The sequence below is a fragment of the Bidens hawaiensis genome, unplaced genomic scaffold, assembly GCF_021521415.1.
Source record: "Bidens hawaiensis isolate Kalapana, Puna unplaced genomic scaffold, B.hawaiensis_p1.1 tig00012511_1, whole genome shotgun sequence".
NCBI classification, from domain to species: domain Eukaryota; kingdom Viridiplantae; phylum Streptophyta; class Magnoliopsida; order Asterales; family Asteraceae; genus Bidens; species Bidens hawaiensis.
In genome coordinates this window covers 379,714-451,802 of record NW_027492025.1, presented here as the reverse complement: position 1 = coordinate 451,802, position 72,089 = coordinate 379,714, and positions in this window count along the sequence as shown.

The following is a 72,089-nucleotide window of genomic DNA, read 5'->3' as shown; positions in this document are numbered from 1 at the left end:
TACTATTAAGAGTGTACTTCCAAGTTCTTATTCCACATTCTTAATGGTTCTCAAGGAGAATAACTATTTCTTGAATGAAGATTTTACTACTATTGAATTCTTACAAAAGATTGTAGCTAGGGAATATGATCTTAAGTGCCAAAAATCTTCTAAGGAAAGTCAAGATCCTTCTTTCTATGGTGGTAGTATGTCTCTAAGTTCAACTATTTCTCCACTAACTGCTTTCTTTACTCAAGCTGCAAGTGAGAATGCTACTACAATGTATAGTGATCCACGAGCCTGTTTCTACACAGCTGGAAATCCTGGATCTTCTGGTATCTCTGGTTCATCTGGAGGATCGGGAACTTCATCATCTACAAGTCAATTCTCATCTCAAACTAATGTAAACATAAAGGAAGCTGAACAAAACTTTGCATTTTTGTCTGCCTTTATGTCTTCTTACGAGAATTTGGTAAGTAGCAAGATTGCAACAAGTGATTTAACCAATGATGACTATGATCAAATTGATCCCGATGATATTGAACTCATGGATTTAAAGTGGAACATGGCAATGATTGTTCGTAAGGTAAAAAGATTTATGCAAAGGACCGGAAAAGATCTTCCTGCTCTGAATAAGAAGTTGGGTTTTGACAAGTTGAAGGTAAAGTGTTATAATTGTCAAGAATTCAGACACTTTGCGAAAGAATGTGACAAGCCAAAGAAGGAGTATACTGGTCCTCGTGGTCAAAATCAAAACTCTTCTACACCACGGGTCAATGATACTAAAAAGAAACCGTCTACTTCTGGGTCACATGCAGTGTTAGCTGATGGAGGTGATTGGTCACAACGACTATTGTGCAATGATAATCAAACTAATCTAGCTATGTTTGGGTTTCCTGAATACACACAAGATATAATTGGAAGTGAAGCTTCTTCTGACGCTGAAACTGAGTCTGAATCTGATAATCAAAGTGAAAAGCTTCCAACTAGCTTTGCTTGTATGGCTAAGATTAGTGATTCTGCTACATCTGCTTGCATGGCCAAACAAACCGAGGTTAGTAATTCAAATTCTAAATTATCATGTGTTGATTGTGAGTATAATAAGTCAAAGATAGACTCATTAAAACTTCAAAATGATAATCTGTTAAAAGAGATTGTGTCTTTAAAAGATACTTATAGGCAATTCTTGACCTCTCAAATCAACTCGAGAGAGAAAATTGAGGCATTGACTATAAGCAATCATGATCTTAAAGCAGAGTTATCTGTGAAAATGACAATCAATGACCAAAAGTTTCAAGAAATCTTGAAACATCGTTCAAAAATAACCGAACTTGAAAATGAGGTTCTTGAGTTGAAGAACAAATTGGGTAAATTTCGAAACTCCTCGTTTTTGTTGAATGAAATTATTGAAGTTTCTGGAAAACAAAAGGATTCAAAGAAAGGTATAGGTTTTGTTGAAATTCCACCACCATTTCACAATGATTATAGAATTAATCCTTTTGCTCCAACTGAAGAAGATGTTATTCTTAAAAAGCCTGTGTTTTCAGAAAATTCTAAACAAAGTAAACCTCATGTTAATTCTGAAACTGTTAAAGCCCAGTCTATTTCTCAGAAACCTCATGTTCAAAGCAATAAAGTTTTTGTTGAAAATTTTGACAAAGTTATCATCGAGGATGTGTTTGAACCTGAGATTATACACAAGAACAAGAACATTCCAAGTTCTAATCACATACTGTGTGAACCTCATGAATTTGAGGAGGCTGTGTATGGTTCGCACACACCTAAGATGAAGCAAGATGTGTTTGTCAAACTGGTGAAGGCTAAGAAACCAGAAAAAACCCAAAATTTCTGATGAGGATTTGTTGCATTTTATAAATCCTAATGCAATTAATCCGTGATCTGCTCGTGTTTTTAAGTTAAAGGGGTTGGATGCTATGTTCACTGAAAAAGACATTCCTCTTAGTATCATTAAACCTGAACTGATTAAGAGTGTGTTTTACAATGAAACTTCCAAAGTTCATGAACTTGAACGTCAATATGCTTAGTCGAAAACATCAGTTTCATCAGATCCAATGACAAGAGCAAAGCAAGTTTTAAAACAAGCTAAGCAAGTTAAATTTGTAAAGTCAACCGGAAATGACACTTTGAAAAGTTTTTCAAATTGTTCTAACTTAGATTTTTATTTGAAAAAGAAATCTGAGTTATCTGATGATTTTGCTAAAAGCATGACTAAAAATGTGAGTCATCAATCATCCTCCGTGTCACATGCTCAAACAAATTCTCAACATCATCATGTTGATATGCGAAGTTGTTTTCTTTGCGGTCAACAAGGTCATGTAGTGAGAAATTGTAATCAACAGAACAACCAGAATCTTCATCCTTTTATCAAGGATCACTTGAAACCGATTCCGTTGATAAAGGAGATTCTGAAACGACCTGTGTCGTATGCTGACGATACTCATATTATTTTTTCGAACATACATCCTCGAAAAGTTGTTCATATGAATGAAACTCAAGGTCCCGTTAAACCTAAGTTTATTCTTACTGAACCACTATGCAAAAATGTTAATTCAAATGTGGTTCAAGCTGCGTATCTAAGACGAAAGTCTAAGAAACCTGTAACTTATTCTCAAGTTTCTGAACAACAATTGAATGAAACTAAGATTAACTTTTCTCAATAAAACCAAAAGGTGCCCAAGACTGAGGCCTGGGCTGCCTTTTTGAACTAATCATTTTCTTTTGTGTGTAGGGTACATCCAAGACCATTTCTGGTGAAAACTGGATTATGGACAGTGGATGTTCTCGTCATATTACAAGAAATCTCAATCTCTTATCAAATGTGAGAAATATTCAAGGAGGTTATGTGGCTTTTGCTGGGAATTCTGGGGGTATGATTACACAGGATGGTGATGTTTCGAATGGGAAGATTACATTTGAGAAAGTTAACTATTGTGATAAAGTGGACCATAATTTATTGAGTGTGTTGCAAATCTGTGATAAGCAATACACTACAGTATTTACAGATAAAGAGTGTCTTATTTTGAAACCGGGTTACGTGATTCCCGAGGACATGGTTGTCATGCGATCACCACGATAAAATGATATTTATGTCTTGAATATGAATTCTAAAGTATCTACATCTATCAAAACGTGTTTTGTCTCGAAAGCAACTGAAAAAGACTCCGTACTTTGGCATCGAAGAATGGGTCACATAAATGTTCGAAAGATGAATTATTTAATGGCATACGATTTGGTAGAGGGGGTGTCGTTGAAAAATTTTAAGTTATCAGATCACTGTGTTGCTTGTAAAAAGGGCAAACAGAAGAAGAAATCGCACCCATTTAAGATATTGAATTCCATTGATACTCCGCTTGAACGACGATTTATTCGGTCCAGTGAATCGTGCGAGTATTTCTGGAGACTGGTATTGTCTAGTCGTGACAGATGATTATTCGAGATACTCATGGGTCTTGTTTATGAGTTCAAAAGATCAAATGCCTGTTTTGGTACAAAATCTTATCACTAAAATCGAATCAATTTACAAACAAAAGGTAAGGATAATTTGAAGTGATAATGGAACTGAATTCAAACACACTATATTGGATTTCTTTTGTGTTCAAAAGGGAATTCACCGTGAATATAGTGCACCTTATGTACCTCAACAAAATGGTGTTGCAGAACGAAAGAATAGAACCTTGATTGAAGCTGCAAGAACTATGTTCGCTGATTCTAAGCTTCCTGTCCAATTCTGGAATGAGGCAGTGAACACAGCTTCTTACACGCTTAATCGGGTTTTGACTGTTAAACGACTCAAGAAGACAACTTATGAGCTCTTGAACAATCGAAAGCCTAACTTAAAGTACCTGGAACCCTTTGGGTGTCCTTGTACAATATTGAAGAAGGATGCGGATAAATTTGAGGAAAAAGCGATCAAAGGTTATTTCTTGGGGTATGCATCTCCAAAGAAAAAGGTATATAATTTTACATCTGGTTGTGTTGAGGAATGGTTCCATGTGGAATGTTAACGGTACACTACTCCTCCTCAAGGGAAAGGTCCCGATTGGATGTTTGACTACGATAGCTTATTTAATACATTTACTCCATCAATCGATCATTCAGATGAAGATTTAGTCCGTGCTTATTTTGAAGAACATTTGGAAATTCCAAGATTTGCAAGTTCCAATGATGTTGAAGCTCCATTTGTTGCTCCAACTGAAGAACCTGATCATGATTCTCTTGTTCATTATGATACTGCTTCGTCTTCATCTGATGATAATGCAATTGTGAATGAGGATAATGTTTCATCTCCTGAATTGGGTGAACATTATACTAACTTATTTGAAAACGTTGCTATTTCTGAAAATCCTACTGTCAGAATTCATAATTATCATCCACAAGAAAACATTATTGGAGATCTTGATGTAGGGGTTCAGACACGACATCAAATTGCCTCTTCAAGTGACAATAATGCTCTATGTGCTCATGCTGACTTACACGCATCTGAAATTGCAACTGTTGCTAAATTTACTTGTTTTCTATCTCAAGTGGAGCCTACAACTCCTCGTGTGGCTCTGCAAGATCCTTCTTGGGTAGAAGCTATGCAAGAAGAATTACAACAATTTGCACGTTTAGGTGTTTGGAATCTTATTGACAAACCTGCTAGAGTCAAGAAGGCAATTCCGACTAAGTGGGTAAATAAGTGTAAGAAAGACGATCGTGGAGTAATTGTGAGAAACAAAGCACGTTTGGTGGTGCAAGGTTTTCATCAGCAAGAGGGTATTGATTACACTGAGGTTTATGCTCCAGTTGCAAGATTAGAGTCGATTCGAATCTTCCTGGCATATTCTACTTACAAGAATATCAAAGTGTATCAAATGGATGTTAAGAGTGCTTTTCTGAATGGTGAACTTCACGAGGAAGTGTTTGTTTTACAGCCTCCAGGCTTTGAAGATCCTAATTTTCCTGACTGCGTTTACCGATTAAACAAGGCATAATATGGTCTACATCAAGCCCCGAGAGCTTGGTATGGCACGCTCGCCGACTATCTGACGGATAACGGCTTCAAACGTGAAACTGTTGACTGCACTTTATTTTATAAAAATATTGGTGATGATCTTCTACTCGTTCAGATCTATGTTGATGACATAATCTTTGGGTCTACAAACGATACATTGTGTAAGGAGTTCGAGAAATCTATGCAAACCAAGTTCGAGATGAGTTCGATGGGAGAGATGAATTTCTTTTTAGGGTTGCAGGTTCATCAGTCTGCGAAGGGAATCTTCATTCATCAGACAAAATATGTGAACGACGTCTTGAGCCGATTCAAGATTACTGCCGGAAAAATCCCTTCTACTCCTCTTCCCGTGGGTCACAATTTATCACCGGATGAATTGGAGGATACCGTTTATCCACCCTCTATCGTGCCATGATTGGTTCTTTCATGTATTTAACTTCTTCTCGACCCGACATAATGTTTGTTGTTTTTTTATGTGCTAGGTACCAAGCTAGTCCCCGAGTGACTCACCTGGAAGCGGTCAAGCGTATTCTGCAATATCTACGGGGAAATCCTGACATCGGGTTATGGTACCCCAAAGATGATACTTTCGATCTTACCGCTTATTCAGACTCAGATTAGGAGGATGCAAGATCAATTTCAAGTCTACTACAGCGGGATGTCAATTCTTAGGAAGCCGGCTTGTTTCCTGGCTGTGTAAGAAGCAGACAACGGTCTCCACTTCAACCGCCAAAGCTGAGTATGTTGCAGCCTTGAGTTGCTGTTCCCAGGTTTTGTGGATACAACAACATCTTCGCGATTACACTTTGAAGTTTCTTACTACTCCCATATTGATTGATAATTCTGCTGCTATTAGTATCACCAAGAATCCCGTACAACATTCTAAAACGAAACATATCGAAATTCGATATCATTTTATACGGGAATGTTATGAAAAAAATTAATTGATCTTGAGAAAGTGCACACTGATTTTCAAAAAGCCGATCTATTTACCAAAGCGTTTGATATAACACGTTTCAACTTTTTGCTTGGTTTAAATGGATTGAAGACCCTTGCTGAGATCCTTAAATTAGGATAATTATCTTTATTTTCAGTTTTTATTCTTGTTTAAATTCCATTCTGTTTTTAGGTTGTAGGGGGTGAATTCTAGAAAATACAAAAATATTGTGTTTTGAGTTTGTATAGATAAAACCCAAAAACATTAGAAAACTTTAAAAAAAATCAAAAATATTGTTTTATTTCTTGTTTTATTTAAAAAAAAAATCTGAAAAACCAAAAACATTTTAAAATTAGAAAATTTCAAAAACATTGTGATTTCTGTTTGTACAGAATAATTTCTTAAAAAGTCAAAAAGAATGTGAATTTTGTTTTTGTTAAGAAAATTCTGAAAAGACGAAAAGATTGTGTTTTTTTTTAGTTTGTAAAGAGAAAAACCAAAAAGATTTTTGCTTATGATTGCTGAAAATTATGTCATTTGCTTCTATTTTGAAGGACATATACTTGTATATGTTTGGTCCTGATAATTTCTTGTAAATCTTCGGGTTAGCCATTTAACTGACGAATGGATAGTACTTGGGGAGTTCTTTAAGCATTCTACTTTACTTTTAGCTGAGAATTTAGTTAGTTATTTAATTTTGTGAAGTGTGCTTGCATGTTTTGGTCCCGTTCTCTACTTGTAGATTAATAGGATAGCCTTTAATTTATGAACTTAAATTAACTAGGGCAATTTAAATCATTTTATTTCATGCTCTTCAAAATTTTGAGTTTTTGAAGCAAAAAGAGAAAATTATAGTACATTGATTATTTGACCCCAAATCCAGAAAGAAATAAGCTTAAAAGACTGTGTGCTTAATCATTGGTGCATTGATAGGTCTTAAACAAGCTTCTAGAGTAAAGTAAGTGATATAAACTGAAAGAAAAGCCAAATTGAAAGAGGTGTTAGTCTCTAGCAAAAGTCTCGGTAAAGATGACAGAAATGTAATAACCGGTCATACTCAAGCCTTATAATTGTTGATCACTCAAAAATATAATAAAGCAAATAAGAAGCGTTAGGATTCTGGACACTGTGAGTCTTTATGCGGCTTAATCATCTGGGTATTCATAAGCATGAATATTTCACTCGCTTTCTAGAGCAAACCCAAAGTCATTAAACTTGATCACCGCTGTACTTTGTACAATCTAAATTACTGACTTGATCAAAATCCGCTGTTAGTCATACAGTTGTTCCTCCCTTGCGTGCGTCTCAATACCAATAAGAAACGGACCCCAGGGGATACAATGTATGTAAGCCAACAGATGGACTCGTGCATATTCACTCACAGTAAAGGAAACTTGATGCATTACTCAAATATTCAAAAATTTCAAATTTTGATCAACGTTATAATGGTTTAAGTCAAGTTGGGGAGATTTGGCAAAAATCAAATTAAGCTTGAACCGAGATTAGGGGCTGATAGTTTATGATATTTTGTGCGCTAAGATTTAAGTGGACAACAATATCAATGACCGACTTAACGCCAGTCATAATATCGCTGAAATATAAAACTGTGATGGAAGGGCATTTTGGTCAATATGATTCTCTACTCAAACTCATCAAAAATACAAAAATATGTTTTTTTTATAAATCATTGAAAAACACAAAAAGATTGTCTATTTTTAATGTTCGGATATTCTTTGATAAATACATTCTTTAATTTTTTTACAAAATACCAAAAATATTTTCTTCATTTTCATTTTATATATTATTTAATGGTTTTAAGTTATGTTTCGTAAAAATGAAACATTTTTAAAGTATTTTTGTTATCGGGATAAAATGGTTCTCGAAAATTAATTTAAGTTAAAAAAAAAATTATTGAAATCTATTTGATTTAATTTATTATTTAATTCATTTAATGTAATTTAATATTAAATAAAGATTTTAAATTCATTGAAAGTTACTTCGTTATTTATGGATAACGAACTAGGTGAATCTTTAGCGAACTAGTTTCTAGTTCGCTCACCTAATTCGCTTCCGCACTCTGTAACAAATCATCCTTCTTCGTTATACATATTTAACAAATCACAGACACGAATTATGTCTCATTCGCTACAATAATGTAACGAACTGTCATAGCGAATCATCTAATTCGCTATTTATAATTCAAACGAATTGGGTAATTCGTACACTGTGTACCTCGGGTAGCGTGTGAGCCTATATAAGACAAGAAACACGAACAGTCCTTCACTGTTCATCTTCTTCCTTCACACTAAAGTCATCCTATTCAATTTTTTTCTGAAATTTCGACTTTCACTTTCGACATTTCAAGGATATCTCTGTGTGTCTAAGGTATAGATGATCATGACGATATAATTTTCGTCAAAAATGACTAAGCTTTGATAGTATGATTTTTATGATTTGTGTTGATGAACTTGATTATTTATGTTTCAATAAAATCGGAATGCATTTCTGATACCCTTGGTGGACTTTAATCGACGTTTGATTATAGTTTTCCGGGTTGATTATGTTTTCATGGTTTCTGTGGTTCTGTTTGCTTCGGTTAACCTCATTATATCTGGGTTTTGAGCCTCAATTTCATCACCATCAGCTTATGAGTGTGTTTCCGAGTTCAATACGCTCATTATTCTGATGATTCAACGATAGTTATGGACTAATTGATTCTGGGTTCAGTGTTGACTATCGTTGTTCATCTTAATTTTGACTTTGACATTGCAGGTCAAAGATTAAGTCTAATTGACCATTCGTTATCCTTAGCGAATTGGAACTGCTTCGTGTCCAAATCGTTGAGGAATTACACGAACTAGCTCAGCGAATAATTTAATTCACGAATTAGATGTGGATTCATTAAAATCATAACGAACTAGATCCGTAGTTCGTCATTTTGAAAAGTAATTCGCTAAGACTACTTCGTTAGCTTATTTACCTGATAATGAATCGCTCGATTCGTTACTGAATAGTAACGAATCAGAGTGATACTTAATGAATGACAGTTTAATTATTTAATTAAATTTGAAATTCACTTTTAAATTATATAAAGTATTTCAATCGACTAAACGCATAAAATAAATTAAATATACATATCTTATGACAATGAATACACCAATTATAAATAATTAAACATATTTTGATGATTAATATAGATTATATCTTCACATTTCTCATAATCATGTATATTTATACAGTTCAAATGGCTGATCAAGGACAACATGAGCAACCACCACCAGAACAACCTCCACAAGATCAACCACCATAACAAGAACAATAAGACGATGTTATTTTGCTACCCATTGACAAGAAACATAATATCTGTGCTTACGTGAATCAAGATGTGGCAAATGTGGATGTGTTTGGGGATATGTTAGCCTTCTTACGACGCTCGGTGATACATTATGCTATAACTGCTAGACCTACAGTGTATCTGAGTATTATCAGGCAATTTTGGAACACAACTGAATATGTTGAGGACGATAAATACATTCGAGCTACAATCAATCAAACCCCGATTACGATTGATGTTGAGGTTATTCGCCGCGTACTTCAATTTGATGATAATGATAACAACCCGAGTGAATTCGACAGGACGCTGGTTAAAGGTTTATTCACACGCTTGTGGTATGGTGGCGACATTCATAAATCGATGTTGAACAAGAACGGGTTATGTCCACCATACAAGTATCTTCTACATGTTCTACTTCATTGTGTGAGTGGGCGTCATGGTGGGTTTGACGAGTGTAGACTTAGTTTGCAGTCAGCATTTGTTGCTTTGATTCTGAACAAGCCGTTTAATTACTCAGAGTTAGTCTTCGACCATTTGATGGAACAGGTTCAACAAACACTTCAGTCAAAGAAGTTCTTGATGTATCCTCGCTTTCTACAACTGATTATTCAAGATTTAATTCCGAATTTGGCTATTGATCAGACGTTGGTGAACGATGTACTTCATATGGAACACATGACAGCTGAAACTGTGCATCGAATGTTAAGTTATAGAAAGGAGAAGCCACAAAATAAATGGATGATTTGTCATATAATCAATCTGAATTATGTATGTCCTCCTAATGAACGCTGGATCCATGACGATTCGGATTCCGAGCGTGTAGGGGGAGAAGGTGGGAACGATGATGGTGGAAATGATGATGATAATGATGGTAATGGTGGAGCTGGTAATGCTGCTTTTCAAGAGCAACAAGAGGCAGTCAATGCTGCTTTAGCTGCCACCATTGCAGCTCAACAACAAAGGAAACGGAAAGGGAAAGCGGTGGCAACTGGTGAGACATCAAAGAAGAGACGTGTTTCATAGGGGGCTGGGATAATTATAGGTGTGCCACCACCACGTCAATCAACGCCTTAACGCTCGGTAGTGCCGCCTACTACTAGTACTCCGATGCTTACATTGACAACAACATTGGTGTCACATGAAAGGCTTGGTTTAATCCCTCAAATGACATTATCCGAGATACCAAGGCCTCCCGCTACATTATCTACCGTTCCTTCAACACCCTCGATGAGGCCTCCTCCTCCTCGTCTACCTACTCCACCACCTCCAAGTGACATTTCGTTTATTAGAATCACTCGACCTCAAGGTCCAATCCAACCAGTTCATCCATCTCTGTATAACATGCCATCAAACCGTCAGACTGAGATGCTGCTGAATCTTCTACATCTTTATTAAAACCAAATGGCAGCTGATCGTCAGAACCAAGACAGACTTATGGACAATCAACGACAGTTGATGAGTTATATCTCATTTTGTCAGAAAGAGACTAAGTCGTTGTGACATTCATGATAAAACGAGGTACACTATATTCATTACGTATCAAGTAAACGATAAATCGGTTAATTCGTAGTGCTTAAACGAGTAACCGACCGATATTAATTATGACCCGTATATATACTGAGGGGTCATATACGAGTCATATATATGTTATAGAGGCTAACATATTGATATTTAGGCCTCGGTACGTTTAAAACTCTTTAAACGAAAAAGGTTTCGTTTATCGATACGCTATAAGCTTAAACGCGATCGTTAATATCAAAACAAGCATTGTAGCATCCGTTAAGCCGAAAAAGATTTATAAAACACTTATATGACATGTTCTAAGCAATCCGTGAAAATATTTTGGAATTTTACAACGAGTCAGTACGTTTTTCTTATTTTACAAAAATAAGCTGAAAAACACTCGTTTTTACGTTATTTCTCACACCCGAATTAATTTCCTTGCGAAAAACCGGACCCGAACTAAATTTAAAGTGGGCTTTTCATGTTTGGGCTTGTATGTATAGTTTAAAGGGCCAAAACAGCCCATTAAGGGCCATTTAAAGGTTCCGATCGGAAATAAAGAAACTACCCCACATGTTTTTTTTTTATAAAGCTTATACATTAAGCTTTGTTATTCATTTCACCTCTCAAAATATTTCAAGTCCACATCTGTCCTTCCAAACCCTTGCCCAAAACCCTCAAGTAAGTTTCATTTACATGAATTTTTAACCATCCTTTAACTAAGTTATAATCTTATAAACATGTTTTAGTTAGTTTTAAACATGTTTAACCATCCAAAAACCCTAAAAATCAAGTAAAATTATGTTTTGATGTTAAACATGTTTACAAATCACGAACATATACTTTTTTGGTCAAAAACGCGGATTAGAACATGAATACAACGTTTTTACGGTTAGAAAGTTCGGTTTGAACCCAAAACCGAAACCCTAATTATCAAGGCTGTTACATGGATGATTTATGCTTGGTTTGATGTTATATGATATGTAGATATACTGAGTTTGCAACCCGAGACCCGGAAAGTCGTTTAAACTAGCAAAATTCATCGAAAACCGACAAGGTAAACCCGTAACACTCGTTTAGGGGCTGTTTAGTATTAGGTTGTGACGTGCTTGTTGTTAGCTTGTGAAAACTTTCAGGGACATTAGGGATCATATAAATGAGTCCCTGTTCAAATTTGGTAATTTTTCGATAAACGGAGAATATTTGGTGAATTTATTCCCGTTTATGAGCGTTTATTTGGGAAAAATAGCTAAACATATTGAAAAATTATGAAACATGGTTTTGGAGTTTAATATGTGATGGTAAGATCATTGGTAAAGTTTGGGAATCATTGGAAATGTCTAAGTATGGTTTGTGCAATCATGGCTTAACCAAATTTTAACAGCCGAAAAACGCACAAAAAGGCATTTTGTCAAAAGAGTTAGGTTCTGGAAATTTTGCAGGGGCTAAGTAATGACATTGAAGCCATTTGTAAAAATTATCGGATTTTTCGGAGATCGTTTGATATAAACGGGCCATTTATTACACGATTATAACCTATTAAATGAATTTTTATAAATAAATAATTAATCATAAAATTTCTGAAAATATTTTTATAAAATTCTCCATGTCTTAATGTATTTTTACAAAAATTTACATAATTTATATATAAGTACATATTTAGTTATGATTAATCAAAGATTTAAATTATAATTGTTTTAACGAAACCGGCAGTTTTGTGTTTAACGGACTGACTGGTATGTCAAAATGTCAAAAGTGGCCAAATATCATATTTTTGAATGATATTAATAAAAACGAACTTTTTACGAGAACTCCGGACAATTCGGGTGGATTGTGCGCGTTTTGTATAATCAAACCCGTGTAAAAACGGAAACGAACCCAGCAATCAAACCAGACACCGAAACTTTAAAATTCTTTCATAAATCAAATCATTTTATCAATCAATATATTTACTTAAGTTTTATGTGATCTTACCTAATCCCGAAACGTATAAACGATCAACTGAGCTAGGCTCGGAAAACGGTGAAACTGAGCCAAATCCAGTTTTAAACATTTCATAGTATACAACGTCACAATCTAAGACTATGGTCATGTTCTGGGCCTAACAGCTATACCCAGATTATCTATACAGCCCGACTTAGCTTGAACACTGTACTAGTAATAACGATACGATACCGTTTATAGGAATCAGGCTATAAACGAGGCATCTGACTTATTGATACGTGATTTCTGTGCGAACTACGATAAGGTGAGTTTCACGACCCCCACTTTCTAAACTGTTTTACGAACTTTTGGGGTGAAAAGCATGTTTACATAAACTGATATACTTGAAAACGTGTGATGATGTGGATTATCTAAGTACTAACACTTGACAAGTCCCCACAAACACAAGTGATTAACTTCGTCCCGGTGACGTGTGGATAGTACTATCGGTTTGACAAACCCAACTGACAGAGCCGGTGGGGTATGCCGGAACATATGTAAACCCAGTTGCACATTGTCATTATATTTTTACATACTGCTATGTGGTGTTAGACATAGTACATACTTGGGGCAAAGTGGCTGTTAAATGCCAACGGGAGTGCATGGGCAGTGGAGGCCATGTGTTTTAGCTCGTTTCGGTTTCACTTGTGGCTTAGTATAATACATCATACACAGACATATATACATACACACTGTAAACTTTACGAACTCGTGAACTGATTTCATTGATACTCGTGAAACTTGAAACTCACCAACTAGAAGTAGTTGACCCGTTTTAACATGCTTTTCAGGTAAAGCAAAAGTGGAATGATTTGCTTACATGCTTGGTGTTAGGAAGAAAGTTGAATAGCTGTGAATAGACGCTGATATAATACTGTATAAGAAGCTCGTAAACCGGTTATGTGTTTTTCTCATCTAGTTTGTAAACTTAGTACCAACCCATGTATTATGATGTAAATTAGTTTATGAATTTCTTTATAAACAATGTTGTTGATACCAGTGTTATCTGTTACATTCCCGTATTACGCTTCCGCAACTACCTAGTCGGGGTGTGACAGAAGTTGGTATCAGAGCCATTGGTTATAAAGAATTAAGATGTCCCTTAGGATACCCTAAGATAACCGTAGGCTCGATTAACTCTGGGAATAAAATAATATTAAATTATATACACGAATGATTCTCGTGATGAACGCGAATGGACAAGTGGGTTATTATGGTCCGGAACGTAATAACGGACTTGTTTGTACGAGGAAATTCGAGAAGAGGTCGATAAACAATCGAATAGGTAAAAACAGCAACATATGGGTATAAAATATAATAATAAATATTTGTGTATATAAATGATTATTTGTGCTTATGTGTATATAATACCTACATGTATTTTACTATGATTAATATAGAAGGATATTATTCTTATCACTAACCATTGTGCAGGAATATGTCAAGATCCACTGATCGTGTACCTAATACCCTACCAACAAGGCCTGAGGAGGAGGAGGAGGATCCGGAGGAAGAAACTGAGGAGGAACCAGAGGAGATAGGAGAAGGTGCAAACGCGGTAATTCCTCGCGAGGTACCCCCAGATCAACCCGACTTATCGGGTTATCGTTGTGACACATATCCCCCTAGGGAATCCCCTAGGAATGTAGTAGAACAGGGAGCTACTAGTGCTTATCATTCACCTGTTAGAGCACCCAGATCCCCTACTCCACCTGTACAGCATACACCAGTACCCCCACCTACCATTAGAAACCGTTAGACTGCTCCCATTTCAGTGCGTCCACCTGAGCACACCTTTTCCCCACCTCGATCTACGTACCATAGGGGAGAAACATCGCGTGTCCGGGTAACAGAGATACCTATTCCTACTTGGGGTTTACCCGCCCCGGTACCCGAGCCACCTCGTCATTCTGATTCAGCATGGTTTGGTTTAGCAACTGATAAGCTCTTAGAACACTCACATACGATAAATAGCCTAAACCAGCATAGACATGATATGTATGATCACATGAGGTATATGCAGCAGGAAATCAGAATTGTACAAAGATCCAGTGCTCACAGCCACGGGCGTCAGGATCGAGCGATGATACTACTGGGGGCGTGTTTAGCGGTTAATGCGGCCCTAGTGGCTGCTGTTGTTTGGTTGTGGTTTCATGTTGCAAAGAATGGATAGGACATCGTAGTCTGGTCTTATGTATATAGTCTTTTGATATCCCAAGCAGCATTTTGTTACAGCATGTTGGGCTGACTTGGAAATTGTTTGTGGTTTAGTACTATCTCAAGCACTGGCCCTTATCGGGTTAAGTCTACATGTCACTTAGTGACAAATTTTGATACGCATATACAAGCGCTGGCCTATACCAGGTTAAGCCTATGCGCTAATTTTGGATGCATATGTACAGTAATGATTATAATTAATACAAACGTGTTTTCTTTGGCATAGTTATGTGTTGTGAAAGTGTAATATCGTAAAGTTGTGTTGATCATAGTGAAACAATATTGATTATTATATAATTGATTATTCTATAGAATGGCCCCGAAGAAAGCAAACTCTTTGTCTGAGGCGGAAGTGGCCGCAATGATTGCTCGTCAACTACAGGCAGTGATACCAACAATTGTAGCCCAAGTCACTGCAGGCATACGTGCTAACAATACTGTTAATCAACCTACGAGCACCACCACGGCCACTGTTAATACACCTCCACCGGACACTAATGTAGCCCCGGGTGTTACTACCCCGGTGAATACTGATAATGTCATAAATAATAATAACACTCTCCCAACTATGAATGTCACTGGGAACCCAGAACCTGTTGTGCACCCTGATAATATCCCGAACCCTGTACCGGTTGTTAACACAACTAATAATAATAATAATAACCGAGAACCCCCGCGTCAGGAGTACTCATACAAACAATTTACATCATGTAAACCGATTGAGTTTAAGGGCATTGAAGGACCTAGCGGGCTGGTCAAATGGATAGAAAAGACCGAGTCAGTAATTAATATCAGTGAGTGTCCACCGAACCGCGTGGTCAAATTTGCTACCAGTATGTTTCTAGACCAAGCACTGATGTGGTGGAACACAGTAGTCCAAATAAGGGGACAAGATGCTATTAATCGTATGTCATGGACTGAATTAAAAACCCTCATGTTAGAGCATTTTTGTCCTAAAAGTGAGATTCAGAGGTTGGAACACGAGTTATGGAATTTGGAAATGAAAGGAGCGGATCATGTGGGATACACGAATCATTTTAACGAACTGTCCCGCTTAGTCCCATGGTTAGTTACACCGGAAGCGAAGCGAATTGAACGTTATATCTGGGGACTGACCCCTGCTGTGAGAAGTATAGTGAATTCAGTTGCCCACCCGACGTTAGAAAGTGCTGTATCTCAAACGGGTGTCGTTACTTTTGATCTGATGAGAAGTGGAGTGATAAGGATGCCAGGTGAAACAACAAGTTTAAAACGAACTGATTATGGGACAAGAATGCAAGGAAACCCTCAAAACAAGCGGATTCGTCCGAATACCCGAAGTTATGCCATGACCAGTTCTAATGTAAAACAAGAAACCTATAAAGGGACGTTACCGAAGTGCAGAAGATGTAACTTTCATCATGTGGGTGATTGCAAACCGATCGTTTGTCAAAAGTGTGGAAGAACGGGACACTATGCCCCCAACTGTAGAACCCCTACCAACACTGTTAACCGTCCACCGCAATCAACTCAACTCCCTCGACCTCAATCAAACCGCCCACAACTCAACCAACAAACCCCACCTACCACGAACCTCCGTGCATGCTATGAATGTGGCAGTACGGAACATTTTCGGAGATACTGCCCAAATTTGAACCCGGGTACAGTGAGAAGGCAGAACCTAGCACAAGCATCAACCTCCAACACAGCTAAGGGACGCGCGTTTGTATTAGGACCGGGTGAAGCGCGTCATGATCCAAATGTGGTGACAGGTACATTCTTAGTTTCGGGTCAGTATGCTTCAGTTTTGTTTGATACGGGTGCCGATAGAAGTTTCGTATCTGTTAATTTATTACCTTTAGAAAATATGCCGGTTAGTGAACTAACAAAACCATATACTATAGAACTCGCTAACGGTAAGTCTATACTTGTTAACCGAATAGTCCGAGACTGTTCCCTTATCCTAAACGACCACCCATTCCTTATTGATTTACTTCCAGTGGAATTGGGAAGTTTCGATGTTATAGTCGGTATGGACTGGCTATCTAAGTATAAAGTTGAAATTGTCTGTAAGGATAAGACCGTTAGAATACCTCTTCCGAATGATGAGGCTATAATTGTTCAAGGTGAGAAATCTGGTACGGTACTGCCTCTCATATCTCAACTTAAGGCATTGAGATATTTACGCCAAGGTTGTACTTTATACTTGGCGAGCGTAACAGTTAAGAAACCCGAGGAAAAACGAATGGAAGACATCCCAGTGGTACACGAGTATTCAGACGTATTCCCCGATGAGTTGCCTGGTTTACCACCGACCCGACAAGTTGAATTCCGTATTGACTTGATACCGGGAGCAGCACCCATTGCTAAGGCACCTTATAGACTTGCGCCTTCTGAAATGCAAGAACTGTCCAACCAGTTACAAGAATTACTGGACAGAGGTTTTATTCGCCCTAGTTACTCACCGTGGGGAGCACCAGTGTTATTTGTAAAGAAGAAGGATGGGAGTTTTCGAATGTGTATTGATTATCGGGAATTGAATAAAGTGACTATAAAGAATAGATACCCCTTACCTCGAATTGATGACTTGTTTGATCAACTCCAAGGTGCGAAGTATTTTTCAAAAATTGATCGTAGATCTGGTTATCATCAAGTAAGAATTCAGGAAGAAGACATACCAAAAACAGCTTTCCAAACTCGGTATGGTCACTATGAATTTTTGGTTATGCCGTTTGGGTTGACAAATGCACCCGCAGTGTTTATGGACCTCATGAACCGAGTTTGCAAACCTTACCATGACAAGTTTGTGATAGTGTTTATCGATGATATTTTGATATATTCGAGAAGTAAGGAGGAACACGAACAACATTTGCGGGAAATCTTAAAATTATTGAGGCAAGAGAAGTTATACGCAAAGTTGTCCAAATGTGAGTTTTGGCTACAAGAAGTACAGTTTTTGGGACACATTGTGAACCATCAAGGGATCCAAGTAGACCCAAGTAAAATTGAGGCCATTAAGAATTGGCAAGTGCCTAAGTCACCAAGAGAAATTCGCCAATTCTTAGGACTAGCCGGGTATTATAGAAGATTCATTGAAAACTTTTCAAGTATTGCACAACCTTTAACCCTCCTAACTCAAAAAGATCGAGCATATGAATGGGGAGAAGAACAAGAAATGGCCTTCCAAACGTTAAAACAGAAGTTATGTGAGGCTCCAATATTAAGCCTTCCAGATGGAACTGATGAATTGGTGGTATATTGTGACGCATCTCGTAAAGGTTTAGGATGCGTACTGATGCAAAGAAAGAAAGTAATAGCATATGCTTCCCGACAATTAAAAGTGCATGAAAAGAATTATACGACCCATGATTTGGAATTGGGAGCAGTTATCTTTGCATTGAAGATTTGGAGACATTACTTGTATGGCACTAAATGTACCATCTATACTGATCACAAAAGCCTACAACACATATTCGATCAGAAAGAGCTAAACATGAGACAAAGGAGATGGGTAGAACTGTTAAATGATTATGATTGTGGGATTAAATACCACCCGGGTAAGGCTAACGTAGTAGCTGATGCTTTAAGCCGAAAAGACAGAATCAGACCATTAAGGGTACGAGCACTCGGAATGATTGTTCAAAGTAGCCTAACCGAACAAGTTCGCGTTGCACAAGATGAGGCCTTGAAGGCAGATCAGCTAGAAAAAGAAGAACTACATGGAAATGAAAGGAATTTTGAGAAGAAAACCGATGAAGTATATTATTACAAAAACCGGGTCTGGATTCCAACACTTCATAAACTCCGAAAGCTAATACTTGATGAAGCACACAAATCCAAATATTCTATTCATCCAGGTACTGATAAGATGTATAAGGATGTCAAAGAATTTTACTGGTGGCCTGGTATGAAAAAGGATATAGCCGTGTATGTAAGTAAATGTGCAACATGTGCAAGAGTAAAGGCGGAATATCAAAAACCTTCGGGAATGTTACAACAACCCGAAATCCCACAATGGAAATGGGAACAAATTACCATGGACTTTGTGACACACCTTCCTAAAACTTCTCGAGGACACAACGCAATTTGGGTAATTGTGGACCGATTAACCAAATCCGCACACTTTATTCCCATCCGTAACAACTACACCACCGAAAAACTTGCTCAAATTTACATCGATGAAATAGTATCTCGACACGGAGTACCTCTTTCGATTATTTCCGATCGAGACAGTCACTTTACCTCACATTTCTGGCAAGCAGTACAAGAAGCCTTAGGAACCCGAATCGACCTAAGTACAGCTTACCATCCCCAAACCGATGGTCAATCCGAACGAACCATCCAAACTTTAGAAGATTTACTTCGTGCTTGTGTACTGGATTTCAAAGGGAATTGGGATCAACACCTCCCGCTCATTGAATTCTCTTACAATAACAGTTATCACATTAGCATACAAGCAGCACCTTATGAAGCTCTATACGGGCGAAAATGTAGATCACCACTATGTTGGACAGAAGTGGGTGATACTCAAATTTCAAGATCCGATTTAATTCAGGAAACCACCGATAAGATTCACCAAGTTAAACAAAAATTGAAAGCTGCCCGTGACCGACAAAAGAGTTATGCCGATGTTCGCAGAAAACCGTTATCTTTTGAAATAGGTGATAAGGTATTTTTAAAAGTATCGCCATGGAAGGGTGTTATAAGGTTTGGAAAGACTGGTAAACTAGCCCCGAGATACATCGGACCTTTTGAGATTATTGCAAAAATTGGTCCCGTAGCTTACCGATTAAAACTACCCTAAGAACTGAGCACTATTCATGACGTGTTTCATGTATCGAATCTGAAAAGGTGTTTGACTGATGAAACGACAATAGTACCACTGGAAGATGTTCAGATCAACGAAAAACTCAACTTCGTAGAGGAACCGGTAGAAATTGTAGACGGGAAAACCAAACAGTTACGACACAACAAAATTTCATTGGTAAAAGTTCGGTGGAATTCAAAACAAGGACCCGAATATACTTGGGAACGAAAGGACGAATTCCGAAAGAAATACCCACACCTGTTCCCTAGAAAACCGATGACACATTAAATTTCGGGGACGAAATTTCTTAACGGAGGGAGAATGTGACATTCATGATAAAACGAGGTACACTATATTCATTACGTATCAAGTAAACGATAAATCGGTTAATTCGTAGTGCTTAAACGAGTAACCGACCGATATTAATTATGACCCGTATATATACTGAGGGGTCATATACGAGTCATATATATGTTATAGAGGCTAACATATTGATATTTAGGCCTCGGTACGTTTAAAACTCTTTAAACGAAAAAGGTTTCGTTTATCGATACGATATAAGCTTAAACGCGATCGTTAATATCAAAACAAGCATTGTAGCATCAGTTAAGCCGAAAAAGATTTATAAAACACTTATATGACATGTTCTAAGCAATCCGTGAAAATATTTTGGAATTTTACAACGAGTCAGTACGTTTTTCTTATTTTACAAAAATAAGCTGAAAAACACTCGTTTTTACGTTATTTCTTACACCCGAATTAATTTCCTTGCGAAAAACCGGACCCGAACTAAATTTAAAGTGGGCTTTTCATGTTTGGGCTTGTATGTATAGTTTAATGGGCCAAAACAGCCCATTAAGGGCCATTTAAAGGTTCCGATCGGAAATAAAGAAACTACCCCACATGTTTTTTTTTATAAAGCTTATACATTAAGCTTTGTTATTCATTTCACCTCTCAAAATATTTCAAGTCCACAGCAGATCCAGTTCTGTCCTTCCAAACCCTTGCCCAAAACCCTCAAGTAAGTTTCATTTACAAGAATTTTTAACCATCCTTTAACTAAGTTATAATCTTATAAACATGTTTTAGTTAGTTTTAAACATGTTTAACCATCCAAAAACCCTAAAAATCAAGTAAAATTATGTTTTGATGTTAAACATGTTTACAAATCACGAACATATACTTTTTTGGTCAAAAACGCGGATTAGAACATGAATACAACGTTTTTACGGTTAGAAAGTTCGGTTTGAACCCAAAACCGAAACCCTAATTATCAAGGCTGTTACATGGATGATTTATGCTTGATTTGATGTTATATGATATGTAGATATACTGAGTTTGCAACCCGAGACCCGGAAAGTCGTTTAAACTAGCAAAATTCATCGAAAACCGACAAGGTAAACCCGTAACACTCGTTTAGGGGCTGTTTAGTATTAGGTTGTGACGTGCTTGTTGTTAGCTTGTGAAAACTTTCAGGGACATTAGGGATCATATAAATGAGTCCCTGTTCAAATTTGGTAATTTTTCGATAAACGGAGAATATTTGGTGAATTTATTCCCGTTTATGAGCGTTTATTTGGGAAAAATAGCTAAACATATTGAAAAATTATGAAACTTGGTTTTGGAGTTTAATATGTGATGGTAAGATCACTGGTAAAGTTTGGGAATGATTGGAAATGTCTAAGTATGGTTTGTGCAATCATGGCTTAACCGAATTTTAACAGCCGAAAAACGCACAAAAAGGCATTTTGTCAAAAGAGTTAGGTTCTGGAAATTTTGCAGGGGCTAAGTAATGACATTGAAGCCATTTGTAAAAATTATCGGATTTTTCGGAGATCGTTTGATATAAACGGGCCATTTATTACACGATTATAACCTATTAAATGAATTTTTATAAATAAATAATTAATCATAAAATTTCTGAAAATATTTTTATAAAATTCTCCATGTCTTAATGTATTTTTACAAAAATTTACATAATTTATATTTAAGTACATATTTAGTTATGATTAATCAAAGATTTAAATTATAATTGTTTTAACGAAACCGGCAGTTTTGTGTTTAACGGACTGACTGGTATGTCAAAATGTCAAAAGTGGCCAAATATCATATTTTTGAATGATATTAATAAAAACGAACTTTTTACGAGAATTCCGGACAATTCGGGTGGATTGTGCGCGTTTTGTATAATTAAACCCGTGTAAAAACGGAAACGAACCCAGCAATCAAACCAGACACCGAAACTTTAAAATTCTTTCATAAATCAAATCATTTTATCAATCAATATATTTACTTAAGTTTTATGTGATCTTACCTAATCCCGAAACGTATAAACGATCAACTGAGCTAGGCTCGGAAAACGGTGAAACTGAGCCAAATCCAGTTTTAAACATTTCATAGTATACAACGTCACAATCTAAGACTATGGTCATGTTCTGGGCCTAACAGCTATACCCAGATTATCTATACAGCCCGACTTAGCTTGAACACTGTACTAGTAATAACGATACGATACCGTTTATAGGAATCAGGCTATAAACGAGGCATCTGACTTATTGATACGTGATTTCTGTGCGAACTAAGATAAGGTGAGTTTCACGACCCCCACTTTCTAAACTGTTTTACGAACTTTTGGGGTGAAAAGCATGTTTACATAAACTGATATACTTGAAAACGTGTGATGATGTGGATTATCTAAGTACTAACACTTGACAAGTCCCCACAAACACAAGTGATTAACTTCGTGCCGGTGACGTGTGGATAGTACTATCGGTTTGACAAACCCAACTGACAGAGCCGGTGGGGTATGCCGGAACATATGTAAACCCAGTTGCACATTGTCATTATATTTTTACATACTGCTATGTGGTGTTAGACATAGTACATACTTGGGGCAAAGTGGCTGTTAAATGCCAACGGGAGTGCATGGGCAGTGGAGGCCATGTGTTTTAGCTCGTTTCGGTTTCACTTGTGGCTTAGTATAATACATCATACACAGACATATATACATACACACTGTAAACTTTACGAACTCGTGAACTGATTTCATTGATACTCGTGAAACTTGAAACTCACCAACTAGAAGTAGTTGACCCGTTTTAACATGCTTTTCAGGTAAAGCAAAAGTGGAATGATTTGCTTACATGCTTGGTGTTAGGAAGAAAGTTGAATAGCTGTGAATAGACGCTGATATAATACTGTATAAGAAGCTCGTAAACCGGTTATGTGTTTTTCTCATCTAGTTTGTAAACTTAGTACCAACCCATGTATTATGATGTAAATTAGTTTATGAATTTCTTTATAAACAATGTTGTTGATACCAGTGTTATCTGTTACATTCCCGTATTACGCTTCCGCAACTACCTAGTCGGGGTGTGACAGTCGTTGCGTACGATTGTTGAGTCTCAGGGGGTGAAGTTAAAGGAACAAGAGGAGTTAATCCTTCAACTGACATGCAAAGAAGATACCCTGAAGAAAATCAAAGATGATGATAAAGACCCTGATGAGTCTAGTGCAGGAGGTGAGCCTAAACAATCGCATGGTTCATCTTCTGGTGCTGGTACTAGTGGCGGTGAAGACTCGGGTAAACAAATTATCATATATCAAGATCCAACTGCTGCTAAGCCAATTGAGATGATTGCGGCTAATACTGTGATATTTGTGGATGGATCGGGGGTAGTTAAAAGTGTGGTGAACAGGGATGAGATAGAGGTTGGGGAGTTTGTGGAGAGGTCTCTGACACGGGAGCAGATTTCCATACTGCTTGGGCTGAATGACGAACAATTAACTGTGTTAGAAACTGAACCTGATGTTGAAGTGGTGAATGAGGAAGGTTTAGAAGATGATCCGTCAATTCAGATGAATACGGACTTTATTTATGAAGACGAGGATATTGAGATGGAAGACGTCACTGCTGAGGAGTACCCTGACTTGTTTCAACGCACTAATGTTGATCAAGGTGCTCCAGTATTCGATGAGTAGACGTTTAAAGAAACTGAGGATGAGTTGGAAAAGATCTTGAAGTGTAAGCGGACAGTTCACTCACTTGAAGTTATAACGGATGATGATATTGCACGATGGTTTAAACATCAAAAAGTGGGTAAAATTATTAGTGCGTATCGATATGTTGATCGAGAATGGAAAGACACTGCTGCTGCATGGGTCAAAGCAAATCAAGTGACCTCTTTCAAGACTGTTTCCAAGGTACATGGTGACATTGTCTCCTGGATGTATGATTCTGAGCTTAAAGTATGTATAATCAAATGGGAGAAGGGGATTTAGTATTATGAGAAGATAATGGATGTTCTTACTTTGCCGCGGTGGGATGTTCGTACCCTCGCGATACATCCATTTATCAATCATTGGGGTTACCGAACAGCTGAGTGGTTTCACCAACACTTACTGTTCGAGGTCAATCACGGCTTCAAGTTCTTCAAGCCCCAAGTCCCAAGATGTAAGCGTATTGACGAGATTGATCCGAGGACTGGCTAGAGGAAACTTGTCCTGAAGGTCAAGCCGCCAAAGACGATGAAACAGGTTCCTGTGAAGACGATGTCCCAACAGTTGCTCTCTCATTCAACCGCTGGTACTATGACAGTCGTACTGGCGAGGCTGTCATTGTTCTTGGAAGAGGACTGAAGACTGAGATCATCAAGATAATCGACCCGATGGGGTTGGTTAATTTATCAGAGACAGACAATGACGTGCTCCACAGAAAGCAGATTTTGTTCGAGCGCCAAGAGACTATGACCTGGCTATGCAGTTCCAACGAGTTGTTCGTGTGTTCCATGAGTATGGAATTCATAGTTGCAGAGACTGGCAGTCCAAGCGCTTCAAATAATTTAAAGACCAAGAGCTCAAGACGAGGGGGTGTCTGTTAGTGCACGGTTTTGCGTCTTGAGTCTTTGTAATTATCGTTAACGTTTTGTTTATTATTTAATGTAATAATTAGTTAAATTATTATCTAGTTCGTTAGGTTTAAAGTCTAGTTCGCTAGGGGATGTTAGCGAACTAAGACATTAAGTGTATTCCCTCCTGATTCGTTAGGGGATGTTAACGAATAAGGGGTGTTTCGTTTAAATTAATGTATGTAACGAAGCAGTGTCTGGTTCGCTAGGGATGTTAGCGAACCAGACCTCCTTCTATATATAGTGAACACTGTTCACTGTTAATTTAAGTTTTGAGAGTTAATTATCGAATCTCTATCCAATCGTTCTCTCAATTTTCAAACTAATATTATACGAATTACTAGTACACATATACTGATAATATATAAACACATACAACACTAAATCTATAGTAATTATGAGCTAGATCTATATAAACATATTAATCGATTATCCACAGATCTGAGATCTGTTAGTGTTATAGTTATTGGATTAACAAGTTTTGAAACATAAAAAGCCAAAAACATTGAAAAACACAAAAAACAATAGAAAAATTGCTCCTCAAAATGAGTTTTGAAGCTTAAAAGAAAAATGATAGTACATTGATTATCATGTTCCTTATCAGGTAAAATTGAAGTATAAAAGTCTATTGCTTAATGTTTAGTGTATGGGTAGGTTTTTGAACAAACAAGTATGGGAACAAGTGATATAAACATAAATTTCCATGTTGAAAGCTGGGTTAGAATTCATTCACAAGTCTTGGTAATGAAGGTAGAAATGAAATAGCATGTCATACTCAAGCCTTATGTTTCAGTAGATCACCAAAAAAAATGTTAATTAAGTGTTTTAAGCATCTAGTACACAGTCTACATTTCAACGGTGAATGATTTTATGTCCATAAATCTTGTATTGATGGGATGCATTAGCTTTCAGGAGCCATGAGGTCTTTATGCGGTTTTCATTTGGGTATTCATTGCGATGAATATTTAAAATCTTGCTCAAAGGAGCGAACCTTGATAAGTCATTAAACTTTGATAGCTATGTAAAAATGTACAAATTTCACTACTGACTTGATCAAGAAATGTTTGTCAAACATTGTTCCTCCCTTGCGCGTGTCTTAGTACCAATAAGAAACAGACCCCAGGGGATACAATGTCTGCAAGCCGACAGATGAAATTGTGCATACTCATCCTTGGTAAAGGAAACTTATATATTGCGAGATAACGAGGGTATGCCTTGTTGTTGAAAATTGTTGCTATGATTGCCAAATTAAAATTTTTAAATGTTTTGATCTGCTGGTTGTAAGGTCTAAGTCAAGTTGGGGTGACATGGTAAAAATCAAAATAAGCCTGAATGAAGATTAGAGTCTGATCATGTTCTGATATTATGTGCTGATGTCTTTGAATCTTTTGTTATGAAAGTTTAAGTGGACAACAATATCCATAACCGGCTTAACATCAGACAAAATAAAGATGAAAACCGTGATGGAAGAACGGATAGATCAATATGATTTCTTGCTCAACTCGCAAAAATATGTTTATTTATGTTTGTTATTAGTTCTTATTTTGATATATTTCCTTTTACAATTCTTTTTTTTTAAAACAAAAAGATTTTACATTTATGTATTATTTTCGATTTTTGTGAATGGTGATTCGGGTATGGATATCCGAGAACTGAAATCTAGTGGTTGTCTCTGGAAATTATTTTCAAATTAGCTTTTTAAAAGTTCAAGTGAATTTTTCAAGGTCATTAATTTGGACTTGAGTAATTTCAACAATGTGAAAATGGGTGTTTAAAATCAAATGTTTTCATAAATTCAAATAGATTCATTAAGGTCATTAATTTGAACTTGATCAGGATCGTATGTGTGAAATTCAAAGTTTAATCATTTGAAAGTTGCAAAGGTATAAGTAATTAACTTATGCGGCGTATAAGTCTATTAGTCTTATACATCATATAAGTCAATTAACATATACGAGTGCATAAGTGTAATATATAAATGAAGGCTTATACGCAAATCAGTTAATTATCTGCTTATCTGTTGTCTCTCTAAAGAACATACACGCCGCTTGTTGTGTCTGTATAACCTGTCCATTTGTTTTCGTATAAATTGTAATTTGTGTTTCTTGTGGTTGATTTACACACTACAAGATTTAATCAAGGTATAAATCAATCTTCAATGACATATCTGTTTGGGTTTATTATCAATGAGCAGTACCATATACGTTTGTGTTGCGGTCTAAATTATATACAAATCTTATAAACATTTCATACACTTTTATTAGTTATTGAGTTGGTTTTTATTGAAAGTTACTCATATTTGGCTCATATTTATATATAAATGGTTTGAAGTGACGAAAAGCTAAAATAATGCATTTTACTAAACTTGAGATCAACGAGCAAATAATCGAATCAATATTTTATGTTATTATTATTATTATTATCATTAGTGTTATTACTAAAGTTTAAAAAGCATCTCGTGAAGAAAAAATGTATAATAATAATCCAAGTGAATGCAATATATTCATCCACATGTATTAATTCGTATGTATTGTTTTTATTCTATCAGCCCAGGAGAAGCCCACTTCAAGATTAATGAAAAGATACAAAGTCCATTTATGTTTTTTTTTTTTTGGGGGGGGGGAGTTTCTTGGTGACGCCAACAAAAGGAAAAGTCGGTGGAAAGTAAAAATAATATAAAGACCCTACAACACCCGAAAAAGATTAGTATATATTATTTTCGTTCGGCTGACGGAAGAGAGGAAAAAGTGCAGAATAAAAATATTTGTATTTGTTCTTGTGGTTGGTGGTGGATATCAAAGAAAAGAAGCACACAGAGAATATTATTTTCTTTACGTGGACACTGATTGTCTAAATCAAAGAAATCAAGAAAGAAAGAGCAAGCAAGCAGGTAGCTTAAACAAAGTTCACGGGAAAAGACTTTAAGCAAGCACCCTAGCTTGTGAATTAATGTAACCAGGCAGGCTAGTAGCTGAACATATATTTATTTCTTTTTTCGATGAACTCTTTTATACCTTAAGATCTGAATCGTTAAAGCAAGAAACAATATCACCTTTGACCATCTTCACAGTTTTGAATATCATCATTTAATGAGCAGTCGCGCGAGCCTTGATCTACTTTTTGTTCTCTTGTTCCGTATACCTTAATACGTCAATAAGTTTCGAGAATCGAACGTTATTACGCACCTCGAACATACCCTCGAATGTTGAATCCTTTGATCCTGATCCAGCTTCAGAAACTTTCTCTTTGTTGTTGTTGTTCTTCTTAAGATGTTCTTCATCTTCTTTAACATGTTTAGTAGTAATAAATGGAATACCATGATCTGCGTTAGTACTTGTGTGCAGATCGGGAATACTCCTCTACTGTCACATCCTCACCGCTTGTACAAGCATCAGGGTCTTTATCATCGTTGTTTTCTTTCAACTTCTTTAGCATGTCATTTTTACACGTCAGTTGAAGGATAACATCTTCGTGTTCTTTAAGTTTCTCCCCCTGAGCAGTAAAACTGGCACGTAGCTCACGATTCTATTTTTGGCAATAAGATATGTGACTCAACATTCTGCGTTGATCCACCATCATATGTTCTTAGTACTGACGATCGGCAGCCATTTGGTTCTCTAGAAGGTGTATCAGATTCAACAACATGGATATATGTTGAGGAACTGCCAAATTGAACCATGTTGGAGGAGGTAGCTGCATCAGGCCTTGTGGAAGATTACATACCATATATGAGAAGTCCATAGTCTGCATCGTTGTCGGCATCGGCGTTGGACTGGTAGCAATCGTTGTTGCAGGAGATGTCGGCATTGGAGATAGTATCGATTGTGGAATCGAAGAAAACCTCAAATCAGATGATGTCGTTGTCGTTAATGTAATAGCCGAGGTACTAACAATCGTAGAAACCACCGGTATTTGTTGTGGAACAGACCACTTTGGTTTAAATTCACCAATTTCCACTCCACTACCCTTGCTGGTCCTCGTCTTCTTAGGTTTTTCTTTCATCGATTATTTACCCTTATGCTTACGTTGAGAAGCCTCAGAATTAGCTACTACAACCACCCAAGAACCACCATCATTACCATTGTTTCCTTCATTTCCACCATCACCATCATTACCACAATCATTGTTCCCACCTGGTTCATCTTCACGTTTCGAATCAGAATCGACGTGAATTCAGCGATTATTAGATAGACATACATAGTCAGGTCTCACCAAATGACCTATCAATCTCTTGAACCTTGGCATGTCCTCAGGAGATTGATTTTGATACGTCTTCATAATTTTCATCGTATCCTCCATCATGTGATCTAAAACTATCACATCATTCACCAATGTCGGATCGAGTACCAAATCAGGAATCAGAACATTAATAATCAGCTGCAAGAATCGAGGATACATTAGGAATCTGTCCAGCAGTTCTCCTTCAGATGATAGAATATCAACTCAGGGAAGTTGAACGGCTTGTTCAGAATAAGAGTGAAAAAGACAGACTGCAACATAATCCTGCATTCGTCTTATCCTCCTTTCCTTCCACAAAGACAATGAATAATTACGTGAACCAAGTACTTCTATTTCTCAAACAAGTACTCGTTGTTGTATTGTGATCATTCAAGCTCACCCTTGTAGTGTAACCTTTGAATTAGTCCTCGGATCAACGTCTTATCAAACTCACAAGGGTTATCAATAGTATCAGCAAACTGAGGGACCCTGCGTATCATATTATCATCTATCACGATCTTCTTGTTTTGCACTTCAGCTACAATATGTTTCTTATCATTAGTATATTTAGCACTATCCCAAAACGGGCGGATAGTGCTATAATGCACTAGGACATCAACGGAGATAGCATAATGGATATGTGAGCGGCGTAAGAAAGTGATTACGTCCAAAGATATCTCATACCATGAAATCATCTTGCAAAAATGCACAGATGTTGTGCTTTTTATCATACGTCAGTTCAGCAATAGTAGGTGCAACTTGAGCCTGAGGAACATGTGGTGCATCTTGAACCTGTGGAGCTTCTTGTACTACTGGATTTTCTTGAGCAGATGCATCGACAACTTGTTCATCAGCCATATCTGTGACATAAACCAGAGCATTAGTAAAACCAAGCATCATAAATTAACAAATATATATTTTACTAACACTTGGTGAAATATGCATTCTGTTAAAACTCTATATATCTTATTCGTTATCCATTCGTTATGATGAATGAGTCCATTCGTTATAACGAATGAGTTCATTCGTTATAGAAAGTAATAACGAATGTTCTTAATTAAAAGTTTTCCTTGTTAATGAATGAATTATTAACGAATAGACCCGTTCATTACATATTATAGACGAATGAAGAATTATTCATTATAATATCTCACAAATGTACCTATTAGTTATCAGAGCCTACAACTGGGTTCATTTGGCCACTGTAGATACGAATGAAACACCATTCGTTATTCATAACGAATATGATTAGATAAATATCTTAGATTGACCCCAATTGATCAAAGTACAAATAGAGTTCATAAGAACAGTCAACATGCAAATTCAAAAACACAATCAAACGAACCACATCATAAATCTTTATAAGATTGATATCATTAGGCTCGTAAGAGCATCGCCAACAAACCCTAATCAACAAATAGGTTTAACAATGATGATTACATGTTTAATTTGATGAAAATATGATCTGTTCATATAAAGCCCTAATTAACCCTTTATGTATTCATTTAAACTGATGAAAATTATATCACTGAGTTCGTCTCTACCTTAGGAACAAGACTTGATCAATAAAAAATATTTTAGTGAAGGTTGAGAATTTTTAAAAATTTGACCAGGGGTTCTCTCTGTATTTTGTGAAAAACGAGAAAGACGAATGAAGTTCATTCGTCTTCATCTGGGTTTAAATATCATATGTTTTGCAGGATGCAACACAGTTAGATACGTTAAAGAACCTATCATAGCTCGGTAAATGGTCGGATCAACGGTATCCTCTAATTCGTCAGGTGAAAATTGTGACCCACGGGAAGAGGAGTCAAAGAGACTTTTCCAGCATTTATCTTGAATCGGCTCAAGACATCGTTCACATACTTCGTCTGATGAATGAAAATTCCAGCGTCAGACTGTTGAACCTACAACCCTAGAAATAAATTCATCTCCCCCCATTGAGCTCATCTCGAACTTGGTCTGCATCGACATTTCGAAGTCCTTACAAAGTTTGTCATTTTTTGAACCAGATATAATGTCATCGACATAATTCTGGACGAGGAACAGATCTTCTTCAACGTTCTTGTAGAAAAGAGTACAATCCACATTCCATCCTTTGAAGCCACTATCCGTAAGATGGTCAACCAGCATTCTTTACCAAGCTCTCGGGGCTTGGTGTAGACCATAAAGAGCCTTTTTTAATTGGTAAACACGGTCTAGATAGTCAGGATCTTCAAAACCAGGAGGCTGTTTCACGAACACCTCTTCATGAAGTTCCCCGTTAAGAAATGCACTCTTAACTTCCATCTGATATACTTTAATGTTCTTGAAGGCTACACAGACTAAAAGTATGCGTAAAGCCTCCAGTCTTGCAATAGGAACATACACTTCGGTGTAATCTATGCCTTCTTTATGTGAAACCCTTGCATGACCAAACGCGCTTTATTTCTCACAATGACCCCACAGTCATCCTTCTTTCATTTAAAACCTCATTTAGTTGGGATAGGTTTCTTAAATAGATTAGGTTTATCGATGTGATGCCATACACCCAGTCGAATAAACTACTACAATTCCTCTTGCATTGCGTCAACCCATGATGAATCTTCAAGCGCCATACGAACGCTTTTCGGTTCTATTTGAGATAAGAAGCAAATGTATTTAGCGATACTCATGATTCCTGATGAATGCTATCAGCATACGCACACAATACATTAGTATCACTTGCATTAGCAACCTGATGTATCGTACGAACACCTACATCGAGATCACCAATTATGTTATTATAAGGATGATACGTGTGAATCCGAATGTCGGATTTTCATGCACAACAATATGATCACTTAAATTAATCAGAATATCTTCAGCATCGGTCTCATCAACATTATGAGATGATTCTCCAACCTCGGGATTATCAGCAAATGGAGTAGAAGAAGAATCTACAAAATAACCATCATCCAACGATACAGAAACTGTATCAGATGTTTCAGGATGATCATAGTCAACTGCATCACTATAATTAGAAGCTCTCAGTGTAGAAAACATTTGATCTTCCAAGTAAGCACGCACCAAGTCTTTGCCCAGAAGTTCAACCATGGGATTGAAAGAATTAAATAAACTCTCATAATCGAACATCCAATCAGGACCCTTGCCAACAGGAAGTATTGTGTAGCTTTGACAGTCTACATGGTACCATTCTACAACACAACCAAAGAGTAATTAAAGACCCGTTTCTTAGGCGATGCATAGCCTAAAATGTAACCCTCAATAGCCTTTGCTTCGAATTTTCCCGTATGACGTTTTAAAAATATGCAAGGACACCCGTAAGGTTCAAGGAATTTTAAATTACGTTTGCAGTTGTTCAGAAGCTCATAACTCGTCTTTTGTAGCTTTTAACCGTCGGAACACGATTAAGTGTGTAGCAAGCAGTGTTCACAGCTTCATTCCAAAATTGAATAGGAAGCTTCGAATCTGGCAGCATTATTCTTACTGCTTCAATCAATGTTCAGTTATTCCATTCAGCAATACCGTTCTGCTGTGATACATATGGAGCACTATATTCCCCATGAATCCCTTTTTGAATACATAAAAAGTCCAATATGATATTATTGAACTCCGTACCATTGTCACTCCGAATACGTCTCACTTTATGTTTGTAAAGCGATTCAATCTTTATGATTAAGTTCTGTAAAAGAACCGGTGTCTGATCTTTAGAACTCATAAATAACACCCACAAGTACCTCGAATAGTCATCAGTCACGACTAAATAGTACCTGTCTCCAGCAATACTCGCACGATTCATATGACCAAATAAATCCATATGAAGTTGTTCCAAAGGAGTATCAATGAAATTAAATAACTTTGGCGGGTGAGACTTCTTCTTATGTTTTCCCTTCTTGCATGTAGCACGGTGATCGGTCAACTTGAAATGTGTTAGTGAAACTCCTTCCACTAAATCATTTGCTATCAGATGGTTCATCTTTCTGACATGAATGTGACCCATACGCCTATATCACATAATCGAGTCTTTCTCAGTTGGCTTAGAGATAAAACACGTTCCAAGAGAGGTTGAACTCGATACTTTAGTAATCATGTTCAGTACACAAATATCATTTGACCTAGGAGATCACATAACAGCCATGTCTTCTGGAATGACATATCCTGGTTTGAGTATTATGCACTCCTTGTTGGTAAATACAGTGGCATACTTGTTTGTCACAAATTTGATAAACACTAAACAAATTGTGATCCACCTTGTCACAATAATTTATTTTTCAAACGTTATACTACCGTTTGACACATCCCCTTCTTTGGTTATCATACCCCCCCCCCCCCCGAATTACCCGCAAAACCTACAAAACCCCTTGGAATATTCTTCACATTGATTAGAAGGTCGATATTTCCGGTGATGTGACAAGAGCATCCACTATCCATAATCCAATTTTGTCAGGTCCACGATTTCAGCTGGATCTTACTCAAATCATGTCATAACTCACACAAATAGATGTGTCGACAAGGGAGTTAATGACGTGTTGCTATATTTAGAAAGATTACCGTTTGTTAAAGGCGGAATCAATAGCAAACAGGGTAGATGCAATTAATAATCAAAGGTAACTAACACACTCAAGATTCACTCAAAAGATTTCCATTTATATAAATTTATCATACAAAGGGTAATCGATTTAGGGTTTCTTGAGGGAAAGTTTTATCCGTGCTATTCTAGGACCGCCGTCACTTTCGAGAAATATTCTTACTTATCCGAAAAGTGTAAAGGCACAGAATTCCTAGCTGGTCCTTAGGCAACGTGCCCTAAAACATTCTATTTATAGGTCTGCCACCCTAGGACAGCTTTCATTCCTTCTAGAAACCCCAAACGTAAATACATATTCAAATTACATAATCAGAAATATTCTAAGTTTAAAACAAGTCTTCCGGGTAGGCTTTGCAACAATATTCATTCTCAAGTATCCTGTGTACTCTGCCATCCTTCAGGACTTGGTAACATAGAAGTGTGCCGGGATCAGTTTTCGGGTAGACTTTACTTGAAGAATATTTTACCAAGTAAAATACTCACCGGGTAGACTTCAATCTTCTTGACTTTGCCAGACTTTCCCCGATAAACCCTTACGAGCAACCTTGTTCTTCGATGGTTCATTCAACTCTTTGCTAGAAATTAACTTATTAGCAAAGTGTGCTCGGTAGCACTGTTCCTTGCTTGAGTTAAACCTTGCCCAATATTACTTAAAGATATTCCATTAAATCATCAAGCCTGCTTGGACCATTATTATTAGTGAATACCTTTCCCGGTCTTCCAATCACTTGTTTTCATGAGCTTGGATAGCCAAAAGCTTACTCTGGAGTGAACTTTACTTGGCTTTGAAGAACAGACTTGCTTGATAAAGTGAACCTTGCCCGGATCTACATAAACTAGTGACCCTTGCACGGCAATGCACTAATTTGCAAACCCTTCTCGTATATCCACTAAAGACTACTTCTTCAAGATAACCTTGCCCGGTAGACAAAATATCATACCCGGCTAAGTAAAAGCTTGCTAAGAGGTCTAAGGTATGCCTGGATCCATACTTAGAGAATTCTGAGGAGGTTAAGAAGATTCCAATCTTCCATATATCTCACTTTAGTCAAATCTTTGATTCAACAATCTCACCCCCTTAGGTCAATTGTTTGACTCAACAATCTTCCCCTAGATTGGAACACCTCAGCTGACCCAAAACATTTCTATGGTTACTTACACTTAGTCAAAATACAAATCAAATCAAAATTAAAGTACATATTCATAGCATAAACAAGTTACATAATCAAAATTATGTCCGAAGACATTACATGACAAAGCCTAATCTATGAATTTTGTCTCTTCCTTACATTATGAGCGGCTTGTCTTTTGTTAACTATCACTGATGCATCTCTCAGCCTAAAGATATCAAGGATTTGGTAGTGAGTATGAGTTTCTGGTATTATCAAATCCCTTATATCCATCAGATCCTCATCATGCAGGTAAGTCAAGTCTTCATCCTTCTTAATTATCCCCAATATTTTTCCATCAGAGTTCCTCAGCAAGTAATGGCCAACATTTTCTTTGTATTCCACCTCTGTTATGATGCCATTTTGTCACACCCGGCCCTGAGCGGCGGAAACAGCCGGGCGCACACGAGTGGGGATTGATAATTAAGCACGGGCCATTGCAAACATTCAAGGATTTTCATTGCGCATGGAAAGTTTAATACAAATACATTACATTGATTAAAAATTACATAAAAACATCCAAGTATAAAAACTGTTGAAGATTTCCACGCCATATCCCCTTGCGCGGCGGGAACAACCACGCGCATCGAAGGGATAGAACTAAAATCTTCCAAAAAGCTAGTTTTAGATGTTCAGCGTGAGGTGCTCTAAGTGTGACTCCATGCGCTACCTAGTTATCTCCTGAAAGACACGTAAAAACATTCGAATCAGTATAAACTGAGTGAGTTCACAAGTTTTAGTAACTTGATAAATCGTATTGCATCATAATCTTGATACAAATCATTCTGAAACATAATTCTGATATCATCATTAAAACACATGCTTGGTAAAACAGTTCTATCAACATATTCTGATAAAATCGTTCCGCGGTTTACGCGCGAACATTTCTGGAAACTGTGCTCGTCTGTGCAAAGGGGCGCTGTCACTACGAGCTAAAATAAGTAATACCGTCCCGCGGATTACGCGCGAACGTTTCAGGAAAAATGTGCTCGTCCATGCAAAGTGGCGCTGCCACTACGAGCTAATCAATAATTCCGTCCCGCGGGTTACGCGCGGACATTTCAGGAAAATGTGCTCGTCCATGCAAAGTGGCGCTGCCACTACGAGCTAATCAATAATTCCGTCCCGCGGGTTACGCGCGGACGTTGTGCCGGAAAACAAGGCGCTCGTCCATGCAAAGAGGTGCGACCCCTACGAGCGGGCTCAAACCCATAGTACTGCCCCATGACCATACTAGGCACTCGTCCATGCAAAGAGGTGCGACCCCTACGAGCGGGTGGATCAAACCAGCAGTCCCTACCCTTAGAGTTCCAATGGTAAAGTGATCACTTACTCGAGTTCTAGCGCACATACATCGAATACCTTAGATAACCGTTCGCATTGCTCATCATGAAATATAATTTAAACACATAATCGCTTGCATAGCTTGTAAGTATACCACGATAAAATATTATTTAAGTACGTGTCCCTCGCCCCGAAAGCAGTTTAAAAATAGTGAAAACAGTGAAAATAGGGGCTGTGAGACTCACCTGTGGTTCTTGTTAAGGGATTAAATCGAGATTCGGGTTTTCTTGGTGTTGGCCTCGGAATTGAAGGTCTAGAATACGATTAAATAACAAGAAGTATATATATTAAGATCAAGAAATAGGAGAATATAAGGGTTGGAAAGTAGATCTCAAGGTTATATTCTCGGCTTACCTAGTAACAGGATCGGAAATGAAAACAACGGATGCTTGGGAGAGGATTAGTGCAAGTTTGCAGTTCTTTGAAGTGTGTTTTGGGTGATAATTTAGGTTACATATTTATAGGCAAACTCAAGGGAACACAATCCCTTGCTTTAGGGGATTGTAATCTTTTCATATCTAGGGGTAATGATGATAAAGTATGGAAATTATTATTATTTATTTAAGAGTGGAGTAGTGGATAAAAGATTTTGATTTGATTTGGTCAGGGCATGCAGGTCTGGGGTTGGTGAGAATAGGGTGGCTGACAGTTGACTTTTCGTGTTACAGTGTGCTTTTTCAGGTACTTTTGTTAGAGTACAGTAAAAAGTGGAAAAATCTCTGAAACACGCTATTGTTTCCTTTTGGGCGGGAGTAATTTCCTTTCGTCTGGAGAATAGACTAAGTGTTCTGTGCGTATTACTTTGTGCGCATAGCTTTCTGCGTGAAGGACATTTCTTTGCTGCGGGTAGGTGCGTAACCTTCTCGCAGTTAGGGACATTGAGTTTCATTTGTAGATTCTCCAGGTGGTCTTGGTATTTCAACATAGTGATCAGTTATGTTGAAGTCAATTCCATCTTGGAGCTTCAGACAAACTAGCTCTCAATGTTCCCGCCATGCGGGGAGGTTAGTTCCCTTCCGCACGCGCATAAACGATTTAGGATGCACCCGCCTTAGCATCATGCGGGATGGTCAGCCCATTAGACAACATAACGTTAAGGTACATAAAACCAATACACTCGCGCATGGCGCATATAACATATGCCCACGCAGGTTCTTAACATGGCGCGCTCGCGCAGGGCGCACATAACAAATGCACGCGCTGACTAACATGGCGCGCTCGCGCAGGGCGCACATAACAAATGCACGCGCTGACTAACATGGCGCGCTCGCGCAGGGCGCACATAACAAAATTACCTAATATTTAGGTTGATTACTTGGTTTAAGGGATTGGGAATTTACCGGGTGTCACATTCTCCCCCTGTTAAGCGAATTTCGTCCCGAAATTTAGGAGACGTTGCTGGCAGAAGCCATGTTCTGAAAGAGGTGTGGGTATTTCTGGCGCATCTGGTCTTCTCTTTCCCAAGTGAATTCAGGCCCACGCCTCGAGTTCCATTGAACCTTTACTAACTTGATTCTGCTTCTGCGTAACTTTTGTTCTTTCCAATCGGTTACTGCTATAGGTTCTTCTACGAAGTGCAGCTGTTTGTCGATGTGAATCTCTTCCAACGGCAAAATCATCGTCTCGTCAGATAAACACTTTTTGAGGTTGGACACATGAAACGTATCATGAACTCCACTGAGTTCGGCGGGTAAACGGAGTTTATAAGCAACCGGACCGATCCTTTCCAGGATCTCAAATGGTCCAATGTAGCGCGGATTCAACTTTCCTCGCTTGCCGAAACGGGGGACTCCTTTCCATGGAGAGACTTTCAAAAGTACTCTATCCCCTACCTGAAACTCCAATGGTTTCCTTCGCACATCTGCGTAGCTCTTCTGTCTATCGCGCGCTGTCTTAAGGCGATCCCTAATCTGAAAAATCTTGTCTGTTGTCTCTTGGATCAATTCTGGACCAGTCATTTGCTTGTCACCCACTTCAGCCCAGCACAGTGGGGATCTACACTTGCGCCCATACAAAGCTTCGAATGGCGCAGCCTTGATGCTTGTGTGATAGCTGTTGTTGTAAGAAAATTCAACCAATGGGAGATGAGTATCCCAGCTACCTCCGAAATCGATTGCGCACGCGCGTAGCATATCTTCCAATGTCTGGATTGTTCGCTCGCTTTGCCCATCCGTTTGAGGATGATATGCCGTACTCATGTCAAGACGAGTACCTAAAGCCCCTTGTAACGATCTCCAAAACCTTGATGTGAACCGACTATCTCTATCAGAAATGATGGACACTGGGACTCCATGTTTTGAAACTACTTCTCGAATATACAGTCGGGCTAACTTTTCCATCTTATCGGTTTCCTTGATCGGCAGGAAGTGCGCTGACTTAGTTAGCCGATCCACAATAACCCATATTGTGTCATAACCCCCAGGTGTCCTTGGCAGTTTGTTGATGAAGTCCATAGAGATTTGTTCCCACTTCCACATGGGAATTTCTGGCTGTTGAAGCAACCCTGATGGTTTCTGGTATTCAGCCTTTACCTTCGAACACGTCAGGCATTTACTGACATACGTCGCGATGGCGCCTTTAAGATTGGGCCACCAATACAGCGCTTTAACATCTTGGTACATCTTGTCTGCGCCAGGATGTACGGAAAACCGCGTCTTGTGAGCTTCGTTTAATACTTGCTCGCGCAATCCTCCCTTGAGAGGGACCCATATGCGGTTAGCGAAATATAGATTGCCGTTCTCTTTAAGTTCCAAACTCTTAACCATACCCCCAAGGCATTCGTTTTTAACAAACTCTGGTTTCAAGGCTTCTTGCTGAGCGTCTCGGATGCGGGTAGAGAGATCTGCGTGAATGGTCAACCTTAGAGCCTTGACTCGTAGCGTTTTTATTCGCTCCTTCCTACTTAGCGCGTCTGCTACCACATTCGCCTTTCCAGGGTGGTACTTAATTTCACAATCATAATCATTCAACAACTCCACCCATCTTCGTTGCCTCATGTTTAAATCCTTTTGATCAAATATATGTTGAAGGCTCTTGTGATCCGTAAAGATTATACACTTTGTACCATAGAGGTAATGGCGCCAAATCTTTAGCGCGAAGACAACCGCTCCAAGTTCCAGATCATGCGTTGTGTAGTTCTTTTCATTGGTCTTGAGTTGGCGTGAGGCATACGCTATGACTTTGTCTCGCTGCATAAGGACACATCCAAGTCCCTGATAGGAAGCGTCGCAGTAAACAACGATGTCATCCATCCCCTCGGGCAAAGACAAAATTGGCGCACTACATAACTTCTATTTCAACATTTGAAATGCTGTTTCCTGATTTTCGCCCCAAACAAACTTCTTGTCTTTCTGAGTTAGCGCGGTCAGAGGTAGAGCTATTTTGGAGAAGTTCTCAATGAAGCGTCGATAGTAGCCAGCTAGCCCTAGGAATTGCCTCACCTCAGTTGGGGTTTTTGGCGCTTCCCAGTTTTCGATGGCCTTGACTTTGGAAGGATCAACGTGTATTCCTTTCTCTTTTACAACGTGTCCGAGAAAGTGAACTTCTCTAAGCCAAAACTCGCACTTGGAAAACTTCGCATACAACTTTTCTTTCCTCAACAATTCCAAAATCAATCTCAGGTGTTGCTCATGCTCGGCCTTGGTCCGTGAGTAAATCAGAATATCATCTATAAACACAATCACAAACTTGTCCAAGTATGGTTTGCATACGCGGTTCATCAGATCCATGAATACAGCCGGCGCATTAGTTAGCCCGAAAGGCATCACTAAGAACTCATAATGGCCGTATCTAGATCGGAAGGCTGTTTTCGGCACATCTTCCTCATGGACCCTAAGTTGGTGGTATCCTGACCGTAGATCTATCTTCGAATAATAACTGGATCCCTGCAACTGGTCAAATAAGTCGTCAATCCTCGGTAAGGGGTACCGATTTTTGACTGTCAGCTTGTTCAGTTCCCTGTAGTCAATACACATTCTGAACGAACCATCCTTCTTCTTAACAAACAGTACTGGAGCTCCCCAAGGTGAAAAGCTTGGGCGTATGAAACCCTTATCCAATAGTTCCTGTAACTGATTGGATAGCTCTTGCATCTCAGATGGGGCTAATCGATAAGGCGCTCGAGCTACTGGCGCAGCTCCTGGGACCAAATCAATACGAAACTCGACTTGTCGCGGCGGCGGTAATCCGGGCAAATTTTCAGGAAAAACTTCTGGAAATTCGCGCACTACTGGTAAGTCTTCAATTCTTCGCTCATCTCCTTTCTTCTCTACGACATGCGCCAGGAAGGCGTAGCACCCTTTCCTTAGGCACTTTCGCGCCTTTAGGCACGAAATCAGTTTCGTCGCAACTCCCCTTCTTTCCCCTTGAATTACCAAGGTTTCTCCGTTCAACAGTGGGATCCGAACCTGCTTCTCATGGCAAATAACTTCCGCGTGGTTCTCGACTAACCAATCCATACCTACCACAATGTCAAAACTTCCCAAGTCTATTGGCAACAAATTAATATTGAACCCGTGACCTCCCATGACTATTACACATTGTTCAGTTCTTTCGTTCGCGCATAACTGCCTACCATTGGCTAGTTCTATAGTATAAGGCGTGTCTAGCCTACTGGTCGCTAGGCCTAGGGAGAGGGAGTCTTTAAACTCAGCGGATATAAAACTTAGGTCAGCGCCAGTATCAAATAAGACAGATGCAAAATGTCCGTTAAGCAAAAACGTACCGGTTACCACATTCGGCTCTTCTTTAGCTTCGCCTGCGCCGATCACAAAAGCTCTCCCGCGAGCTTGGTTCCCCTTTTGCGGGCAATCCCGACTAAAATGCCCTGGCTTCCCGCATGCGTAGCAGTTGTCGCTTGCTCCAGCTTCTCTGACACGGCAATTCATCGTCTTGTGCCCTGGTCTGCCACATTTGGCGCATTCGATTCTGGCGCATTCACCCTCGTGGTGATACTTGCATTTGTTGCACCATGGGCGAGGCCCGCTGTATCCTTTTCGTGGTGGCTCCGCGGCCTGAATCGCGTAAGTCCTTGCGCTCTCCTGCTTCTTGAACGGTGGCTGCTTGGAGTCGGACCCTCGGTGGTGAGAGTTCCATTTCCTCTTGGGATCAGAGGTTCGCTGCTCGATTCCGCGCGTAGTTAACATACCCGCACGGACCGTATCCCTTGTAAGGGTGATGGCCCGCGCTACCGCCTCATCAAAAGTTGGAGGCGCTGCGGCGTTGAGCGGGACCCTAACAACAGGAGGTAACCCAAAAATATACCTCTCAATCTTCTTTTCCTCCGTGTTTGCCATGTCTGGCACCAACTGGCAAAGCTCGTTGAACCGGTTGTTGTAGGCGTCGATATTCGTTCCTACCATGGTGTGGTTCCAGAATTCCTGTTGTAGACTCTAGATTTCTGCGCGAGAGCAGAACTTTTTCATCATCATTTCCTTCAGTTCCTCCCAGGTCTTGTGGAGAGCAACTTCTCGCCCCAATGTTTTCGTTTGAAGCTTCCACCAAGACGAAGCTGCTTCTTGGAACATGCAGGTCGCGTAAAGGACCTTCTGGTTCTCACTACATCCGCTAATGGAGAGAACTGTCTCCATCTTGTCAATCCAGTTGTAGAGCCCAATGGCCCCTTCGGTACCCTTGAATGGCCAAGGCTTACAGGCCATGAATGTCTTGTAGGAGCATCCTTTGTCCAAGGCTCCTGATTCGGGTTCTGGGGTCTCATTCTGACGACCCTGACTTGATTCGGCCTTGCTGGCCTCATGTGTTGCGATTGCTTGCGCGATTATTTCCGCGAGTTCCTCGGGTGTCATGGTAATTCCTTTGGCTTTAGTTGGAGGCATTCTCGCTTTAAAAGAGAATGAAAATATATCAGACTTAGCGCATGTACTCTGAGCACATAATGTTATCATTATTTACTAGACACTGTGTGACCCGTGTTCCTAAGTGTGTGTATAGTTTCTTTTGAAAATATTCTTTGAAAAATATTTCATGCGATATCCCCCAACGGTTATAGTCTAGGTTAAAACTTCTTTTCCTAGTTCGCTATAACCAGTGCTCTGATACCAATCTGTCACACCCGGCCCTGAGCGGCGGAAACAGCCGGGCGCGCACGAGTGGGGATTGATAATTAAGCACGGGCCATTGCAAACATTCAAGGATTTTCATTGCGCATGGAAAGTTTAATACAAATACATTACATTGATTAAAAATTACATAAAAACATCCAAGTATAAAAACTGTTGAAGATTTCCACGCCATATCCCCTTGCGCGGCGGGAACAACCACGCGCATCGAAGGGATAGAACTAAAATCTTCCAAAAAGCTAGTTTTAGATGTTCAGCGTGAGGTGCTCTAAGTGTGACTCCATGCGCTACCTAGTTATCTCCTGAAAGACACGTAAAAACATTCGAATCAGTATAAACTGAGTGAGTTCACAAGTTTTAGTAACTTGATAAATCGTATTGCATCATAATCTTGATACAAATCATTCTGAAACATAATTCTGATATCATCATTAAAACACATGCTTGGTAAAACAGTTCTATCAACATATTCTGATAAAATCGTTCCGCGGTTTACGCGCGAACATTTCTGGAAACTGTGCTCGTCTGTGCAAAGGGGCGCTGTCACTACGAGCTAAAATAAGTAATACCGTCCCGCGGATTACGCGCGAACGTTTCAGGAAAAATGTGCTCGTCCATGCAAAGTGGCGCTGCCACTACGAGCTAATCAATAATTCCGTCCCGCGGGTTACGCGCGGACATTTCAGGAAAATGTGCTCGTCCATGCAAAGTGGCGCTGCCACTACGAGCTAATCAATAATTCCGTCCCGCGGGTTACGCGCGGACGTTGTGCCGGAAAACAAGGCGCTCGTCCATGCAAAGAGGTGCGACCCCTACGAGCGGGCTCAAACCCATAGTACTGCCCCATGACCATACTAGGCACTCGTCCATGCAAAGAGGTGCGACCCCTACGAGCGGGTGGATCAAACCAGCAGTCCCTACCCTTAGAGTTCCAATGGTAAAGTGATCACTTACTCGAGTTCTAGCGCACATACATCGAATACCTTAGATAACCGTTCGCATTGCTCATCATGAAATATTATTTAAACACATAATCGCTTGCATAGCTTGTAAGTATACCACGATAAAATATTATTTAAGTACGTGTCCCTCGCCCCGAAAGCAGTTTAAAAATAGTGAAAACAGTGAAAATAGGGGCTGTGAGACTCACCTGTGGTTCTTGTTAAGGGATTAAATCGAGATTCGGGTTTTCTTGGTGTTGGCCTCGGAATTGAAGGTCTAGAATACGATTAAATAACAAGAAGTATATATATTAAGATCAAGAAATAGGAGAATATAAGGGTTGGAAAGTAGATCTCAAGGTTATATTCTCGGCTTACCTAGTAACAGGATCGGAAATGAAAACAACGGATGCTTGGGAGAGGATTAGTGCAAGTTTGCAGTTCTTTGAAGTGTGTTTTGGGTGATAATTTAGGTTACATATTTATAGGCAAACTCAAGGGAACACAATCCCTTGCTTTAGGGGATTGTAATCTTTTCATATCTAGGGGTAATGATGATAAAGTATGGAAATTATTATTATTTATTTAAGAGTGGAGTAGTGGATAAAAGATTTTGATTTGATTTGGTCAGGGCATGCAGGTCTGGGGTTGGTGAGAATAGGGTGGCTGACAGTTGACTTTTCGTGTTACAGTGTGCTTTTTCAGGTACTTTTGTTAGAGTACAGTAAAAAGTGGAAAAATCTCTGAAACACGCTATTGTTTCCTTTTGGGCGGGAGTAATTTCCTTTCGTCTGGAGAATAGACTAAGTGTTCTGTGCGTATTACTTTGTGCGCATAGCTTTCTGCGTGAAGGACATTTCTTTGCTGCGGGTAGGTGCGTAACCTTCTCGCAGTTAGGGACATTGAGTTTCATTTGTAGATTCTCCAGGTGGTCTTGGTATTTCAACATAGTGATCAGTTATGTTGAAGTCAATTCCATCTTGGAGCTTCAGACAAACTAGCTCTCAATGTTCCCGCCATGCGGGGAGGTTAGTTCCCTTCCGCACGCGCATAAACGATTTAGGATGCACCCGCCTTAGCATCATGCGGGATGGTCAGCCCATTAGACAACATAACGTTAAGGTACATAAAACCAATACACTCGCGCATGGCGCATATAACATATGCCCACGCAGGTTCTTAACATGGCGCGCTCGCGCAGGGCGCACATAACAAATGCACGCGCTGACTAACATGGCGCGCTCGCGCAGGGCGCACATAACAAATGCACGCGCTGACTAACATGGCGCGCTCGCGCAGGGCGCACATAACAAAATTACCTAATATTTAGGTTGATTACTTGGTTTAAGGGATTGGGAATTTACCGGGTGTCACACATTTCTTTGAACTGTGTAGTCGGGGCGTGTCATTCTTATTTCAAGGCTTATGCATGTGTTCATGTTTGATAAAGGATTTCTGTCTCTGACATTCATTTCGTAGTACAATTCAGCCTTGTCCATTCTCCTTAACTTCTCTGACCTTCTTGATCTATGAAGTTGAATCATTCTCCAACTTCTCTTTTCTTTTAAGAACTGGAATCCCTTGTCAGCTTCTTCCTTTAAAAACTTTGAGAGATCATTCATTTGCCTTACTGCCATCTTGTTTATGTCTCTATAATCATACAGCTTAAGTGTGGCCATTCTTTCTAGTTGTTCTTGATTGTACTCATAATATTCACCTCTCACAACTATCTCTCTTAGCTTTCTGCTTTCCATAATCACTCTTAAACAGTCAGATATAGAATCATAGTAGAGTTCTATTGGAAGATCCACATCTGATTGTGGTCTTGTTGTTCTTTGTTGTACAAACCTACTTGATTCACCTCTTCCCCCTTGTTGATGTCTTCTTGAAATTGAAGGCCTGAATGGAATGGACTTATTGGGTTTTCCAGGCCTTAAGTTGAAAGTGTTGATGTAGATTGCCTGTACCATCTCAGGTGGAAGGTTAGCTAGTTCAAGAAGATCCTGTCCTGCTTCTTCTTTAAGAGTCATCATCATTTTAGCTAACCCAGGACTGTTTGATAATCCTGCAGGTATGAATCTTCATTCAACAAAGCTTCTGGGGTTATCACCTTCCCTTAAAGCTTTTTCCCAATCAACCTTTTGAATATAGAAAATATCTTTAAAGTCTTGCTTTTCCAAGGCATTAAATTAGGCTTCATCCATTCCCCTTTGATTAATCATTATCCCTATTAGAATATTTATCATTTCTTCATTCTCCCAAGGGACAATAGGTTCATCTTCAGGTTCAGGTTTGACTTCTTGTGGGGTTGATGTGTCAACAGTAGGTACTTCCTTGGACATTTCCTTTTCACCCTGAATCATCTGTTTCTCCCTTAGAGTCATTATCTTTCTTTTCTTTGTTGGAGGCTCAACATATGTTTCAGATTGTTTGGTAGACCTCTCAGTTTATACCCCTTTCAGCTTTTCTTTTCTTTTCAGTTTATTATACTGGTCCACCACTGATTCTCTTGTTAAGTTCTCAACTATTTCAGGCTTCAATCCTTTCTCCAGCAGGTATCCACACATACCTCCAAACTTCTTTTTCAAAGTTTCTATCTTTTCAACCTTCTCATTCTCCTTTACACATTTTTCAATCACTTTTGCTCTTTCACTGTTATAGAGATCTTGGAGTTGGCTAAATTTGTAAGGTGTGAGATCCTTTTCTGAGTAACCATGCCTTCTCAAATATTCTATGTATTTTTGATCATCTCTGTTCTTTTGTTGCATGGCTCTTTTGATTTTGTCATTTTCTTCATCCAGTCTCTTATTCAGTTCATTATCATTCAATTGAGCAATGCTCTCAAATTTCACACCAAGTGCCTTTAGCTTCGTAACCACATGATGTTTCATTCTGGCATGTAACAAACTTTGCTCAATGCTATCCCTTTGTTCATCAGTCATTATCACATGTGAGGACTCAACATTGGCAGTCTTGGCACTCTTTCCTTGATCATCATTAGGATTATCATCATCATCAGAATCCTCAGACTCATCCTCCTCTTCAGTTGAATCATTTACAGCATCAATCTTGGGTTCATCAGAGGGTGGATGATCTGGATTTGGTTCAGTTCTAATTGGCACATCAGGAACACCTTGAATCCTTTCACCTGGTTGCAAGGTTTGTAATGGGACTGCTCTGATTGGGCTTGCATCATCATCCGGAGTTTCAACAAAGTATTTGTTCTTATCATCCCATTTGCCTCTATTTGTTCTTAGAAAACTTATTGACTTTCTCAGCAAATTCTTCATACAGATTAGAAAGCCTTTCTTTCTTTTGATGAATTGTTTCTGATCTTTGAGGTTGAGTCACATTTACCCTTTCAGACCAACTGTCAGTTGGGTTCTTCTTTAGGTCTTCTTTCACTTGCTCAGCCCATTTCTTGGCAGCCATTGCAGCAATGGACTCACTAATTTCTTCTTCAATAATCATTTCAGTATTCAGATTAGCAGTTTCTGTTGACTTACTTTCTTGTTGACTTTGTGATTGAAACATGCTAACCACCATAGCTAAGGAATTGTCAGCATCCTCAACTCTTTTTAACTTAATCAAAGCATCAATCACATCTTGATCAGCCACTTCTTCATTTATTACTTTGGCAAAATTGGCTTGATTGATCAAGGCTTCCTGCTCTGCCAGTTCTTCTGGAGTCAGGGTTTGGGCGAGTATCTCCCTTTCCCTTGTCTCTATGATAATATTTTCTTGTTCTTTCAAGGCAGCAGCAGCAGCAATAGCATCATCTTTGAACAAAATGTCTTTCTCTGGATATGCCTTAACAGGCTCTTCTTCTGTGACCTTTTCTTTGCGTTTATCCATCCTTTTAGGAACTTCTTCATCCTCATATGTTTGCTGATAATAATCAATTTTTTTCTCAAGTGCTTCTAATTCAGGGTCATACTCTACCCTCTTGGAGCTTTCAGGTTGCTCAACTTCAGTAGTAATTGGCTCCTCAGTAGCACTATTCCCTTCATTATTTTCATCATTTTGGGTCTCTTTCAACACATTACTGACCATATCAGTGATAGTCACTATCTCTTCATCACTAATCTTTTCAATCTCATCCTCTTTCTCAGCATTCTCTTCACTCCATTCAACATTCATTATTTCATCATTATAATCATAATCTTGTTCTCCAATGTCTGATTTGTCACCTTCATACTCATCATCTTCAATTCTCCTCTCCTCACTATCCTTCTCTCCATCATCATAAGCATTCAAAATCAGTTTCAAACTGTCTACAGTTCCTACACCTGTTTCAGCTTCAGTCTCAACATTTACCCATGAGTCAGTTGGCACATTTTCATTCTCTCCCTGTTTTGGGGCAGCTGAGGTCTTCTCAACCTCCTGCTCCAGGGATTTAATTCTCATTTCAGCTCTGACCAACTTCTCTATCAACATAACATTCTCCATAGTGACCTCCTCATTCCTCTTCTTCAATTCGGCACTTTCTTTCAATAAGTCCAAGTTTCTTAGGAATAGGTCTGTGTCAGAATATGGGGTTGTAGGTGGTGATGTAGAAAATGGTTCATACTCAGGTGGGTCTTGAGTTGTAGTGTGAGTTTGTAATATGGATAGTGGTGGTGATTGTGGATGAGGTGGGCTAGGAATGAATGGATCTGAGTGAATTGGGCTAGATGTTGGTGGTGTTTGTGGTGTTGGGGATATATGTGTTGCTGTTTCAGGCTGTGATTGGCTTAAGGTTTAGGGTGGGGATTGAGTGGTTTGATGTGGTGGATTTTGTGGTGGTGATGGTATAATGGGTTGATCAATGGGTAATGGTGATTGTGGTGGTGTTGGAATGATGGGTTGTTCTGGTTCCTTAGGTTGCTCCCCCTGATCTTGTGAACCAGCAATCATGACTCCTCCAGCCCCTCCTTCATCTCCATCATCAGCATTATTATCTCATTCAGAGTCATCATCATCACTTCCAAAATCATCTTCCCCTCCTTCCTCCTCTGAGCTCAACTCAGGCACTGGCATCACATCCAAGTCATGGTTCAACAACCATGGCAAGATCTCACAAGGGACGTTTGAGTCAAATCTATTGGCAACACCTGGATTTCTGATTCTTCTGTATGTGTCAGGATTCTGCAGTAGGTGTGTAATGCCAATAGTGGGTAGATCTTGTAATTCACTGTTGAAGATTATCTGTAGAAATCTTGGGTACTACAGAAATCTATCTACCTCAGCTTTCTTCAAATTTGATACCACTCAAAGATCATCTTTGAGAAATTAAATGGCAAATCATATATAATCCCCACAGTGGCATTTGCTAAATCACGACTCATCAGAGTCCATGATCCTTTTCATGGAGCAAACCCTGTATCACATGATGAATAAGGAATCTATACAGCATAGGGAACATCCCTTTTTGAAACTGTCCATCATGTAGAGTTCCCTGATAACCCATCGTCTCTTTGAATATCCTCATCAGGTATGCTGTATTGAAGTTTATTGGGTTATGATCATCATCATTCAACCACAAACATATTCTTATCATTCTTTCTGTCACTTGAATTTCACGACTTGCGACTGTTGCTTCGATTCTCTTCCCATTAATGTCATCAACAAATCTTGCAGATCTCCAGAAATCTAGTAAATGATTTCTGTAGATGATTGGGCATTATGTAAAAGCAAATCTGACATTCGATCGAGCCATCCATGTAATAATTCTCGCCACCGGCTCGTTATCAGGTGTGACTTGCAGAAGTGCACACATATTGTGTTTCTTTTCAAAGAAGTAATTGGGTTGTTCTTCTTCTTCTGCCATATCTGAACAACACAATTAAACATATTCAAAATGAAATTAGTCATAAATTTCACTACTTTAAGTGATTTCAAGTTATAAAAATGAAGAAGAAAGAGAGAAATATCATCAAGAACCTGTTCTTCGACAAGTTTATAACCTGGACACATAAACAGAGTATTAGTAATCAAATACATAATCATAGCCCATTATAGTCTAATTGTAATCGGAAAACACATTATTATTGATTATCGAGTCGGAATTAGAGGGCTAATTCAAGTTAGGGTTTGGGTTAGGAATGAATGCGATAAGTCGGTTTAGGTTTCTTTATGAGTAAGCAGGTGCAGTGGAAGGAGAGAGAGGGAAATGTAATGTTGAAAAATTTTGCCTAACTCCCTCTTATATACCTTTTGAAAGTGGGTTTTAAATGCTTTTTGTCGTTTAGTGAGTTATTAGCTGTCAAACAGTAACATTATCCACTTGATATTTTAAAACAATTTTGAAACATATAACTCTTTATCATTTTAGGCTTAGCAAACCTTACTCGAAAAAGTAAACCTTTGCAAAGTCTACTCGGTATACTTCCACTTACACAAAGCTTACCCGATAAAAACATCAAACCTTGCTTGGTAAAGTTTTTCATTATTAGATTAAAAGATTTACAAAGTTTGCCCGATTCCTCTCAACTTACAAACCTTGCTTGGTCAAGCTAAGTAATTTAAATTCAAGACACTATGAAGAAAGCTTACCCGAAATACCAGATTTCTTGAGAACTTAATCACAAGGCAAATACTCAAGTATTAAATATCAAATAAACATCCTTGCTAGGAATCAATTAAGATACCCATATTAATTTCTTAATTTTAAATTAAAAGCTCAATCTAGCATAAACCCTATCAGAATAAGAATCATATTCAATCAAGCATACTTGGTTGCATAGTATGCCCGAGCAACATTCACAATGTTTAATGTGCCCGAACAACCTTCTTATGCAAAGTATACCCGAATAACCTTCCTAGAGTACAAAGTGTGCCCGGAAAAGAACTTCTAGAAGACAGTGTACTTGGAAAGACAAGTTTTGAAATTACTGAGTATATTTAGGGAACAAAAGTGTACCCGAAATATAAAATGTGCCCGGAAAACAAGGTTTGCCCGGAAACACTTGTAATCTCAAAGAAATCATAAACACAAATATCACAGAGCTTGCTAGGAATAAAATTAAAACACATAAACATTTAAGTGTACTATAGTCTAAAATTTCAAAGAGCTTGCCCGAGGATCCTATGTTAGCACTAAGCTTACTAGGATACACATATTCAATAATCAGGTATGCCTGAGAACTAAACTAAGCAGTTTAGTCTACCCGAGAGACTTCAACATATCAAACCATACCCGAAAATGACAAACTTAAATAATAATATCTAAGTGTGCCCGGAAAGGTTAACAAACCTTTCCTAACAACATATTCACACAAATCACAAAGCTTACATGGTGTACTAAACTAAGTTCACAAAGTTTGCTATAACAATCAGCATATAAAATGCAAAGCTTGCCCGGAACAAGAATTTCTTGTTAAAAGCTAGCTACATCACATAATCATCTTAAGACTTCAAGCTTGCTCGGGAAATTAGTACAATAGTGTACTCTACCCGGAAAGTGTAAACACTTCAAAGCATGCCCGAAAATCATAATCTTAGCCAAAACTGACTAAGCTTGCCCGGAATGGTCATAAATCATCAAACCTTACCCGAAAATACATATTCAAACATATTTAACTGTTTTGTGCCTGGAAAGGTTATAAGACATCAAACCTTACCCGAACTCACATATTCAACCTATTAAAGGCAAAATGCAACACTTTATGACTTAAACCACTTGTCAAATTATATTTTTCATTAAGGATCATAGTTTAAGAGAAAATGGTGCATTCAGAGATCAAATTTCAGTCATATTTCTCTTCAAAACAGTTTCTTCCATTTTCTGAAAAGATCTCAAGAGTGGGATCATATTGACTAAGTAGCTTTCTCAATACTTTCTCAGCATTATTATGACAACATAGATAGGTTAACAGCAGGTATAAACTTAGCATGAATTTCATCTCTTTGGTGATATGATTAAGGTTCATTTAGTAGCATAATGCATTAATGGTCAACACTGTGCTATGATGCCTTATATCTCTTCTCAAAGCTTATTTGGCTTTCCCCAGATTACCCCAATTTGAGTCCAACCTCCTGTATTTGGTCAAAAATTGTTTTTGTATGAAAGAACTTATTGGATATTTTTGTATTTTTGATTTTCAAACATATATAGAGGTTGAACGTTGGACTTACTGTTAAATAACAAGCCTTTCATTCAAGATGAGACAGATTTTGTCAACATCTTTGTAGTTCTTGTTTTAACCCTCTTGTTTGATAAAATATTTAATACACTTATCAACTTTTGGTTGATTTATTCAATCTTCCCCTTGTTTTTGAAATTTTCTCAAATTTTATTAAAGCATGTTCTTTGTCATATTTAAAGATGTTTCTTTTTTCGGTTGACCAAATAACAACAGGCTTGTGTATGACTGGGCAATCACTTTTCTGCCTATCATTTGGAGAGATTTATCTTGAGACATGCAAAGACAACTATGTATCTCCACATAAAGATTAGCATATTCATTATGTTTATATCACCTTACATTTTACATCATCATGAGAAAGCAACCATACATGTTAATGACTATACTAAGGTCCTTTTAGCCTATTAAATCCATATGATTGGCTAAGTAGTCAATGTACTATCATTTCCCATATAAGTTCAGTTTGGTATTCAATCACCCCAATGTCTCTTAATTGGCAGGTAAATGGCTATCCTGTTTGACCACAAGTGGTCAACAGAACCAAATATACATGTGAATATATGTCCTTTCAAAGTCAGAGCTATTGACTTAGTTTTAAGTGAAGGAATAAGAAACAAGTTATAATTGCCCCAAATGCATTCAGTTTTCAGGTCAATGGCAATCCTATGAATCTGTTAGAGATTTAAGGACCAAACATACACAAGTGCATGTCCTTCCAACTGGGAAAATGACATAATTTTTAGCAAAACAACTACTTGAGACTTTTCTTTAAAAATCCTTCTTTTAAGCTTCTTTAAAGATTGAACTGAATAATCTTATCATACCTCTACACCATTAATCAACTTGCTCATGTTTTGACCAAAATAAAGTATTTATGAAAAATTCATTAGAAAAACTTCATTTTATCACTTAATGTTGACATAAGACTCATTTTGACACAAACAGTTGTAACACATAATCAAATCTCAATCAAACATAATATCATCAAGATGAGTAGACAGTACTAACATTCAAGGTCTATCTTATCTTAATAACATCAGAAGATCAGATAAAGCACATATTCAAGCAATTAAGCAATGATGTCAGATAAGCTTACATTAACAAGTCCTTCATAACAAGAACACTTATCCTAACATCACACATGCACATCAACTGATAAACATGCAAACATATCAATCAAATCAATCATGTCAAATTTTGCACACATAATTAGTTAAATCACATAAAAGCTAACATATCAAGCAGCATAATCAATCATATTCACTAAACATTCATTATGTGTGACCTCTAACAAAATAATCAGTTAGCACATAGAGGTACACAGCTAGGCACACATCCTTAATCAGATCTCATCAGAGTTGATCATTCCCTGGGCTTTCAGAAGAAAGTTGAACCTGGTTCTATCAAGTGGTTTGGTGAATAGGTCAGCCAAATTGTCACTTGTATCAACTCTTTGCATCTCAATCAAACCTTTTTCACTGCAATCTCTTATGAAGTGATGTTTGATTTCAATGTGCTTAGTTTTAGAATGTTGAACTAGATTCTTAACAGTAAAATATGCAGCAGTGTTGTCAATAAGAATAGGGGTGTTCAGAAAATTCAAACCATAGTCCAGCATCTGATTTTGAATCCATAGAACTTGTGCACAGCATGCAGATGCAGCAATGTATTCAGCTTCTGCAGTGGAGATTGAGACAGTAGTCTGCTTTTTGCATTTCCATGACACTAGCCTTTCACCCAAAAATTGACATCCTCCTGAGGTTGACTTTCTGCTCATGTTACAGCCATCATAATCACTATCTGTGTAAGCAATAAGATCAAAAGATTTATTCTTTGGATACCAAATTCCTAAGTCTGGTCTTCCCTTCAAATATCTAAAAATTCTCTTCACAGCATTCATATGGGAGACTTTTGGATTCGATTGGAATCTTGCGCACACACATACATCAAACATGATATCTGGTCTTGTTGCAGTAAGGTACATCAGGGATTCAATTTTGGCTCTATATTCATGTTCATCTACAGGCTCCCCCTTTTCATCAGCAATCATCTTTTCTTAGGTGTCCGTTGGAGTTGAAGCAGTTTTGTATTCAAGACAATTGAACTTGTTCAAAATGTCCTGCACATATTTGGTCTGGTAAATGAAGATCCCTTCAGCTTTCTGTTGAACTTGCAATCCAAGGAAGAAGTTCATTTCTCCCATAAAGCTCATGTTGTATTTGGACTTCATTACCCCTTCAAACTCATTGCACATTTGTTCATTTGTAGATCCAAAGATGATGTCATCCACATACACTTGTAACAGAAGCAAATGTGATCCCTTTGTTTTGTAGAAGAGTGTCTTGTCAATGGCTCCTCTTTGAAAACAATTTTCAAGAAGATGATTTGACAGCTCATCATACCTAGCTCTAGGAGCTTGATGCAATCCATATAGGGCTTTGTTCAACTTATACACCCTGTTTGGATACAAAGGACCCTCAAAACCTAGAGGTTGAGCTACATATACCTCTTTACCAATCTTTCCATTTAGGAATGCAGACTTAACATCAAGCTGGAACACCTTAATGTTCTTTGAGGCAGCATATGCAAGAAAGATCATGATAGCTTCAAGTCTTGCAACAGGTGCAAAGACTTCCTCAAATTCTATTCCTTCTTCTTGAAGACATCCCAGTGCCACAAGTCTAGATTTATTCTTAATCACCAAACCCCTCTCATCCCTTTTGTTTCTAAAAACCCATTTGGTTCCTATTGCATATCTGTCTGTTAGCCTATCAGCAAGATCCCACACATGTAGGTCTCTGAACTGTGCCAGTTCCTCCTGCATTGCTTCCACCCAACTATTGTCTTTTAGTGCTTGAGCAATGTTCTTTGGCTCTATTTGGGGTAGAAAGCATGAGTAAAGACAGATGTTTGCAATTTCAGAATGACTTCTTATGATTCTTTCATGCAAATCTCCAATGATGTTTTTAGAAAGATGATTCTTTTCCACATAAGGAGTTTGTACAATCATATCTGTAGACACATTTGTGTCAAGATTTGTTTTATTGAGATCTGGTTCTTCAATGATCAAATCAGTTTCTGCATCATGAAATTTTGGTGCTTCTTCATTAAGTTGTCCTGAAGTAGATGCACCAAAGTTTTCTAAATTCAGTCTTTGAAACAGATCTTGAAATCTTGCAATAGATGCGCTTTCTTCTTCACTTGTTTGGTTACTTGTATTTCCCTCATTCTGAAGTTGATCATTCTGTATATCTGAATTGTCTTGATTAATCTTAGAATGATCATGTTCAGGACTGTGACTGTTTTCTTGATTATTCTCTTGATCTTGTTCAACCACATTACTTGAGGATTTCTTCACAAAAGTATATTCCTTTTCTTTTCTAGCAACCTTTTCCCATAACTCTTCTAAGTCCAATGGTTTCTTCTTTTTCTCTTCAATTTCACTGGTCTTGTAGAATGAGTCATCAAAGTCTTCAGGATAAATCTTGAAGGACCTTATCAACTTTTCATGATCAAACAGCCATGCTGCACCATCGACTGTGTTGAATTGATTCTCATTAAAGATGATGTCAGATGATTCTATGACTCAAATGGTCTTTCACATATACTCTGTATGCTTTTGAGTGTGTATAACATCCAACAAAGAAACAATCTAGTGATTTTGTTTGAAACTTGTTCAAATATTCCCTTGTGTTCAGAAGAAAACATTTGCATCCAAAGGGCTTGAAAAACTTGATATAAGGCTTTCTGTTGTGGAATATTTCATATGGAGTTTTGTTATGCCTTTTGTTGGCAAGTACCCTATTCTGAACATAGCAGACAGTATTTATGGCTTCAGCCCAAAATGTAACAGGTAAATTAGCATCTGCTAACATGGTTCTTGCACCTTCAATCAAAGTTCTATTCCTTCTTTCTGCAGCATCATTTTGTTCAGGAGTTCTAGGAGCTGAGAATTGTTGAATGATTCCTTTTCCTATACAAAATTCTTGCATAACTCCATTCTTGAACTCTGTACCATTGTCACTTCTCATCATTTTAACCTTCTTATTCAATGTGTTCTCAATCATTGTCACACAACCCTTAATCAACTCTGCAGTCTCATCCTTGATACTTAGGAAATAAACCCAAGTATATCTTTTCTTTCCTATATAAACCCAAGTCATCAATGATCACAAGACAATATCTTTTCTTTCCTATACTTGGTACACTCACATGACCAAAGAGATCCATGTGAAGTAATTCATGTACTTGATCAATTGAGTTGATGAACTTTGGCTTATGAGTAGATTTGTGTTGTTTTCCTTTTTGGCATGAACTACAATGATCTTCCAATTTGAACTCTCTTGTAGGTAAACCTATTACATGCTCACCTTTGACAAGTCTATTCATGTTCTTTAAGTTCACATGACAAAGTTTCCTATGCCACAATTTTGACTCATTTTCAGTGGCTTTGGACACAAAACATGCACCTCCCCTTGAAACAGCTTCTTTCATATTCAATTCATATAAGTTACCATTTCTTGGTGCCATCATCATAATCATTTCAGGTCGAATCACAAACTCAGGTTTTAGGATGAAACAGTGGGAATCATCAAAACTGACTTTGTAACCCTTATCACACATTTGTGATATACTCAGTAGATTATACTGAAGACCTTAAACATGAAATACATTATCAAATGAAACTTTTCCATTTGTTAAGATTCCTTTCCCAACATTCTTTCCATCATTCTCATCACTTCCAAATGCTATAGAACCTTCAAACTTTTCTTCATAATTGACAAGAGATCTCTTGTCACAAGTCATGTGCCTAGAACATCCACTATCCATATACCATATGTCATTCAGAGGAGTGGACTGTCCCTGCACAAAAGAAAGAGTTTGATTAGTTGAGTGATAAAGTGCAAGCTAGATCAACTTGCAGCTCATCAGATTCAGTTTCAGTGGCAGCTTGGGAAGTGAGTGTTGTTGGTTCAGGATCTTCATGAGTGACTTCTATATTGTCTGAATTGTCTGTTTTATAACCACACTCTCTTGGGGTTATAACAAATGAGGTTGAGCTTAGACAGTCTTCTGATGCATTGTCACACTCCTTCACCACATAGTCTTTCTTATCAGAGTAGTCTCTTACATCAGTAATTGTCTCCACCTTAGTTTCAGTCTTAGGTTTCAAAAGGAATCCTTCATGTTCAAATCCATGTTTTATCAGAAACTTTTCATCACCAGTGAGTTCTGTTGGTTTCTTTCTAGGAAATGTATCTCTTTTTCTTGTCTTCTCACTGCTTGATGATCCTTGAGAACTATCAGATTCGACAGATTGAGTATCCTTTTTAGGGATGATTCTCAAGGGTTGAAAGTTCTGTTTGACATTTCTCTCATGTTTCACAGGACATTTACTCCTTTGAGCATGCTTAGCCACATGTTTCTTGGCTTTCATTGAAGGCTTTTGGCTTTCTTGCTTCAGAACTTCCTTTTCACAAACTTTTCCCTTTCCCAGGTATTCATCATACTTTTGCTTGTACACAACAAAGTCTTGTCCATGCTTTGTTTCATCTGGGACATGAAAAGGCTTGAATTTGAGTCTTTCATTACAAGAGTCTGTATGATGACCATACTCATAACACTTCTTGCACCAAACCTTTCCTTTGTATCTTTCATATTCCTTTTCTTTCTTGAATCTTTCACTTGGTCTGGGTTCTTTGACTCCAATAGTCTTCTGATTCTTTAGACTATCAAAGTTGATTGAGAAAGGGACAAACTCCTCAATCTTGATGTCTTGTCTTTCAGTCTTGCTCTTTACAAACACAATTTTTTGCATATTCAGTGGTTCTTCATCTTGACTCTCTCTATGTCTTGATTGTCTCTTCTTATATTCTTCCATTGTTTCCACTTCTCCAATATCAAGGACTTCATGATTAGAGAAAATAGGATAAACACAGATAAAGTTTTCAACATCCACATTTTCTTTTACACTATTTTTGTTGTTCTGCTTTATCTTTTCCAATACTGCTTGGCTTGAAGGCCTTACAGCATTGTAATTTACCTTCTTCTTTTCACATATATCAAAGGACACATGCTCTCTCTTTGTTCTTTCATTCTGTTTCTTCATTCTTGATGTGACAGGTGGATACATTGGAAGTTTGTCAATGGATTCTGGTTTCTTGTATTTTCTTCCTCTTTCAGCAGCTTTGATTTCCTTATCAGTGATTTGATCACTTAAATCACTCAAGTCATCTTGATTCAAATCAATTGAATCAAAGTCATCTTCAGAGACTTGAACTCCAGTTGATTTTTCTTCTTTCAAATCTTTCTTCACAACATAGTCTCCTTCTTCACTCACCTCAACATTCTTATACAAATCCACCAGTTCTTCTTTGTCTTGAAAAACATCTTTGAATTGTTGTAGATATGCATTTATTTTTTCTTTATCAACTTTTGGCATAAAGTTGTTGTTGAAAGGTGGTGGTACTCCTTTGTACTTGTCTTCTTCCTTAACTTGGTTTAAAATTCCACATATGTTTCCAGTGGAAACCAAGTTCTTCAAGAATTCATTGTCAACTTGCAACTTAGTGTTTTGCACCTTCTCTTCTATAATCATTTTCTTCAACCCATCTATTTCAGTTGTGAACCTTTTATGAGCTCTGTAACTGTTTACACAGTCTTCTTCCAAACTTTTCATCCTTTCTTCACTTATCAGTTCACTTGCCTCATATGCATTTATGATACTTTGTTTCTTAAAACACTCACTTTCCAGCTTGCCTACTTTCATTTTCAAATCATTGATAACTTCAGTTAAATCAATAGTAGAAGCAGAATGTACCTGAGAAGATGATCCAGTTTCTTTCTCAATTATGGCCATGAATGCCACATTTTCTTTCTTGATATCATCTGCAATGTCTTCTTCATGATTGCTCCAATCAAAGTTGCCCTCATGCTGAGTAGTTACAGCAACATTTCCTTGATTTCTGATCTGATTTTGGTTGGCTGGAATAGTGTTGTTTGGAATATTTTGAAGGTTTTGGTTGTTGTTTCTCAGAAAACCTTGATTCTGAGGTATTCCATGATCATGATTGTTCATTTGAGGCTGAAAGTTGTTGAAATTGGGATTATAGTTGTTGGGATTGTTGTTAAAGTTGTTGTTGAAGTTGTTGTTGTTGGGTCTTTGCTGATTCTGTTGATATTGAGGCTGCTGATTTCTTGGTTGGTTTTGAAATTGGTTCATTTGAAAGTTTCTTGGCATGTTACACTCTCTTGCAAAATGACCAGGCTGTTGACAATTATAGCAAATGGCTTTTGACTTATCAAAACCAATTCTTTCATTAGGCCCTAATAGGAGTGACCTACCAGTCCTGTTGTAAAGCCTCTTGCTTCTAAGAGCCAACATGGCTGCTTGCCACTTCAAATCCTTGTCCTCCAAATCATCAACATCTATCTGCTCAAGATCATCTTGTATCACACTTGTGTGAATCAAATATTTTGCAACAAATGCATTATATGATTCTGTAAACATTGAAAGCAAGGCATGTGTTTCACTACCTTGACCATGTCCACCACTAGTATGAGGTACATTCCCACTTGCCATTGAGGCAGAATCAGTGTCATCAATCAGTTGCACATTGAATCTTTGTTGGTTACCAAGATTACTTGTGCCACCACCAACAAAGGATTTTGGAGTGTCAGTACTATGCTCTACTGGTTCTTCAATAATAGGAATCTGCTGTTGATTCTTGGTGGTTAAATTACCCATAGGTGCAATCAATGCATTTGAAACATTGAAGCAGGGTCTTTCCTCTTTAATCATCTCATTCTCTATCATCTCTATCTCTGCAGCTTGAAGGAAGCACACTACATCATCCAATTTCAAGTCATTGAAGTTATGCTTCTGAAGGATGAATTTGCAAGCAGTGTACCATTCATTTGGCATAGAGTTGAGCAGCTTGGTATTCAGGTCAAAGTCAGTCATGACATAGTCTATGGTTCTGAGATCATTCACTATTGCTAAGAACCTTTCCAGAATAGACTTCAACCTTTCTCCATCTTTATACTTAAATCTTTCTAGATGCTGCTTCAATCTCTGCTTCTTGATGTTTTTGAGCTCAATATTTCCCTCAAACATTTCAAGTATTGCATCATACATTGCCTTGGCATTGGGATGATGTGCAACCTTGGTAAGTATTTCCCATTACAGGCCTAGCTTTAACATAGCTAATTCCTTGTCATCTACTTTCCTCATTCTTTCTCTCACAGCAGCAGTTGCAGCTGTATTTGCACCTTCCTCTTCAGTGCCTTGTGGACCATTCTTGATGGAGTTCCACATATCAACATTATTATAGCAAACGGCTGCTTCAAACAAGACCTTCCATTTTGTGAAATTTCCTATCCATACAGTCTAGGAATCTTGTTAGTAGACACTTCTTGTTCTTCGTAACAAGACATTTCGTGAAATCAAAAATAATTTCTTTGTAAAAATAGAGTTCAAAAATAATCAGATCTGAAAACCGGTTGTTCAGATCTGAGTTGTCTGATGCGATTAGAACAAGATTTAAATGTAAAAATTAAAGCTATAAACGAAATAAGGAAGAGAAAACACCAAATGATTGTAGATCTAGAAGAAAAATGAAGAACAGAACTGCTGACGTCACTTTTCAACGGAACAGTGGTCTGCAGACGTCATGTTTCTTCAAATCTTCAATCAGTAACAATCATTCCAAAATAGCAGCAACAAGCTCTGATACCACTTGTCAGGTCCCCGATTTCAGCTGGATCTTACTCAAATCATGTCATAACTCACACAAATAGATGTGTCGACAAGGGAGTTAATGACAGGTTGATATATTTAGAAAGATTACCGTTTGTTAAAGGCGGAATCAATAACAAACAGGGTAGTTGCAATTAATAATCAAACGTAACTAACACACTCAGGATTCACTCAAAAGATTTCCATTTATATAAATTCATCATACAAAGGGTAATCGATTTAGGGTTTCTTGAGGGAAAGTTTTATCCGTACTATTCTAGGCCCGCCGTCACTTTTGAGAAATATTCTTTCTTATCCGAAAAGTGTAAAGGCACAGAATTCCTAGCTGGTCCTTAGGCGGCGTGCCCTAAAACATTCTATTTATAGGCCTGCCACCCTAGGACAGCTGTCATTCCTTCTAGAAACCCCAAACGTAAATATATATTCAAATTACATAATCAGAAATATTCTAAGTGTAAAACAAGTCTTCCGGGTAGGCTTTGCAACAATCTTCATTCTCCGAGTATGTTGTGTACTCTGCCATCCTTCAGGACCTTGTAACATAGAAGTGTGCCCGGGATCAGTTTCCGGGTAGACTCTACTTGAAGAGTATTTTACCAAGTAAAATACTCACCTGGTAGACTTCAATCTTCTTGACTTTGCCAGACTTTGCCCGACAAACCCTTACGAGCAACCTTGTTCTTCGATGGTCATTCAACACTTTGCTAGAAATTAACTTATTAGCAAAGTGTGCTCGGTAGCACTGTTCCTTGCTTGAGTTGAACCTTGCCCGATATTACTTAAAGATATTCCATTAAATCATCAAGCCTACTTGGACCATTATTATTAATGAATACCTTGCCCGGTCTTCCAATCACTTGGTTTCATGAGCTTGGATAGCAAAAAGCTTACACAGGAGTGAACTTTACTTGGACCATTATTATTAATGAATACCTTGCCCGGTCTTCCAATCACTTGGTTTCATGAGCTTGGATAGCAAAAAGCTTACTCAGGAGTGAACTTTACTTGGCTTTGAAGAACAGACTTGCTTGATAAAGTGAACCTTGCCCGGATCTACATAAACTAGTGAACCTTGCCCGGCAATGCACTAATTTGCAAACCCTGCTCGGATATCCACTAAAGAAGACTTCTTTAAGATAACCTTGCCCGATAGACAAAATATAGTACCCGACTAAGTAAAAGATTGCTCGGAGGTCTAAGGTGTGCCCGGATCCATACTTAGCAAATTCTGAGGAGGTTGAGAAGATTCCAATCTTCCATATATCTCACTTTGGTCAAATCTTTGATTCAACAATCTCCCTCTTAGGTCAATTGTTTGACTCAACAAATTTTCTCCTGCAATAGTCTTGGATAAACTCTGGACATTCAAGAAACATGATTAGACCAAAAAGGCAGCCCATGCCTCAGTCTTGGACACCTCTTTCTTTTCAACAGAAGTGTTAATCACTTTTTGTAAGTCCCGAATCTGGATCACTACAGTATGATATCAACTCGAACACATATTTGTGTTGAATCCAAATATCACGGAGATTCAAGAACAATAATACAAATAAAAATAACGATATTAGATGATATGGTTTCAATGCATACGATTATATTATAAATAAGTCGTCAGATACATAAACCTATAACCTTCTAAGCACTCTGTAATTTGATGGTGGCTATGTTTTTTAGTACTGCTCAACAACTGCTTACCCTAACTAATAACTAAACATTAACTATATATAGGGTTACCAAAAAAAAGACCCAAAGGCTAAGCCCAACTAAGCCTAAACTAGCCTAACCAAAATCCATAGGGATTTATTTGTTACTAGACAAACCGAAATCCATAAGGATTTCGGTATTACACCATCACAACCATAATGCAATTCTTCAACTCGTCTTCATTTATTTCACTTTAGTCTTGATCATGTCGTGGCCTTTTGATATGTTTCAATCTAACCAATTTATGACCCAACAATCTCCCACTTAGACTGATGCTTTCAAAACTTCAGAATCTTTACTTGAACATGATCAGCAACTTCAGTATCTGCAACCAATACTCTACCATCTCCCCCTTATTGACAACATTATCCAATTTGAATCTCAGATACTTCATTTGCTTCCGTTGCAAGGAATCAGTCTTGAAAGAACAATCAACTTTGATAGAAAGATCAACCAAATTATTTTGAAAACAATTAAATATTACAAATAAACAGACATATTTTTGTAATTTTTTTTTATTTTTATGATTTTCTTGAAAAGACTTAAAATGATATCATACCAGCTAAACCAAATATAACACACATAACCGATATCAGATTTCATGGGCTGAGAACAAAAGGATGATCCAAGTTTAAAACGATTATTTAACGCATTTGTTTCGACAAGAGTAATCATGATGTAAAATTAAAATGAATAAATAAAATATAATAAAAATAATAAAATAAAGACAAAAATAAATCAAAACAAAATAATTTAACCACCCGTCCTTCTTGAAAATTTTAACATATATGGGATCAAATTTCAGTTTCGATAAACGAGCAAACTTTTATGAAAAGATCTGAACATGGAATCATATTGATTAAGATGCTTTCACAATGATTCATTTTCAGCATTATTATGACATATAGAGACATGTTGATAGCATGTATTAAAACATTTAGCATGATTTTCGTTGTATCAGTGATACGAATTATGTTTAATTAGGCATAAATCTTAGATGGACATCACTTGTGGACCCGTGATGCCTCCTATCTCTTCTCAAAACGTATTTGGCTTTCCCCAGATCACCGCAATTTGACTCCAACCCCCCCTAGTGGTTGATCAAAAAATTTACTCTATTCAAATAAAGATTTTAAAGCTTCATTGTTGAACATTAGACTTACAAGCCATTCGGACTTACACACCTTACATTCAGGGTGTTTAGGACTTATGTGAATGTCCCACCCTTGTAGTTCTAGTTTGACCCTCTAAGCTTTTGAAAAACGAATTTTTAATGACAGAGTGTTATATAATTTTTTTAAGTAACTTAGAAATATAATATTTTTGGTGATCAAGATACTACGGGCTCGTGTATGACTAGTTAATTGCGTTTCTGCCTATCATTCGAAGAGATGTATCTAGAGACAAGCACACATCTTAAAAATGAATCTCGACTATAAGTTTAACAGATTTAGGTTATATCACTTCAACTTTTACACACAATGGAAAGATACCATACAAATCAATGTCAGTTCAAAAGCCTTTTAGCCTAGTAACTTCATACGTTAGGCACACAAAAACAATTTAACTATCATTTTCCAAAGGTTGGATCAAAGTTTCATTTGAAAATATTTTAAGCTTCTATAAAGCTTTAAACTTAATAATCATATCACTTTCCATATAGTTGTTTAGAAGACATTTTAAATTCAGTCGCCCCAGTCACTTTCAGTCGTCAGGTGAATGGCTATCGCGTATGCCTACAGGTAGATAACAGGACCAAACATATACATATAAAAGTACATGTCCCTTGAACTTAAGCAACCGACATATTTTTAAGCGAATGAATTAAACAAAACACACAACAATCGTCCCAGTCACTATCAGTCGTCAGGTGAATGGCTATCCCGTATGTCCACAAGTATATAACGGGACCAAAGATATACACTTATATGTCCCTCAAACTTAAGTAACTGACAAATTTTAGCGAAAGAGTGTAAGAGTATTTTTGAATTTTTTAATAAGATTTTATAAGCACACACGCACACTCGTTTTTGAATATTTTAATTTTATCCCCCTAAATTTATGAAAAAATTTTAACATGAAGGAAAACTTTTATGTACAAATTTAACCTCAAAAAGACTCAAACGTCGAAATGTGGCATTTAATAATAATATATGAAGAAGTGCGATAGTCAACCAACTGATGTACTATCATTTCTCATGTACGTTCAAGTCATTTTAGCATTCTAAAAAACAAAACAAACTATACTTGAAAAACTATACGTGAACATATTTTTGTATTTTTAAAATTTATGATTATTAAATATTTAATTTCTCACCCTAAAGTTGCACATAAATTTGAAAGCAATTAAAACAAGATAAATTTTGTACAAATTTAAATAAAAGTTTATAATTTTAAAATCTTTTTGACTAATCAATCTTTCATATCAAAGTGATATGGTTACCTTTTATCTTCAAGACAACATTTTTCCATTTGTCTGAATCTCCCCCTAAAAAAATCTTGGTTTTTGAGATTCTGCATCCTTGTGAGTTGAATGTCTGGATCAAACTTTTAATTCCCTAATTTGTTCCTACACACTTAGAGAGCAGATTAAAAACGTTATATCACCCTAAAATCCCGTCCAGGCAACAAATAATCCATTTTATGGTTTAAAGACTTGAAATAATGGATATTTGCCCGGTCATGTGCCTGGAAAAACCCATTTAAAAAACATTGAATTTGTGGTTGTTCCTATACGCATATTGGGATCAGTTGGACATAGGAACCCAAGTCATAAATGTCTTGGGGTTCCTTTGAGCATCAACATATGTGACCTCTTGCCAACTGATATGTTTTTCATCTTTAACAGAAACATTTGGTATTAAGGTTTTGTTTGTTGAGTTTTAAGTTTCCAAGTCTGTTTTGGTTTAGTGAAATTGGATAGAACAGACTTTGGAGTGGAACAATCTGAATTTGAATTCTTAGAGCTTCAACACTCTTTAATTTTTGAAAATTTATTTTTCTTTTAATAGTTTTAAAATCATTTGAGTGTAAACCTCTCATATTAAATTTGAATCCTTGAGTATCTATGACCCGTTGTACACATACTCGTGGTTTTGTAGAATGGTCATTTTGTTTAACCACTGGATTCAGTTAAAACTTGTTACGTTTCACCTAAGGAGCTTGTCTTTTAATAGGACGATAGTGACATTCCTTTGCCAAATGTCCGCCGTTCCCGCAGATGAAACACGCCTTCATCCTTCTTCTAACATCAACGAAAGCACTTGCCTCGTGTTGAGAAGGATGTGAAGTTAAAATTGATTCGAGTTTCTTTTTAGGAAAGGTTATTCCATTCTTCTTGCCCCTTGGTGTAGCCTTCTGATTTTGCTTGTAATAGAGAACATATAGAAGATGAACACAATTTTTGGCTATATAACCTGGTGTGCCATAATGGTAACATGCTTGCCTCCTAATATAAATAGCACCCAATGATTTATTGTGCTGATTTCTTATGTGCCTATAAGGACGAGACTGTCCTTGTTGTGCTGATTTCTTATGTGCCTTCCCTTTGTTGCCACGGCCCTGTGTAGTATTATTAGTACAATTTTGTGTTGTGGTGTCATCTGGGTTTGATGACATGTTAGAATAAGATTCCTTTTCACTAGCCCGAACCGCTTCACTATCAGAAGCGAAAAAATTTACTATATCTACACATGAAGTAGAAGCATCAAAATTGTTCACACATTTAAAAACACGTTTAATTACCTCCAGGGATCCTGATCCAACAATTTCATATTGAACTTGTTTATCATATATCATGTTCTCCTCCCTAGCCTCTTCCTCTTCAGTAACATGCATACTAGTATAGTTATGATTATAAGGAGGACGCACATTTTCATATCCTAACCCCTCAACTTTTTGAGTTATATACTTTAGTTGACGCTTAATTATGTTCTCAACCACCTCACTAGATACATCAAATTTCTTAAAACTGAAATCAGCATTTTCAAATTTAACAGTTAATTCTTCAAGTTCTTTCTTAGATGCATCTAGTTCGGCAGTTAATAAGCAATACGCTTCTTATCATCTTAGTGGTGACAAAATTACACTGACATCTTCTTGAAGTTGACGTATGTCCTTATGTTGTGCATCTACTTTTTCTTTAGGTATTTTCTCATTTTTCTTCAAAATATAGTTTTCAAATCTAACCCTTCCATTTCCCTGATAGTATTTTTATTCTGGATTTTAAGCGATTCAGTTTTCTCTATGCAAGGCTTAGAACCTATATTATTTGTTACCTTAGTTGGCATGGAAGAAGCTTGAATGGAAAAAGCCATGAATGTTGTTTCTGATGTGGTAGGTTACCCATGTAGACTTGAGAATGAACTTTCAACACTAAGTTAACACCGAGAGCACGAAATCCTAAGAAATCTTTATGATTGACCGAGAACCCTGAAAGTCAACCGAGAACACTAACTGTTGGCCGAGAACGAACAGGAAAGCCCGAGAACACACAAAATTGGCCGAGAATGATCAGGAGACGCCAAGAACCCTTAACTACTCCGAGAACCTCCTGTAACACCAAGAACCCAAACGATAACTGAGAACACTTCCTGATTGAGAACCTAGTAAATCGAGAACCTGAAGGAGTAAACTCCTTTTATGGAAACCAGAACCAAATCCCAGAAAAACAGGAATTTGAAACCTTTTTAAGATTTAAACGATTTTTGCCAATCTTTTAATCCAATCATTCCCTAAAATTCTGACGGTGAGTTAAACATAAACTAACCAGATTTTCTTCTCTTCTGGATAAAAGCTTATTACTTTGTTGACATGCTAAGTACTAAGGTTGATTATTGATTATTTTTTCCATGACCTTTTTAACCTAGTAGAAAGAATGCGTGCTTGCCTAATAAATTAACGTGCTAGGCGGCCTGCTTCTTTAATGATTTTGACCGAGAACTATGATATGTTTGGCAGCTTTCTTGGCTTATTACTTATTTTCGGTGGACTTTTTGACCTATGTGTGTGGTTTCTTGATTTCTTTTAATTCTCGTAGCTAGCTCTGAGCTTAAATATTAATTATATTTTGGTAGAGGGCTTCTAAGACGTGTGTACTAGGTTGCTTGAGGAGCAAGGGTGGTTTCTTCCTTATTTCTTTCCACGGCTTAAAAATCTTGCACAGTAACCCACTTTGACTTAAATAATTGTTGTGGCGTCAAAACTTTTGTCGAACACCCAGGCACCACTATTCTTCACGGCAGCCTCAAAACTCTAAACATAACCGAAATGAAACCCAAACAGCAGCAAACAACCCTGTTTAACCACAAACACAATAGTAAAAACCCAATTTCTTTAATCTTTGATATCATAAACCCGAGTCACGAACGATTTATGAAGCTCTGATACCACTTGTAAGTCCCAAATCTGGATCACTGCAGTATGATATCAACTCGAACACGATATTTGTGCGGAATTCAAATATCGCGGCGATTCAAGAACAATAATGCAAATAACAATAACGAAATTAGATGATACGGTTTCAATGCATACAATTATATTATAAATAAGTGGTAAGATACATAAACCTATAACCTTCTAAGCACTCTGTAATTTGATGGTGGTTGTGTGTTTTTGAGTGCTCAACAGCTACTTACCCTAGTTAATGACTAAACCTTAAATGTGTATAGGGTTACCATACAAAAGGCCCAAAGCCCAAGCCCAACTAACCCTAAACTAGCCAAACCAAAATCCATTAGGATTTTGGTGTTACTAGACAAACAAAAATCCATAGGGATTTCGGTATTACACCATCACCAACCATAATGAAATTCTTCAACTCGTCTTCGTTTATTTCACTTTTGGCTATGATCATGTCGTGGCCTTTTGATATGCTTCAGTCTAACCAATTCATGACCCAACACTTTCTTTTTCCAATTGTGAATCAGATGCTTGTGAATAAGTCACTGGTCTCTTTGACTTTCGTCTAAGATTAGCGTCTTTGATCATATTGGTGTGTTCATTGTTGCAAATTGGTTGTGTTGGCACAAACAATTTGTTTTTTAACTTAAGTTTGTTTTCATTTACATGAACCACCTTGTGTGATTTCACATTATGAAACAAAATATGAGTCTCTTCAACTTGAGACGCTGGCCTGTTAAGAATCTCCTTAACCATAGGAATGTTTGACTGTTGTTCCTTGGTAACATATTGGACATTCTTAGTTTTCCTTATTCCACAATTTCTAACAACATGTCCTTGTTAGCCACACAAGAAACATGTTCTCATATCTACGAAGGCACATTGTGGTTTTATAGTTAATTGTGGAACAGTTGATTGACGAGAATCACATGAGACATTTACATTATCCAAATCATCAAACGTGACAAATTTCTTTCTCATATAAAAATCAAGGTTTGAACAATCAGAAAAAATCTATAAAGTGTCAGTTCCCGGAGAACTAACAAGCTGAACTTTCTTAACAGGATTTACTGATTGTTTAGAAGATGAAGTTGTTGTCGTGTTTGATAATAAAGATCTTGCGAATGCTTGTTCAATATCATTTAATTGTGAAGTTTCATTTTGAAAGACACTTTCAATCAACTCGGATTTGTTTTAAATGAAATGGAATGTCTTTCTTATAACCTTTAACTTAAACACACATCCTTTGTCTATAGTTATCATGAATGATAGTCGGATCTTTCATTAATGTTTAATTGTGAGCATAAATAAAGTTAAATTTCAATGTTAATTCCTCACAATGATCACATGAAGCATTTTCAGTTAAATTAACCAATTCATCTGATGAATTTTCAGATAAAGTAGAAACAGAATTAGGACTAATCTCATCGATCTTGGTCATACATGTAAGGGAAGTTGATTGCATGTTGCATGAAACGTCAGAATCACATTCAGTATCTGATTCACTCTCGGTAGCCAATACTTATCCTCGAGCATCTTGAAAATTCTCAGCATGTTCAAATAAAGCAAGGTTAGCTTGATTACCATTAACCAACAGTCTTTGATTCCAGTCAATTCTATCAGCCGTAAGCAATGCTTGTGAACCAGCAAGCTTAGAAGAATCTCCCCCAGAAGCCTTTTCTTTTGAATCATAAAACTTCTGTTCAGAGCTTCTATCTTGATTACGGGGTCCATTGTAGTCCTTCTTTGGCTTGTCACACTCTTTGGCAAAGTGACCAAAATCCTGGCAGTTATAGCATCTCACCTTCATCTGATCAAATCCAACCCTCTTGTTCAAATTCGGTAAATCTTTTCCCGTTCGTTGCATAAACTTCTTTACTTTACGAACAGTCGTAGCCATATTCCACTTCAAGTTCATAATCTCTAGATCATCCGAATCAATCTGGTCATAATCTTCATTATTAAGATCACTTGTGGCAATTTTATCAGTCACCAAATTCTCATATGAACTCATATAGGCACTCAGTAAAGCAAAATGTTGTTCTGATTCCTTCATGTTCACGTTTGGTGGTTGAGCAGATGCATTTCCAGTACCAGAAAATAGAGTATTTGACCCTCCATGATTGTTTTTTGACCCAGAATCCATAAAACAAACATTTGGCGTTTGCTCATTAGATGAAAATGGCATTTCCTGAGAACTCTATGATACGAAAGCATTTATTGGAGTTGTGGTACTGCTTAATGGTAAAGATCCTCCATACAAAGTCAGATATTGATTATGTTTTGATGATTTCTGACATTTCATGTCATATTCCATTTCCTCTATCTTTTGCATGAATTCCATTGCCGCTAAATCCTCATATTTAAAGAATGAATTTTCTTTCAAAACAAGTAGAAAAGTAGAATAAGAACTCGGCAAAACATTCTTGATAGTGTCAATTTGATCTGATTAAGATGGTTCCATCTGTTTCTTATTCATTTTAGCAATCAAGTGATTGAACCTCGACAACATCTCTTCAACCGTCTCTCCTTTTAACAAGCAAAAGTTTTGAAATTGAAACTTTAGCATTACCTTCTTACTTCTTGTGTATAGTCCATGCTTCTCATTCGAATGTGTTGGAATAAAAAAGCATAGATCTTAATACTTCCCACCTGATGGAAATATTATCTGGTAAGGCCATTGTCAAAGTATAGTATGCTTTGTTTTTTTATCTCTAAAGCCTTTTTCTTGTCATGTGTATAAGAAGTGTAAGGATTGGCTTCATAGCTTTCACTAATCATTGATGGAGTATAAAAATCATCAAGACATCTAGAACAATTTGGAGGCACGGATCCCATATGTGCTCTGAATCTTGGTTCCCATTTAGCAAAGTCGCTAAATTTCATCAGTCGGGAACACTTAGAATGTAATACGATTTATGTGTCTAAGTGAAGCATTTGTTGCATGATCATATTTTCAGACGCTAACGCATAAAATTTATTCATTTCAAAAGTATGAGATTTAAATGATCAGCAAGTCAAAGTTTAGATTACAAATTGTCCAAATTTTAAACTTCTTGGTGAAAAATGTAAATTCTGGTAACAAAATAGGTCTTTCGGTAACGAATGATGAATAGTTTCACGAATGGTATAAAATTATGGTAACGAATGGGGATAGTTCAGGTAACGAATGGTATCACGAATGACTGTAACGAATGATACCACATGTGTAACGAATAACTATAACGAATGACTCTTGTTCATCCGAATGATCCAATGATAAATGGAGTAACGAATGACTAGGTAATCAAACGAATCAGCAACCGAATGAGCACACTAATAGCATAAAGAATAGGCCTGACGAACAGATATCTTAATAGTGAATGAGTTTGTTATGAATGGTGTCTTGGTAAGGAATGATCTACAGTGAACGAATGATCAGTTACAACAACCTGACATGTGTCACAAAACGGTTATGCCCCTATAACGAATAACCAGCTACAACTACAGTATAACGAATGAGTCGTTATACATAACGAATGAATCCTTCAAATCTTCAACAAGATTTCCAGATCTTCAACACTCAGATCCAGACTCCAATTCAAATAATAATCTAACCCAGATATCTCGTCCGTTTCAACACCAGTTTTAACACATATAAGCTTAAAAACCTCGTAATCACTATCCGAATAAACCCTGACTAATACGAACCATCAATTCTCATCCAATATCGTTCAAAATCAATCAAAACCATTCACAGAACACTCTGTTCCGTACAAAACACTAAAAATTTCAATTCCAACTAATTCAACATCAATTAACCAATTAAACAAATCACGAAGCTCAGCGATCTGATTACGAACCGAATGATAAGCAAATTGATCTCAACTATCCATTATACAGTGATAATTGAGTCAAAATAAATCAAACGTTTCAAACCTTGAACATTAACAATAAATATATTAATTCTCACTGATTCATATCAATTAACATCAAAGCACCTCAATAATCGAACGTCTAGGCTCTGATACCACTTTAGAAACCTATTACGGACGTAAAGATTTCAATTCGTGCTTATTGATCTAGTTGATTGATATATTATGGGTGTTTGATCTGTATTTAATACTTTAGGTGAAGTGTGTGTTTTGAGAGAGTAATTTAGCAGAGTAACAGCTTGTTAATACATAATTCACACTTGTTAATTTACAAATCAGGGTACATGTTTATATAGAAGACGATACCCATTCGTTATGCATTCCATAACGAATGGGATCCATTCTTCTTCATTCCCTAACTTAACTTAAAGTATAGGCCACATTCTTTTAACCTTAACGAATGGTTCATAATAATAGCATATAGGCTCATTCGTTATACAATTCATAACGAATGGCCAGTAATCATAACGACTTGGCTCATTCGTTAAACATGCTTAACGAATGGCCATATAACTTAACGAATGGACTGGTAATTACCAAAATGCCCTTTTACATTAGTAAAGATAAATTACATAATTTAAACAAAGACCGAGATGACAAAACAATGTACTAACACATTTTTATTATTTAGTTAATTTAAAAAAAATTGTGATATAAATAAAATCAATTTATGCACGCATAGCATGGATAGAAGCATATATCTAATATTTTTTCATATATATTATGTAATTATTTGTTGTACTTGTAATTTTATTATTTAGATCATCATGTGTGTTACACGGGCTCTAAAACTGGTAATTAAAATATACACACATACACGCATGTTTGGGTAGGGTCGGGTGGCTGGTCCCGAGGATTTAAATACCTTGGGACCTTTGTAGAGCTAAAATAAAAAGGCCTAGAAACCCTGACGAGTTATTTGATTTTTATTTTTTGTTAGTTTTTAAATTCAGTTTAGGCCCAACAAGTTAAATGGAACATGGATAAAACAAATGTTTTGGGTCCAATATATTTAAGATGATTAAGATCCATACATGTTTTATAAAAAGAAATCCACCTATTCTAATAAAAGGAGATAAATATGGACTCATGTCACTTGTAGATTCATTCATATTCTAAATTTTTCGTACTTATTATAGGGATTAAAAAATATATAGGGATTAAAACCATTAAACAATTTACTAAATTATAGGGATTAAAAATTTGTG